The sequence below is a fragment of the Haliotis rufescens genome, unplaced genomic scaffold (assembly GCF_023055435.1).
Source record: "Haliotis rufescens isolate VD_foot unplaced genomic scaffold, xgHalRufe1.0.p SCAF_19, whole genome shotgun sequence".
In the NCBI taxonomy this organism is placed as follows: domain Eukaryota; kingdom Metazoa; phylum Mollusca; class Gastropoda; order Lepetellida; family Haliotidae; genus Haliotis; species Haliotis rufescens.
This window is the reverse complement of record NW_025963879.1, coordinates 343,595-409,054: the sequence shown is the minus strand read 5'-3', so window position 1 is coordinate 409,054 and position 65,460 is coordinate 343,595. Positions and strand designations below refer to the sequence as shown.

Sequence of the window (65,460 nt, the reverse complement as noted above, 5' to 3'; positions counted from 1 at the left end):
AAACAGTGAACCCACAATCATAGGTTTCTGGCATGTCCAAGGGATGCTACTCTGCACATCGAATTGCGGCGCCTTAGACGACTGGGCCACCCGTGCGCCTCCCCCCCCTCTACACACACACACAATTCGATGTAGAGATTCCAGGAGAGAATATAGGTCTCCATCAACCTGTGCTTGTCATAAGTGGTGACAGAGCTTGGTGACTCGGTTTATTGTATGTCAACACATACCCCCATGGATTGATGTTCATGATGTCTATCACTGGATTTTACTGGTCCATATAGCTTGAATATTGCTGTAAAATAACGGACAGTAGCTTTGGTTACATACTGGCAAGATCCGTCTAACCCCATAAAGGGTCCCATCAGGTGAATCCAAAACAAACTGTGACGGCCCAATCGGAATGAAAGAAATCTGGGGTCAAATGTCAGCTTTCTGAAACAAGTTGACTTCATTTCTTGAAAACCAACAATTTACACAAATGTTCACTCCATAGAACACACTTTTGAATGCAAATGCCCTGGTGATCAGAAAATATCCACAGCATATTGCAGCCTTTATTATTCTCCATTCAGAACTGTCCATTTTCATTCGTTTCAAGATACAGAAATCAAAAAGCTGTACTGAATGCTTTACCTCTCAGATTGGCTGACCAGAAAGTTCACCTGACATGGCCTCCAATGAAGGGTTTGTCAGATCTTGAGGTATTGAATCTAGTGAAAGATCAGATTTTAAGACTGGTGGTCACATCAAAATTTTAGACCATTTTGCCCATAGATGATACTTACATCTATGTAGACCATACTTACATCTACATGTACAGACCATACTTTTATCTACGTAGATGATACTATACTAACATCGACGAATATGATGGCATATTCATCTACTAGGTAGACACAATTTTATGGCTAACAACGTCTTTAACACTGTTAAAAGCGACGTTTTGGTATAGATCCTTATACAATTGCATACATGAGTAAGTTATCCTTCTGTTGTCAACACTTACCTATGTTATCCCACTCATGTATGCAATTGTTGTTACTGTTAATTCTCTACTGTTAATCCTCCACCCACTATATATATTCTGTACAATGTCCCTCATTCAGTCTTGCGTGACAACGGTATAAGGATCTATACCAAAACATCGTTTTTACAGTATCAAAGAAGTTGTAATCCATAAAATTGTGTCTACCTTGTCATCCATCAACTTCTAAGTAATGCCTATCAAACAATATATTCATCTCCTATCAAACAATATTACTGTGTATTATAATGATACTCATGATTATGATATATATGAATTAAGTCTATGTTACCATCATCTATGTAGATATTGTTTTAGAATGTGTCACTAATGCATTTCCATTAAAAAAAAATCTCGACACAATATTTTCAAAAGACATTGTCTGGGAACTTAAGATTTTGATTTTTTTATCTGTGTTATTTTGTGTATCCTTGCATTATGAATCTGTCCATCCTTCATTTAAGTGCATGTGACGATGATGCTTCAGTGCTGTGCTTGGTTAATGTATTGCATGTAATCTTACTGAGGATAATGGATAGATACTTGATAATCAAAACAGTTGTGATATTTGTATATAACAAACTGCTGGAGTGACACTGTTATGTATATCTGCTACGTTACTTGTGTATATTTGTGTGAATATATAACCAATTTTGACATGTTGAGAAATAAACTGTTACACTATACACATGGTTATTTGGTTTTGAGACACTGGAGCCCACATGAAAAAATAGCTCTCTTCTTAATGCCAATCAAAGACCTTTCGTAAGATGTACCAATACATCCTGTCCTGATTGTTTGGATATGAAAGATGTACATATCTGTACTTTTGTAGGTGTGTCGAACATTACACCCACTGTTGGCATATGTACGATGTACCCATATATTTGAGGCTCATGGGTCAATACACCCACTGTTGGCATATGTACGATGTACCAATATGTTTGAGGCTCATGGTCCACAACACCCACTGTTGGCATATGTACGATGTACCCATATGTTTGAGGATCATGGGCCACAACACCCACTGTTGGCATATGTACGATGTACCCATATGTTTGAGGATCATGGGCCACAACACCCACTGTTGGCATATGTACGATGTACCTAAATGTTTGAGGTTCATGGTCCACAACACCCCCTGTTGGCATATGTACGATGTACCCGTATGTTAGAGGCTCATGGACCGCTACACCCACTGTTGGCATATGTACGATGTACCCGTATGTTAGAGGCTCATGGACCACTACACCCACTGTTGGCATATGTACGATGTACCCACATGTTTGAGGCTCCTGGGCCATGACACCAACTGTTGGCATATGTACGATGTACCCATATGTTTGAGGCTCCTGGGCCATGACACCAACTGTTGGCATATGTACAATGTACCCTTATGTTTGAGGCTCCTGGGTCAATACACCCACTATTGGCATATGTACGATGTACCCGTATGTTTGAGGATCATGGGCCACAACACCCACTGTTGGCATATGTACGATGTACCCGTATGTTTGAGGCTCCCAGACCACTACACCCACTGTTGGCATATGTACGATGTACCCATATGTTTGAGGCTCATGGACCACGACACCCACTGTTGGCATATGTACGATGTACCCGTATGTTTGAGGATCATGGGCCACTACACCCACTGTTGGCATATGTACGATGTAACCGTATGTTTGAGGCTCCCAGACCACTACACCCACTGTTGGCATATGTACGATGTACCCATATGTTTGAGGCTCCTGGACCACTACACCCACTGTTGGCATATGTACGATGTACCCGTATGTTTGAGGCTCATGGGCCACGACACCCACTGTTGGCATATGTACGATGTACCCGTATGTTTGAGGCTCATTGGCCACGACACCAACTGTTGGCATATGTACGATGTACCCACATGTTTGAGGCTCATGGGCCAGGACACCCACTGTTGGCATATGTACGATGTACCCACATGTTTGAGGCTCATGGGCCACGACACCCACTGTTGGCATATGTACAATGTACCCATATGTTTGAGGCTCGTGGGTCACTACACCCACGGTTGGCATATGTACAATGTACCCACATGTTTGAGGATCATGGGCCACCACACCCACTGTTGGCATATGTACGATGTACCCATATGTTTTAGGCTCATGGACCACTACACCCACTATTGGCATATGTACGATGTACCCACATGTTTGAGGATCATGGGCCAGGACACCCACTGTTGGCATATGTACGATGTACCCACATGTTTGAGGCTCATGGGCCAGGACACCCACGGTTGGCATATGTACGATGTACCCACATGTTTGAGGCTCATGGGCCACTACACCCACTGTTGGCATATGTACGATGTACCCACATGTTTGAGGCTCATGGGCCAGGACACCCACTGTTGGCATATGTACGATGTACCCACATGTTTGAGGCTCATGGGCCACTACACCCACTGTTGGCATATGTACAATGTACCCACATGTTTGAGGCTCATGGACCACTACACCCACTGTTGTCATATGTACGATGTACCCATATGTTTGAGGATCATGGGCCAGGACACCCACTGTTGTCATATGTACGATGTACCCGTATGTTAGAGGCTCATGGACCACTACACCCACTGTTGTCATATGTACGATGTACCCATATGTTTGAGGATCATGGGCCAGGACACCCACTGTTGGCATATGTACGATGTACCCACATGTTTGAGGCTCATGGGCCACTACACCCACAGTTGTCATATGTACGATGTACCCGTATGTTAGAGGCTCATGGACCACTACACCCACTGTTGGCATATGTACGATGTACCCGTATGTTAGAGGCTCATGGGCCATGACCCCTACTGTTGGCATATGTACGATGTACCCACATGTTTGAGGCTCATGGGCCATGACACCAACTGTTGGCATATGTACGATGTACCCATATGTTTGAGGCTCCTGGGCCATGACACCAACTGTTGGCATATGTACAATGTACCCGTATGTTTGAGGCTCATGGACCACGACACCCACTGTTGGCATATGTACAATGTACCCTTATGTTTGAGGCTCCTGGGTCAAAACACCAACTATTGGCATATGTACGATGTACCCGTATGTTTGAGGATCATGGGCCACAACACCCACTGTTGGCATATGTACGATGTACCCGTATGTTTGAGGCTCCCAGACCACTACACCCACTGTTGGCATATGTACGATGTACCCATATGTTTGAGGCTCATGGACCACGACACCCACTGTTGGCATATGTACGATGTACCCGTATGTTTGAGGATCATGGGCCACTACACCCACTGTTGGAATATGTATGATGTAACCGTATTTTTGAGGCTCCCAGACCACTACACCCACTGTTGGCATATGTACGATGTACCCATATGTTTGAGGCTCCTGGACCACTACACCCACTGTTGGCATATGTAAGATGTACCCACATGTTTGAGGCTCCTGGGCCATAACACCAACTGTTGGCATATGTACGATGTACCCACATGTTTGAGGCTCATGGACCACGACACCCACTGTTGGCATATGTACGTTGTACCCGTATGTTTGAGGCTCATGGGCCACGACACCAACTGTTGGCATATGTACGATGTACCCATATGTTTGAGACTCATGGGCTACAACACCCACTGTTGGCATATGTACGATGTACCCACATGTTTGAGGCTCATGGGCCACGACACCCACTGTTGGCATATGTACAATGTACCCATATGTTTGAGGCTCATGGGTCACTACACCCACTGTTGGCATATGTACGATGTACCCGTATGTTTGAGGCTCATGGGCCACGACACCCACTGTTGGCATATGTACAATGTACCCTTATGTTTGAGGCTCCTGGGTCAATACACCCACTATTGGCATATGTACAATGTACCCGTATGTTTGAGGATCATTGGCCACAACACCCACTGTTGGCATATGTACGATGTACCCGTATGTTTGAGGCTCCCAGACCACTACACCCACTGTTGACATATGTATGATGTACCCATATGTTTGAGGCTCATGGACCACTACACCCACTCTTGGCATATGTAAGATGTACCCACATGTTTGAGGCTCCTGGGCCATGACACCAACTGTTGGCATATGTACGATGTACCCACATGTTTGAGGCTCATGGACCATGACACCAACGGTTGGCATATGTACGATGTACCCACATGTTTGAGGCTCATGGGCCACTACACCAACTGTTGGCATATGTACGATGTACCCATATGTTTGAGGCTCATGGGCTACGACACCCACTGTTGGCATATGTACGATGTACCCACATGTTTGAGGCTCATGGGCCACGACACCCACTGTTGGCATATGTACAATGTACCCATATGTTTGAGGCTCATGGGTCACTACACCCACTGTTGGCATATGTACGATGTACCCGTATGTTTGAGGCTCATGGGCCACGACACCCACTGTTGGCATATGTACAATGTACCCTTATGTTTGAGGCTCCTGGGTCAATACACCCACTATTGGCATATGTACGATGTACCCGTATGTTTGAGGCTCATGGGCCACAACACCCACTGTTGGCATATGTACGATGTACCCATATGTTTGAGGCTCCTGGACCACGACACCCACTGTTGGCATATGTACGATGTACACATATGTTTGAGGCTCCTGGACCACGACACCCACTGTTGGCATATGTAAGATGTACCCACATGTTTGAGGCTCCTGGGCCATGACACCAACTGTTGGCATATGTACGATGTACCCACATGTTTGAGGCTCATGGACCATGACACCAACTGTTGGCATATGTACGATGTACCCACATGTTTGAGGCTCATGGGCCACTACACCAACTGTTGGCATATGTACGATGTACCCATATGTTTGAGGCTCATGGGCTACGACACCCACTGTTGGCATATGTACAATGTACCCATATGTTTGAGGCTCATGGGTCACTACACCCACTGTTGGCATATGTACAATGTAACCGTATGTTTGAGGCTCATGGACCACTACACCCACTGTTGGCATATGTACGATGTACCCATATGTTTGAGGCTCATGGGCCATGACACCCACTGTTGGCATATGTACGATGTACCCACATGTTTGAGGCTCATGGGTCACTACACCCACTATTGGCATATGTTAGTGAGTGAGTGGGGTTTAACGCCGCTTTTAACATTATTCCAGTTATATCACGGCATGTCAGCTTAATGTGGGAGGAAAGCCCGAAGTGATGCAGGTCTCAGACGTTTACCACTTCGGTGAAACCACGAGCACGGGTATGGTGCTGACAAACCTTGTAACATAATTGGGGGAACCGGGATTCAAACCCACAATCATAGGTTTCTGGCTTGCCCAAGGGACGCCATGTTGCACAGCGAAGCATGGCGCCTTAGACGACTGGGCCACCCGTGCCCCCCTATTGGCATATGTACGATGTACCCATATGTTTTAGGTTCATTGGCCATTGTTGGCATATGTACGTATGTACCCATATGCTCTAGGTTAGCATAGGTTTTCAGCAACCCATGCTTGCTGTAAAAGGCGACTATGCTTGTCGTAAGAAACAACTAACATGATTGGGTGGTCAGACTCGCTGACTTGGTTGATGCATGTCATAGTATCCCAATTGCGTGGATCGATGCTCATGTTGTAAATCACTGGAGTGTTATTGCTTGAATATTGCTAAAAGCAGCATAAAACCATACTCACTCACTCACGCAAATAGAATTTGCTTACTTTCCCACTTGGGACACAAACAAAAAACCTTGTTTCACGTAAATATTTTCTCGCCTGGCTGAGGATGAATTATGCACATACTTACTGGTGGCAGAGCATTAACATCAGTGTGGAATTGATTTTAATTTGTCTTTAATTGAAAAAAATATTATGTATATCTACAATTTTACCTGAATGAAAATATTTCATAGCTCTTAGAAAAATAATGAATTTCACATTTCTTAAAAAAAGATCCACACTGCATGTCAGCATGAGGACATTTGAAGAAGAGAAGTATAACTCGGACATTTTACTTCTTTAAACCACTTCACAGATTGCATTTCCAATGTAGTACCATAGAAAAACAAGTTGAAACCAGTTTTGCACATGTATTCAATATTTAATATAACAACAGACAATAAAGTAATATGGATGGCCCTATCAGGAACACCAGAGGGGGTCATGACACGTGTATGTACTGGTATTAACTTTGAAGTAGAGTCCAGAGTGAGTGAGTGAGTTTGGTTTGACGCCGCTTTTAACAGTATTCCAGTTATATCACGGCATGTCAGCTTAATGTGGGAGGGAAGCCCAAAGTGATGCAGGTCTCAGACGTTTACCACTTCGGTGAAACCCACGAGTAGGTGTATGGTGCTGACAAACCTAGAAACAATCGGTGTGAATCAGGATTCGAACCCACAATTACAGGTTTCTGGCATGCCCAATAGACCCAACTCTGCACAGCGAATCGTGGCACCTTAGACAACTGGGCCACCCGTGTCCCCAGGAGAGTCCAGAATTGAACTGGGGTTCAACAAATGAATCACTGATAACCATCCTCCAAGTTTTATTGGTATATTACATATGACATGTTTACTACGGTATGTACAAGACAGTCATTATAAATCAATTATATACTGTACATATCTTTCTTTTTCTCCATGATGCGGGACATATTTATAACAAAATGATAAGATCATTTGTAATAATAAGATTTGATTCATGACATCAAAAACATTTTTATGACCAGCCTGGACTTTTGGCTATGAAAATCTGTGAAAACATTAAATTGTTCTGGCTGAGTCATCTTCCTAAGGCAAGGGAGTTAACTGACTGTAAAGTCCAGTTTTCACCCTTGCTGATCCAGGCTGGATCTTCTGGGCTTGATCGTAGCGCCACCAGTGGCTGTTAGGAGTTATGTGCCTTTTATGTCCCTCCTATTTACCAATCAGATTCCACCTCTCATACCAATTGCATTTGCTTCAAACAAAATGGTGGCGCCCAGTGAAGACGATCTACTCAATAATCAAGATCTATATTGTAATAACACGGGTCTTACCCTGCAAAGTGCATCAAATCATGTGAGCACCTTGATTAAAATCATGAAAAGATTTGGAAAATAACTGTTGATGCCAAGTTGACGGTACACATGCTTTGTAAATCCTGCAATCAACAGAAATCTACACTGCAGTTCATGAACTGGATGTCGATTTCATTACACGATTTTGATTGGACTGGACATACTCGCTAGTCCAGCCAAAGTATGACTCCATAATTCCAGCTTAGTTAGGCAAGGGTGGAAACTAGACTTTAATAGTCAGTTAACTCCCTTGCCTCTGGAAGATGGATCAAAGCAAACATTTACAAAATTAGCTCAAACCATAAACATGTCCAAATGATCATATTAATTTCCCTAGCAATGAGAAGCATGTCATAGTTACGGTGAGAAACTAACTTATTTGCACAGAAAACACTGAGATTTCCATCCTGATATTCTTTCTCAATCTCATCATAATCAGATGCCTTACTCCGTAACAATACATTTCTGCATGATGATCTGACAAAAACAACAAACACTACAACAATGTGAAAAAATTCCACAGAACATGGAAATGTCCTCGTTTTGTGTGTAGATGTCATAGTGTATCAAATACTCACAATACATTAATGCCACCTTCATTAGTTTGCATTCAGAACTACCCATTTATGTTCGTTTTTGAGATACAGAAATCAGGTTTGCAGCTTTGAAGGCTCCTCTACTGACTGGCTGATTAGAAAGTGGAGGGTTTGGCATGTTCATGCAAGAGATATGGAATTGGAGCAAGATAACAACGAGACAGTTCCTGTCCGTGCTTATCTCCGTGTCGCCAGACACTGGTTGACCACCTCCAGCAAGTGAGAGTTCTCCAGGGCCGCTGCAACTCTCTCCTTGTCCGCCAGCTGCTTGTTCACTGAAATAAACAAAGTCCTTCAGTCACACTGATCAGAATCTGTCAGTAGTCCCAAGAACCAGCAGAAATAGATTGCTACTGCTCCTGTTGGGTATCTAGTGGTCCTGACCAAAAGATGGTAAGCTTATCTAGAGCTCTGTGTACAATGAAGCGAGACACCCTATCTGTCTGAGATATTATTCCAAAGAATTGCCAAGGAACGTGTTTCCAGTGTTTGAATTAGCTACCTGCTTGTCGAGTGTAGCTAAATGATGGACAGCTGAGTAATAATAAACTATTCAATAAAATGAAATTGTGGATGCCATCCAATTCCTGACTGAACAATACAGGTGGATCCAGGACTTTGAAAGACTGTGCTCTCTAAGTTACAAAGGGGGAAAAACATGATAGGTTTGCATGTTAGGGGTCTGAAGAAAACAGGAAGAGCAACCCCTGCACACAAATTCCTTATCCACCATCCATCCCAGTGTAGGGACCTGGAGGCAAGCTCGGTGAACATACCTGCCTCCTCTGATGCATGTGTTCCCGGTGTAATGCTCACGTCAACCTGCAAATCAATAAAAGGACAAGGTAGGATAAGAGTCAGTGTAGGCATTCTTGATTTGACAACTTTTTTAAGTTGGGGAAAACCGTGAAATATTGGTAAGACATTTATCAAACATGTTCAAATAGATGTCAGTTTGCCTCCTTCTTTCTTTAATACACTTGCAAGTTTTGGACTTCTGACATGGTCAACTGCTAAAGCCCCACATTTTTTCGTTTCATGGGCCCACCATCCCACGGTCTTAGAAAAAAAATAAACATAAAAATATTCCTGCTAGTAATATAGAGCCTCTTATACAAAATAAAATGTTATAATTTTACATAAATTCCATGTCAACTTAAGCAATTCAACAGCCCATTCAGTTTTAACTCCATGGCAGAATAATTGACATTTATTTTTACTTTGACCAACCTTGTGTGAAAAAGCTGGAATAAATCAGTGAAACACAAAAGTAAAAATGTGTGTCCTAAGCAAGGCCCAAAAAAGTGAAGATGGCCAGTTTTTTAATTCTAATTATGTGCGGGTGACAGACCCAAAATGATTTCTGTTTTCATCCACACCTCAGAGAATCAGCTTGGGTCAAAACCTTGCTCACCCACAGATAATAGAAAAATCCTCATGAAAACCTCAAGCCTTGTTGTTACATTTTACCCTTATGTATTCATTTAGTGGTTTTACATAAGTCCCAGGCATGCATTTGTTGAAATCAACAAAATCTAATTCTCATTCATATGAGGACCACCTCCGTGGTCCATTGGAAGAACGTTTGCCCAGAGAGCGGAAGGTTGGATGTTGATCCCCGGCTGTGTCCCACCAAAGGACATTAAATGATGGTACTTGTTGTTACCCTGCCTAGCACTCAGCATTAAGGGGCTAAAACAAAGACCAGAGTCCGTATACTGGGTCTGAGTGGGGTATTCATGTTAAACTGTGGCATGGTATCTCTGTGGGCTAGCATTATAAAATCGGCATTAGTCCGGATGAGTATAAGTAGCCACACATACACATGCATGCACGTCGCTATATAAATGCAATAATCTTGAACGTGACGTTAAACCCCATTTTCACCTCACATGGACCAAAAAGAGTCCCTATCATCGCAATTTAGTGGTCCCTTAAAAGAAAAAAGATACCACAACTAGTAAGTAATGTATTTTGGCAAGTGTACCGTCTTGTATTGATACAGAAAAAAATGTATGGTATATCATACCATCACATGAAAACTCAGATGCACTGGTGTACCAGTGTATCATTTCAATCCTTTATGGTATCACTACCATGTTAAAATCAAATGACTGAAGTCTCTGTGACCCACCTTAAACCTTGCTGGCAGTGACCTGATGAGCTTGACCCGGATGGACAGCCCGATGAGTGTAGCCATGCTGCAGTGGGGGATGGTCGGGGTGAACTCAATCTTGACCGAGTTGTCCCGGTCACTCACCTAAGGGTCAACATGATCATTTCTTAATTGTGTTATATGTGGTAAGTTGCATGTGATGCATGGAGTTGGTATTGGTGTAAGGAGCTAGAGTAGTCACATGACCTAACATGGCGACTTCCATGGATTCGTCGCGAGATATCATTCATTTGTTGTATCTCCGCCTGGCATTATGCTCCAATTGGCACCCCTTCCGATTGATCAATGTACACAAGACTTATTTATTCGTGTATAATATGTGTTATATGCATTCTTTATTTATGGGAAATTAAATTCTGGAAAAATATATGTCGCATATAAACATTTCAAGCTGTCAGCATAAACCACGAAATTTACAATCTTTCAACTCTGTTGTTTTTCACCAAAATATTATTCTAATAAGAGCCCCCTATTTCTAATTTTGAGAGCACCCTGGGCGCTTATTATGTTGAATACGGTAGTAGACATTTGCCATGTTTAAGGGCTTTGCTATATGTTTTCATTATAAGGACTAGCAGACGAAATGGAAGTTTCTACTGCTGATTTGTTGAAAACAGGTGGTTCATTAGAAGGTACCATGTTTAGGGTATATTTCTCGTCCAGACGTTTTATGAGCGAGTCTTTAGACTGTCATAATTCACATTTACATATAATAGTAAACAAATCTTAATAAATGTTGTTTTGACAGTATATAAATGAGAGAAAACACTTCTAATCAGTTTTGGTTGAAAATGTAAAACCCTCAGGGTCTGAATAGCTCTCCCTCTCAGGTTTTATGTTTGTAACCAAAACCTATGAGGCGTGTTTTCTCCAATACATCTGTACTCATGATCGTATTGATGATGAGTTTCACTTGGTTTTGTTCCGATTAATAGAATTTCACTTTTCAAAATTAATGGTCAAATGGTAAATTAACATCTCCCTCCCTCCCAAGTCCATATTTCTATGGACCTTTATTTCAAACATGAAGAAGTCAAAATCATGTGTTCATGGCTATATCATATAACTCAACAATTGCCCACAAGATGTACATAAATTAGCAAAACTTTAGAATTTGTCATAATAGTTATCAGATATCTTATTAAGAATGAGAACTGGACTTAGTTTCAACACTTGTATGTTTGGGACTTTTAGCAATACTACATAAATGTAAGGATAACATATGTCGAAAAGGCTGGTTTTGGAGGTCTATGGAAGTATTTTATTCATATTTGACCAAGTGACCCAAGTGAATTTTCTTAGGAGATGCCATCTAAGACAGTGTATAAAATATGGTTCAAAATTCATCTTAGGTAACGGACATGCTCATTGTTACATTTCTTCTTGAAATTTTTAAATCTGCCTTGTTTGATTGGTTTAGCCATTCTCGTTTTCTTGAACATGTTGAAAAAGCCAGTCAAAGAAGTGTAAGAAAGAAACAAGGCTTATATAATGTCAAATCACTTGAAAATGTCTGATACTTTTTACACATCAACACAAAGTTTTTCGTAAATTTAAGACCAGACATTTCCAGCATGTCAAGATCTATATTTGCAATCCATAATTGTCCAGACCTAAATTATGCCTTGATTACCACATAATGGCTTACTTGAACTCTTGACTCCTCCACGACCTTCAGCTCTTCTAGAGACAGCGGATGTTCAGGGTCATTAATAATGCGAATAAGATGTGGTCCAGTTAAGGAAGAATGGCAGTATCTCAGATTGTTCAGGGGCATTGCATACAATATGAATAAAAAAAACTGTACTAAATTCTTATTCCTATAAGCATTACTACACTAAAATAAGCTGGTGCCAAATTGGTAACCAGTAAGTTGAAAATGATGCTGCTCCTACTGGCCGAGTTATTTGATTAGTTCCAGCCTTGGATCATACAAGAATGAACGAATAAATATAGCTTTACGCTGCATCAGCCATTTTCCAGCTATTCGACATTTGTTTTGTTTGTTGTTTAACGCCGCACTCATGGGATACGATAACATGCAATGATGCATCAACCATGACAGTGAGCCTGACCACCCGATCACGTTAGACCAGCTATTCGAAGATTTACAAGAAGACACTCGTATCGTTGATGAATCGTAATAACAGAACCTACTAATCTTTATATTTATATAATAGTTAGGTGCTGTCATTAATGTAGATCTACGATATGAGTGCCTCATTGATTCGTTGATTACAGATCCTTTCATGTTGATCGAAAACCGAACAATTACTGTATTGGAGTCAATTATCTTCATCAGTACCATACAACAGAAATAGTTTAAAGGATATCAAACACCTCTCTGGTGTCTATTTCATCTACTACATTCTCGTCTTCATTTTCGGGCAGAATATCTCTGTCCTTGGCGCTTTGATAAACGACGGGGTTCGCATTGTCAAGGTCCCCGGCCATTTTGAAATACAAAAATTACAAATTGTAAATGAAATAGGATTGTTTTGCGTTTCGTAGAAAAGATCAATAATCACATAATGATTGCCTTAACAGTAGACGAAGCCTTCATAAAGCGATTTGTGTACACAGGGATAATGGTATGGCCTCTAAAGCAAAGATTTTATTTCGAGTTGGAAAACAAATTCATAGTCAGACTTTTGGAGCTCTTCCGATTAAGATTTTTGTCAGCAAAGGGGTGTAGTCAAAAACGGCCTCAAAACTCAAGGCGGCTACACAATAGACAAAATGACCACAAAGACATAGTCAAAACGGCCACAAAAATGTCATAACAGTCACAATGACCACATGTAAAAAGTCAGATTAGCCCTTGTGGCCCTTTATAGACTGTGGGTTGTAGCTGTTTTGACATTACCTTTTGAAGCCGTTCTGACATGAGGCCGTTTTGACCTGCTCCCCTCCACTGGTCTCATCTAATTTCAAGATCTCCCTAAACAGTGCCGGAAAGGTGACAGCGCCGAGGCGCTTTATTCAAATGTACCTGTGGATTCTCCCTAAAATTGTATGGCAATTAAGTCCCAATTCTTGTGCATAGTTGAGTAGAGAAAATAGTTTCCAAGCTATCTGATATATTTAGATGGATGGTGATTTGTTATTTTCCAGCTGCGGATCCAGGATTTTGAAAAAGGGGACCCGTGAAGATCTGATGAAAATAGATCTTTAGCAACCCATGCTTGCCATAAAATGAGACTATGCTTATTGAAAGAGGCGACATACAGGATCAGGTGGTCTGGCTCGCTGACTTGGTTGATGCATGTCATCGTATCCCGATTGCCTGGATCGATGCTCATGATGTCAATCACTGGTTTGTCAGGTCCAGACTCGATTATTTCCAGACTGCTGTCAAATAGCTGGAATATTTCTGAGTGAGGCATTAAACAATAAACACACAAACGAAAAAAGGGGTTTTCCACATGGGCCATTTTTGTAACTTCAGTGGAGGGGGCTTGGTAATAAGCCTACCAAAATTGATCAGAAACACAATATGTGAACCATTATTAATTTTGCTATAAAAAACAAATCAGCATGTTATCAAGTGCTTACAAAACGTCATCAGATGGAAATCTAATGGAAAAGTCACTTTAAAATAGTCAGGCACTGATTTTCCATCCCATTGCTTCTGGGATTCCTGGTTATAATAACAATCAGTGGATTGAATGGTCCAGATTTGATCATTTAAAGTCCATGTTACACAACAAACAAATTACCCAATGTCTTCAGGAGAATTAATGAAGTGAACATGATAATTATGGGACTTTACAATTATTCATTATCCCTAAAACCAGTTATTTGACACAATTTCACTGGATAGTGGGGCAAGAATGGCCCTGTCGACTAAGGCTCCGCAATTCGTCTTGCAGAGTTGCGTCCCTTTGGCTCTCCCAAAACCCCGGATATGGGATTTGAATCCCGGTTGCTCCAATTATGTTTCTAGGTTTGTCAGCACTGTACCCGTGTTTGTGGATTTTAACAAAGTGGTTAACGTCCAAAACCTGCATCACTTTGTGCTTTCCTCCCACAATAAGCTGACATGCCGTGATCCAACAGGAATAATGTTAAAAGCGTCGTTAAACCCAACTCATTCACCAGATCGTATCATCAGGATTTAAACGTTTTTTATTATATACTAGATATTGATTCACCTATAGCATGTGGAGTATTATTAATCAGAATTTATTTTCCAGAAACTAGACAGTGACAGATGAAAAATATGTCTCAGAAAGTGAAGAAAAAGCACTACTACAGGCAGGGTGATGTTGTTGCCATTGAAGAAGATGCAACACATGAATTTAAAGGTCACCGCAACCTGGCAATTGAAGAGCTACCGCCCTGGACGAAAGAGACCAAAACATCAAGAGCATCAAGAAGGGCTGTGTCAAGGTATTCTCATAGTGCCTACCTCGTTTCATCACTACATGGGAACAGAGGTTTGTCCTTTAGGCATGCTAGTATAAACCAGTGAGTATGGTTATGTATATAGTGGCTGTTTCATTTGAATACTGTAAACTATGGTTATAACATACTCAAAGGGACCACTAATTATAGTTCGTTATAATAGTGGTTCGTTAAAATCATTTTGACTAAAATACACAGCAAATGGTCGGGACCTAAAAAGCAGACCTTTGTATCCAGGCCTTCCAATGAAAACTGACTGACTGCAACAAGAAACTGTTTTAAGTCTACAATACACAAGGAATTGACAACATAAAACAATAAGAACATAACCCAAACCTAAGAAACAGCATCATAGATCTGAGAGCATGGAAACGGCAGCACTAAAACACAAAGACCACAGCCTTCTAAACTAGGCATGCACAGAACAAGAAGGAAGTTAATTGTTATACCATGAGGATCAACAAACAGCAAGTACATTTACATCTTACAGTGTCAATAAAACAATACATATCTAAAATATTCTATATTGGCGCTGTAAGATGTAAATGTACTTTTCACAATACTTGATCACGATATGTTTAAGAGCCTGTTTACATTGGTAAAAGCCTGTTTCATCTGTGTAAGAGCCTGTTTACATCTGTAAGACCCTGTTTCGTCTGTGTAAGAGCCTGTTTCATCTGTGTAAGAGCCTGTTTACATCTGTAAGAGCCTGTTTCATCTGTAAAAGCCTGTTGTCAGTCTGCAGTGTACTAAGATCTATCTGTTTTGTCTTTATGTGTCTTATGTATATGAACATGCCTCATGGAATCTTGAACAGGATTAACTGCAAGGCTTTCTCCACAGGGCTCTGAATGCCTTCCTCAATACAGGCAAAGGTGGGACTGTCTATCTTGGAGTCATTGATGATGGCACCGTCCTGGGTCTGAAGCTCACACTCTATCAGGTTAGCTTTCTGTGTGTGTGAATAATCAAGGGAAAGACATTCACTGGGCAAGTTTTAATTTTTAATGGTGTACACAGGTGGTCCAAGGTGTCAAGATTTACTCTTTTGAGTTGCTTCCCCTTGAAGTGAAAGGATCTGCTGATTGTGAGTTTGAATTAGGGGTGATTCGATACATCAGTGAATCAATGCATCGTAAGTTTTCATGTGACGATGCGATACACAATACTTCTTTTTCTGTATGGAATCAGAGCAATACACTTTATTATTTTATTTATTAATTTATTACTTACTCTTGTTTAGTAACCCCCACCCCCACCCTAGGTGTTGTAATTAGCTATTCAAGTTCATTACTAAAACTAGCTGCTACGAACATGTGTCTGCAGTTAGCTTTTCCTTTGGAACCTGCTCTGAAATATTTATAGTCAAGAAGTTTCCATGTGATTGATGTAAATAATTGATTGCGGCATGTACCGATCATGACCTATGTATCATGTTACGTATCGTATCGTGACCTTGCTGTATCGTTTCACCCCAAGTTTGATGTCAGTTTTGTGCTGTGTATGATCCTATTCAGTGCCAAACTTTAGCCTGATGGATACAACACAGTGGTATGTGTCTTAAACAGTTGGTAATTATATAGAGAAACAGTCAACGTTACAGGGGGTGGTAGGCTAGCCTAGTGGTTAAAGTGTTCGCTCGTCACGCCGAAGGCTCGGGTTCACATCCCCATATGTGTACAATGTGTGAAGGCCATTTCTGGTGTCCTCCGCCATGATATTGTTGGAATATTGCTAACAGCGGCGTAAAACTCGTTCACACACTCAAAGTTACAGTGTTTGCGAGCCTGATTCAGGTCATCCCAACAACACTTCAAATATGTTCATCGCATATTCATGTTTTATGATCACCAGTAGGATGTTTCCTCAATGTTTATCAGTGTACATTGTCCTTTTTTTGTTTGTTAGAAGATATCATTTTATAATAGTTACTGTTATTTTTTGTTCTCAGAAAGACCATGTAGTGTCCAGTGTGCAGGACCTGTTCTCTCGCTACCATCCCCCTGTCCCCACACACAGGTACATGGTGAAGTTCGTCCCGGTGTTGGGGGAGAGCAGCACAGAGGAACAGGTGCTCAGGCTTATCTCTAAGTCAGACAGGTGAGAGCTTATCTCCAAGGCAGACAGGGGAGAGCTTATCTCCAATCAGACAACTGAGAGTTTATCTCCAAGGCAGACAGGTGAGAGCTTATCTCTAAGTCAGACAGGTGAGAGCTTATCTCCAATCAGACAACTGAGAGTTTATCTCCAAGTCAGACAGGTGAGAGCTTATCTCCAAGTCAGACAGGTGAGAGCTTATCTCCAAGTCAGACAGGTCAGAGTTGATATCCAAGTCAGACAGGTGAGAGCTTATCTCCAATCAGACAACTGAGAGTTTATCTCCAAGTCAGACAGGTGAGAGCTTATCTCCAAGGCAGACAGGTGTGAGCTTATCTCCAAGTCAGACAGGTTAGAGTATATCTCCAAGTCAGACAGGTTAGAGTATATCTCCAAGTCAGACAGGTCAGAGTTGATATCCAAGTCAGACAGGTGAGAGCTTATCTCCAATCAGACAACTGAGAGTTTATCTCCAAGTCAGACAGGTGAGAGCTTATCTCCAAGGCAGACAGGTGAGAGCTTATCTCCAAGTCAGACAGGTGAGAGCTTATCTCCAAGTCAGACAGGTGAGAGCTTATCTTCAAGTCAGACAGGTGAGAGCTTATCTCCAAGTCAGACAGGTCAGAGTTGATATCCAAGTCAGACAGGTGAGAGCTTATCTCCAATCAGACAACTGAGAGTTTATCTCCAAGTCAGACAGGTGAGAGCTTATCTCCAAGGCAGACAGGTGAGAGTATATCTCCAAATCAGACAACTGAGAGTTTATCTCCAAGTCAGACAAGTTAATAGTTCATCTTAAAGTAGATCTTCAAGAGTTCATCTTCAAATCAGCCAGCTCCTGTGATCTTAGCACTACAACTATCATACCTCTAGAGCATGGGACTTATGATAGATGAAGCAATAAGATCACCTTGTGGACCGTTGCCTTGGTTAGTGTTTGTGAAGCGAGGATGGAAGCAAAAACTTTGTATGTGCACAACAGCTGCACTAACCATTGTACACACCCTCTTGTTTCAGTGACTATTCCGACACCTCCCAGAGACATCGAGCCCACGTGTTCTGTTCCCATCACTACTGCTGCACTAACCATTGTACACACCCTCTTGTTTCAGTGACTATTCCGACACCTCCCAGAGACATCGAGCCCACGTGTTCCGTTCCCATCACTACTGCTGGTGTGATAAAGATGCAGTGGCACAGATCAACATGGTAGGAAGTAGAATTGAACTGTTGGGAAAAGTGACTGTTTTCATTTTGCCTTTTTTCAAGTAGCACTATCCCATCATGATCTGGACCTGCTCGGGCTGCTTGTTGACACCAAGTCTAGAGCAAATGTCAGTAAAAATTCCCAAATTGGAATTAAACATTTCCTAATTCATGTAATTATAGTTATAACTAAACTTGTTCCTTTGGAGAGGCCAATAATGATGAGAGGCTTTAATGCTTATTTTTACATTATTGCAATGTTACCTCAGAATTTAGGAAAATAACTTTTAATAATTCCAAGTTTGAATAAAAATAATGATACTTTTCCCTAATTTCCCTGCTCAGGGCACTTGGTTTGGCATCCAAGTTTCATAAGGTACACAGTGATGTTAAAATAACCCATTAACAGTTGGTAGCAGAATTTTGCTGACATTCTATTTTCAGAGTATTAGGCCATCTCATTGAAATCAGATCTTTTACTCCCATCCACTAGCTCTGTGACTGAAGATCTGAGGACACTACATCATGTCCATAGGTCACATCTTGTGAACATCTTGTGAACAGCCAATCAGCATCGAGGCTTGTATATCTACACCCAAATGGGTGCACTGTCGAGGGTATATTTTTGTTCAGTGGGGTTTTTCTTTTACTTTGATACAAATTTTTGTAACAAGGAGGTAAAGACATGATTCAGAATTGTAATGAACATGCACTGCCGTATCTGAGAACATAATTGTGTTCATGACTTCACATACTAAATGACACACAAAGAAGTTCGATGCTAACACTTATAATGGTTATTATAACCACTGCACAGGACTGTTGGCATTATGAAATAGATTCACCTCTCCTGAAATAAACTGCACATTTTCTTGTCTAGGATCTAAATTCTACCATGTCTACTAGTCTTGAATCATCTTCCTGAGGCAAGGGAGTTAACTGACTATGAAAGTCCAGTTTCCACCCTTGCTGAACTAGGCTGCAAATTCTGGGTTCGCTTGTAGTGCCACTAGTGACTATTACGAGTTATATCCATCTATGTCCCACCAACTGTCCAATCAGATTCCACTTCTCATATCACTTAATTGCTTCAAGCAAAATGGTGGCACCCAGTGAAGACGATCTGATAAAAAAACAAGATCTATAGGGTGACAAAACAGGTCTTACTTCGCGAAGTGCATCAAATCCAGTGAGCACCTTGTTTAAAAACATGAAAACATTTGGTAAAAAATGTTGACGACAAGTTGACGGTACACATGCTGTGCAAATCCTGCAATCAACCAAAATCTGCACGGCAGTTCATGCACTGATGTTGATTTCGTGATGCTATTTTGTTTGGATCACCATCTGGAACAAATCTAATGTAATTGCTTCCGGTTGAGCTGTCCTGACAACTTGAATAGAAACTACATCTTGATACATTTTGTTTCTTCAAAGAAATGGGGGGATTCCGACAAATTATGAAGTAATGAGACCCTTTAAACGTATGTCTGATCTGAATTTGAATTAAAAAAATTATAGCTAAGCATCCCCTCCTCCAAGTGTATGTCTTCTAAACTGCAAATGCAGAGCTAAGTCTTCCTTGTTTCATGACACCAGGGGGTGCTGTCTCCGGACTATGTGATAGAGCTAAGTCTTCCTTCATTGCTGACACCAGGGGGTGCTGTCTCCGGACTATGTGATAGAGCTAAGTCTTCCTTCATTGCTGACACCAGGGGGTGCTGTCTCCCGACTATGTGATAGAGCTAAGTCTTCCTTCATTGCTGACACCAGGGGGTGCTGTCTCCGGACTATGTGATAGAGATTACAATCAAGCCGTGGGACCCTGCTGACCCACGCAGCACTGACGGGGTGGGGACCGTGGTGAACCTGCATCCCATACATGAAGATGAGGAGGGCAATGTCTACATGAGGAGACAGGCCAGTGTTGTCAAGGTAACAGCATTTGTATAATATCTCATTTCTCCAGACTTTTCTGTTTTATTTTCTCATGTAATTACAAGCAGGAAAATCATTAGGGATAAGCTTGTAGATACGTGACCAGGGGTTGTTTATTTCTTTGTTAGCAGGTCCACCGTGCTTATAATTTTGAATATGTTATCTTTGCTGATTTCCAACATTTCCATCTAAATGGACATGAAATCATAGAAGTGCCCTTATTCTGAACATCTTTTATATGCTCGAACTCAAAGCCTATAGAAACATGGAGAAGTATGCATGTTAAGAAGAGATGTTTCCAATGTGTACCAACTAATGACAAAACTAACAATCAGTCAAGTGTTACCACAGAGTGTCTTTTTTCTTATCACGATATGCACGTGATTTCCAAATTTTACACGCTAATCAATGGTGCACCTGGAGTCATGGATCTATGACGTTACATGTGATGCATTCATGAGAATCAGTTCACAAAACATACCAGTATATTAGTTTGTGCATCTAACCAATTTAATATCTCTTGAATATGAGCATTTCTTCATATATTAACCAACATGCTTGGTGTTCTCGTTTCTTTTGTTAGTTGGTATATAAATATCTGTAAATATGGCATATGAGAAAAATTGTACCACAACATTATTACTTCTGCTCGCCTCAAAGAGTCAAGTGAGCTTTTGTTTGTGGCACATTGTCACCACTCATCCAGTTGTCCTTCTGTCTGTTGTTAACGTCTCTGACACTACAGGTCCCATGTACATGTAACTTTGTGTGAATTATTCCAGCTATGTCACTCATCCAGTTGTCCTTCTGTCTGTTGTTAACGTCTCTGACACTACAGGTCCCATGTACATGTTACTTTGTGTGAATTATTCCAGCTATGTCTCTCATCCAGTTGTCCTTCTGTCTGTTGTTAACGTCTCTGACACTACAGGTCCCATGTACATGTTACTTTGTGTGAATTATTCCAGCTATGTCACTCATCCAGTTGTCCTTCTGTCTGTTGTTAACGTCTCTGACACTACAGGTCCCATGTACATGTTACTTTGTGTGAATTATTCCAGCTATGTCACTCATCCAGTTGTCCTTCTGTCTGTTGTTAACGTCTCTGACACTACAGGTCCCATGTACATGTTACTTTGTGTGAATTATTCCAGCTATGTCTCTCATCCAGTTGTCACTCTGTCTGTTGTTAACGTCTCTGAAACTACAGGTCCCATGTACATGTTACTTTGTGTGAATTATTCCAGCTTTGTCTCTCATCCAGTTGTCCTTCTGTCTGTTGTTAACGTCTCTGACACTACAGGTCCCATGTACATGTAACTTCGTGTGAATTATTCCAGCTATGTCACTCATCCAGTTGTCCTTCTGTCTGTTGTTAACGTCTCTGACACTACAGGTCCCATGTACATGTTACTTTGTGTGAATTATTCCAGCTATGTCACTCATACCCTAACATACCCAAGCCAGGGCTGTTGCAGCCTTATTTAAAAACCCATTAAAAAAACAACTTTTTTGTATTGACATTTTCCATATCTGTAGATTTTTAGAAGTGTGGCCAAAGATATATCTTAAGTTTTTGCCACTTTATGAATCTTGACCTTGACCTTGGGCAATCTAAATATCCAAGGAGGTGCAAAACTGAAAAAGTATTTCTTTGACCCCAATGCACAATTGTCTATCTGCCGACATTTTTCACTGAATTATCTGCATACATATGGCGAAAAGTAGACTTTCACATTTGGTTTCCAAATAGAGATGTTTTCATACATTGCAATATCAATGTACATATGTCAGTAAATCTTTAATGTTGATGTTGTATGGGTACAAATTTATCGGACACCATGACACACAATCAACCAAGTCATCAATTCCAATTATTGTGGTGATAATTAATGTTTTTGCTGATAATAGTGCCAATAATAAGGAAGGTGACTTCATGCTTAGCTATTCATAACTGATGAATTATGTTCGATTGTTTGTTTATTTATTTAACGCAACACTCAGCAATATTACTGCTATATGACGGCGGTCTGTAAATAATCGAGTCTGGACCAGACAATCCAGTGGTTGGCATCATGAGCATCCATCCATGCAATTGGGATATGATGACATGCATCCTGTCTCATGCATCACAGATAAGAGCTCATGCAAATATCATGATACGTCTTGGATTGTGAGCAAGGTATCGTGATACATATCGGATCGGACAGTTGGTGTATTGTCCCAGCCCTAGTAACCATCATGACATTTTGATAATATATTTGAATACTTTATCTAGTTGCAAGTCACTGTCAAGAATTCATATTTAACAGAGTCATCCCCTTTGTTTTTAGTCATAATGAAAGTTGTCCAATTTTGGCACTCTGTACCATGCTCAGATGGTAAAACAGTTTCTTAAATAATGACCATTTTATGTATAACTGAAAACATATTTGGAAATTTTAAACTGTTTATTACACATTCAGTTGAGCTACAGTGCCAGACACTATATCAAATCAAAACAACCTGCCATGATATTGCTGGAATATTGCTAAAAGCAGGGTAAGACAATACTCACTCATTCACTCAATTCAGAACATGAGTGAGTGGTAGTTTTTACTTCCCTTTTAAAAAAACAACAAAAATCCTTAAATATTACAATTCAAATACTATATTCCAGTAATTTACTCATCAAGGAATACATTTATGTAGTGGGGCCCTTTCCCAGGTTGATTGTAAACACCTGTTTATTGTTTACACAACTGTTTATTTGGTGACATACTAGTTTGAACAACTGATGATAAAAAAAGCCTACCCACAATATATTTTCAAAAGCCATTGCCCAAGAACCAATTCTTTTATTTTTTTAATCCTTACCTTGTTTACTGAAGATGTTTTCATTGCTCCCATGTTTCTCTTTTGCATTAATATAGTGTTTCAAGTAAGTTGAATTTCCTTTTCTTCCACACAGTATACGTTGAATGAAATTGCCCAGTTGACACGGCAACAGGTGAAGGAAGAGTGTGAGGCAGAGATCAGAAGGTATGTTGGGTCGGTCATGTTCATCATCAGGGCAGTTGTTCAGTGCCTCACTACTGAGCAACCGGGTTAGAATAGGTCTTCAGCAACCCATGCTTGCCGTAAAAGGCGACTATGCTTGTCGTAAAAGGCGACTAACGGGATTGGGTGGTCTGGCTCGCTGACTTGGTTGATGCATGTCATTGATCCCAATTGCGTGGATCGATGCTCATGATATTAATCACTGGATTGTCTGGTACAGACTCGATTATTTACAGACCGCAGTCATATAGCTGGAATATTGCTGAGTGCGACGTTAAACAACAAACAAACAAACAAACAAACCAACCACTACTGAGCAAGCCTTGGGAAATATTATTAGACGTGTTTCTGAAGATGGTCATGGAAGAATGTAGCTGTAACCATGGTAACTGTTTTATCATCTCAAATTGTGTTTCCAACATATTCTAACTTGCAAAGATCTGGGTTAGAATAGGTCTTCAGTTACCCATGCTTGCTGAAAGAGGTGACTATGCTTGTTGTCAGAGGCAACTGACGGGATCAGGTGGTCAGGCTTGCCGACTTGGTTCATGGGTCCCAGATGCTTGGGTAGATCGATGCTGATGATGACAATCATTGGATTATCTGGTCCAGACTTGATTATTTACAGATTGCTGTCATAAAGCTGGAATATTGCTGAGTAGGACTATATATAAACAACAAATAAACAAGCATTTCCTGAATTTCATTTCGTTTGTCCACTTTTGCTTCCCTCTCAAAAAAAGAAAGATTGTGTCTGCTTTCCCACTATGTTCGCCTCAAAACAAAGCACAATGTCACTTGGCTACAGGACTATCATGTGATCCATATCAACCAATGGTTAAACTTGGCTAAATATAGACTAGAAATTTCCCAGCCTCTTTCAGTAACAAACATGCAAACAAGACATCATTCTGTTTCAAAACAGCATTTATTCATAAATGTACATTGAGATTTGTTCAAGATTTCTAATTTAAGATAATAATGTCATATTTACTGCTGGTCCTAGTAAACAAAAACACTGCAAATGTTATTTAAAATTCCCAAGGAGGAACAAAAGATTTATGTTATGGATTAACAAGTCTTCTCGACTTGTGTTTCTGTGATACAGGACCTTTAAAGAGCAAGGGGTCTTATTAAATGCTTGTTCATACATTGCTGCATTGAAAGCAGTGTTAAAATACCTATGAACTTTAGAATATAGGAACTTTTAAACATCCCACTTTTAAACAAAATAATGTTTTTTTCATATGCCTGCCAAGGGAAATTAATTTGGAATTTTATATAGTCCCCTGCAGATGATTGATAACAAGGTTCAGACAAACTTCAAAACACTTTTGTGATGCTTGACTTTTAATGGTCCTATTATGAGATTACTTGCATTGAAAAGGCCTGTAAATCATAGACATTAGTCTGAAAATGATGACTAGTATTCATATCTGCAACAGTGTCATTCTCCTTCTTGTAGGTTAAAGAAAGAAATATCTAGCTTGTCTTGCCCAACTGATGCTGAAGATCAGAACACCAGCCAACGGCCCTGATGTCTGGACAGCTGTGTTTGATGTGACCAGATGACAAGAACTTGAAACCAACATGCTGTGCAGTCCCACATGATGAATAGTGTGTCACATGATGTGATGATCAGAGTGTCATGTGATCTAATGGTCAGTGTGTCACAGGATCTGATGTCAGTATGTCATGTGATCTAATGGTCAGTGTGTCACATGATGTGATGATCAGTGTGTCATGTGATCTAATGGTCAGTGTGTCACATGATGTGATGATCAGTGTGTCATGTGATCTAATGGTCAGTGTGTCACATGATGTGATGATCAGTGTGTCATGTGATCTAATGGTCAGTGTGTCACATGATGTGATGATCAGTGTGTCATGTGATATAATGGTCAGTGACACATGATGTGATGATCAGTGTGTCATGTGATCTAATGGTCAGTGGCACATGATGTGATGATCAGTGTGTCATGTGATATAATGGTCAGTGGCACATGATGTGATGATCAGTGTGTCATGTGATATAATGGTCAGTGGCACATGATGTGATGATCAGAGTGTTGTGATCTGATGGTCAGTGGCACATGATGTGATGATCAGAGTGTTGTGATCTGATGGTCAGTGGCACATGATGTGATGATCAGAGTGTTGTGATCTGATGGTCAGTGGCACATGATGTGATGATCAGAGTGTTGTGATCTGATGGTCAGTGGCACATGATGTGATGATCAGAGTGTTGTGATCTGATGGTCAGTGGCACATGATGTGATGATCAGAGTGTTGTGATCTGATGGTCAGTGTGTCGTCAGTAATGATGTTATGATGTGATCATCAGTGTGTCACATGATGTGATGGTCAGTGTGCCCCTTGATGTGACAAATAATCTGATACAATGAATAATTGGATATAACCAATTCAGTTATAATCCCTATGTATTTGGGAAACAAGAACTTATATTTTTATCAAAAAGACTGTATCCAGAAATTAGTACTTTTGTTCTTTACTTGTATCAGCAGCTGAGACAATCATACACCAGCCCAAAGATGAAACAAGATGGGAACTAAATCAGGTTCATATGATTTGTTAATAGTGAATCTGGACAAGACAATCCAGTGATTGATATTATGAGTGTATGTTGGCTCGCCATCAGATCTACTAAGTCACCTCTTACGACTAGTATAGTGTTCAAGGGACCAATTGTAACCCGGATCCCAAATGGTTCCCAATTTAGCCGCCTCTTGGGAGTAGTGTTGTGGTGATGCGGACACAAAGCATGTTCAAAGCCAACATGAAATGAAAAAACGACATCAACCCCCACTTGTAGTTATAATAGAACTTCCAAAGGACACTTACCAAAGATATCAAAAGAATATCACTAATGACAAAAAATAGCAATGCATAGGTGGTAACTCTACTTTGTAATTTCATTTCGTAGATGAAACATATTCCATGTTTCACTAGTACATGAAACTGATTTTCTTTTTTTCACTGATACAGTGTCACAAATCAGTTTCATTGTCTTGGATAGTGTAATTATCAATTAGCTTTGACATTTGCATGATTCAATTTCCTGGGAAACTAAAAAGTACTTTTCACATGGAAAAAAAGTCACAAACCCATTTCCATAATCATAAAAAAATCTCTGCTAAACGTACACTGCGACACAGATTGTTGGTTTACATCAAATATCTGTAACAGATTACGAGCTGCGTAATCTGAGCAAGAAGTCTATACGTTGGCGTCATGTTACCTCAACGCTATTGACTTAGATGTTACGTCCTCGCGTTGCACATTTCTGAAAGCACCAGGCGCCTTCTATCAGCATGACCGTATTCGCCCCCACACAATTTGGTACAGACCTCCTAAGAGCTCAGCACATACAATATTGCTGTTGCCGCAGTGGAGCATCTGTGGGATGAGCCAAACAGGCGTTTCCGTCAACGTCAATCAGGGCCACATAATCAGCAACTGATATTCCGAGCTACGACGAGGTCACGCCGTCGGGGTACATTACACGCACACAACCAAGCCACCGGTCCTGACCATGACTGTGAGTGAATCACATGATCCAAAAAGAGAGTGGGTCACGTGATCCAGCATGCAGTGTGTCGCACGATCTGTTGGCCAATGTGTCAAATGATCCGTAACTCACATTATCCGTTTTAAACAACAGTCAGATGTTAAATTGAAATAAACACTAAAACAATCACAACCTTTCTAGTGTATTTTATTTACGAGAAAATACAAAGTCAATGAGTACCGAAAACAAGATGCCCCTATAAAACATATCATTGATACTGATATGAATATATATAAGTCAATACACATAATTAGACAATGTGTATAGTGACTAAATATGTCAGTCAATATGTATATTGAGTGATTCATTCAGTTAATATACATAGTGACTGACATTTTCAGTCAATGTACATACTGCTTAAATAAAATGAGACTGGATTTTAGACAGAATGACTGAAATGAATTAAACTCCTTAATTTAATCTTATTTTAATTTGGATCTATTTTGATCTTACGAAGAGATGGCCACGGGATCCAAAGTCCTTCGACAGGATGGGTTCAACACCTTCACCCTTAGTTGTGATTCGTTTATTCTGTTTCTGACATTTCTGACAAAGTGATTCGTACTGTTCTCCTACCTGACGAGTGACATTAGCATATTTTGTCAATGCCAAACATTTTGTCACACCCACCACAGATTTAACACGTGAATATAAATATATGGCTTTCGCTGTTGTGAGGGTTTGTTTAGGAGTGCAAAATACATTTTCCATTCCATTTTACGTGGCCTTGACATTGATCACGTATGGTGCCTGAATGTACACAGAATGACAGCTCTGTCTCGTACACATTAAGATACACACTGCAAGTCTTGTACACTAGGCATAGGTGCTTCCTCTGTGGAGAAGTAAATTCAACCGTCAGTCATATAACGTTTTAAATATAACAAATTATCGGATGTAATAATCCCCAAGCAACCATAATGTACACTATAATTTATGCTTAAATGTTCAATTTTAATATTCCTTTTAACAATGCCTACTGGTATGAATCTAAATAAGCACAAAATAAGAAATGATTCTGGTGTATACATATATTGCTTTTCGGTCATTTTGAATAGTGAAATATAAAAAAAACGGAACATGTATTACACTTTCCTTCGCCTGCTCCGAAATAACATATTCCACTTCAAACATGTAAAAAAGTGGGTTCTCATTGTGTTATCAGTTGACAAAAAGGCATCGTCATCCATTTGGACTAGGTGTTTGGGACATTATAAAGTCCCTGTGAACAGGAACTAATGCTTACTCTGTTATTTTGTTTTGTGGTTAATTAGAAAAGTCAGTTTTGTCTGGCCTTGTGACAGTGACTGCGTACAATGAAAGTTGAAACATTAAAAGTTTGTGTATCAGACAAAAACAATAATAAAATTTCGAGTTATGTTATATGTCTAAAAAAACAAGACTAGGGACTAGCGAGATGTCATGATCCCTTTAATAATTTATTAAGTAACAGACGACAAGGTTATTTTTTTTGTAGGGTTTAATGCTGTCCAGTGGGTATTCTAGTAGGGATAGCTAAAAAGCAGACCACCCAGAAAGCTTCAAGACTCAATGATTAAGGCCAGAATTAGTTACCGTTTCTACTCCTACTCTCGGAAAACTCGCTCTAAGCACAGCCCATTCGCCAGTAACGAGGATAAACTACAGAGTCAGACTATGAATTTGAAATAATGAGAGCTGAGTTGAGTATTACGACACTAATACCACTCACAAAGGTCTTGCTTCGAAAGAGAGGGTGTATCTACATCCTATAGCTATTCGATTGAAACTAGGAAACATCATAACCATATAAGGCTGAATGTTGTTGAAATGTTATTTTGAAACAACTAATACTTATTCAAAATAAGTTAAGCATCGTTCCAGAGTTTTACAGTGAAGTGTGTGCAAACTGTAACACTGGCACCTCAACAAGTGTATGTTACGATAATGTTATTGGTTGGCAAGAAGCGGAGGTCCTGCAAAGATCAGATCAGTAGAAGAGGTTGAGGTCCTCAAATCTTGAGTCCCACTGAGAAGAGTTACAATATTCCTTCCTGAGCTTGGTGCTCGACACTCCTTCTGTGTAGGGCAGGAACTTGATGGTCATCAGCTTCTCACACAGCTCACGGGCAGGGAAGTTCTGCATGTCGTCACCGCGGACGTAGAGGGCACTCTCGGTTTTGTTGTCGAAGATTGCGCGGATGTAGGGGGTGGGATCCGTGCCAGCAACGCAGAATACCTGAGTTGAAGAGAAAAGGGTTCAACTTTACTGAGAGACTCCTAGAATCTGACGTAAAATGCTCAGAGTATGCCTCTTCCCACCTTGGTCTATACATCGTGCCATGAATAAAACTGAGATAATAAGGAGGTTGTTGTTAGCTGATAGGATGCCACAATAATTTGAGTAAGCAGAAATCAATAGTGATTACAGTTTCAAATTCCAACCGCAATAATTGGCTGTGGCTACTAAAGTACTCATGGAAATGAAAAAAACCCTGTTTTGCTGGATTTAATAATCGACACAAAGCATTACGTAGATGTAAATACGAAATAACAAAACAACTGGAAAAGTACTAGTCTGGATTTGCTAGTTTTATCTCAGTGCTCAATACAAAATGTACTTTACAGGAGGTAATTTGTAGGCACTTTCAACATTCAAAAATAAAACTAAGTCCAAATTGACATGGCAGAAACAGGCTATAGGCATTATGCAAATTAGCCTGGAAAAAAGTTATTAAAACAACAATAAAAATAACAGCTATGTTTATGTACATAATAATAATGACATGTAAGTTGTTGTTTGAGAAGGGAAATTTGTTACTTTTACGTTCTGATATTTTGACGATGATTCACTATCCCACAATGCCACTCACAAATCACTAACCACTGACAAATCATATGCACGTGGGTTTCAAGCACCTGTTTTCACCTGTCGTCAAGGTGTCATAGGTCATGGACATTCACCTTGATCTACTAACACCTGGTTATGCTCAGTTTCACGATAGACTGTTTTGTTCATATTTTTACACACTTTTACGTGTAAAAAGACATAAAAACCTTTGATACGCTGTATTTGTGTCAAGGCCCAATTAGTACTAATTGAGTTGTTTGAATATTTATGTATTTTGTATATTAACTGCATTTATTTAAAATCTGAGATCGAAAAAACAGGTTTTTTCCATTTCCGTGAGTACTTTAGAGGCTGACTTCCTTGTTGAGATTCCGGGTTAGAATAGGTCCCCAGTAACCTGTCAGTATGAGGAAAGCGCGTAGTAAGAGCAAAGCATCCGGATCGGGAGGTCAGACTCAGTGTGTCTTTCCTTCTTTCTTTGCTGCACCGCACTCAGCAATATTCCAGCTATACGGCGGCGGTCTGTAAATAATACGATGACATCAACCAAGTCAGCGAGTCTGACCACCCGATCCCGTTAGTCGTTTCTTACGACAAGCATTGGTTGCTGAAAACACAATTCTGACCCGGATCTTTAAGGGACGTCAGGCTCAGTGACCTGGTTGAGTGTGTGTCATCGTGCCCCGATGCTCCAAATATCACTCACTGGTGTGTCTGATACAGCTCAATACATGCTAAATTATTACGGGCGTTATATGGCTGGATGCTGCTGAGGGCGTGACTCAACAAATGAAACACAAATTACTGGGACCATGTTCTTACCACGTCAGCATATTGTTTGACATTCATCATCCTCGTGTGAGTGCTGTCAATAGGAACCCTCTTCTTCAGCGTACATATACTTCGACTGTCGTGGACCCCGACAACAACCTGTTGACAGACGAGTATATTGTGTCTTCTTCATTGACAAGAACGAGGTGTTAGTTTGATTGTCAAAACCAACTGTTTCCCGCTTTAGTGAAACCCACAATCACAGGTACGGTGCTGAGGAACTAAGAATCATTATCAGAATGAATTTCGAATTCGTATCCACGATCACTATCTTAGGAACTATACACAGTAACCGAAATATGGCCAGTCATGCTCCAGATACCCCAATGAATTGATCTGGTAGCTAGGTGAATTAGCAGGGAAAATACATGACACAGACTTCAAGCTTCTCTACAAATGCAAACCATTCAAACGTTATCTTGAACCATCTGCTATGTGCGATCATGCAGTTACTGGTAACTCTTATATTGGAAACCCGAAACAGATGTTCGGTCACATCCTGAAATATTTCCTTGCTGCATATGAAGCTTACATAACTGCACCGTTGCTCCAAACTTGTATCCTTTCCTTACAACATGTTCAAGCATTTATTAAACACATACGTTGTTGTTGGTTTTCAGACACGCAAGTCATTGGTGCCATATATATTACATGCATTCAAATTACATGTACGAGTAACAATGCTACAAATGCAATAGGTAATGAATAGACTTTTTGCAAAGTGTTTGCTACAAGGCAAAACATATAAATACTAATTATTTCACTGCATCTTTCGATATTCACCGGGGTATTATCATTGTAACAGTCATCGACAAACACTAAAGCATTAATTGTTCACAAACACCTTTGAAAGCTAAAGAATAAAATACATGAGTGACTTTTCTTAAATATATCTATCACAGCATAGTCCTGATATTTGGCATTCAGTAATTATTTCTTTTATAAATACCAAATATTAAAAAGTGACATTTTCATTACAGCGTCAGCCAACAAATAAAACTTACTTTTTTATGCGAATTGTGACTGGCGGGTGCTACCAATGCTTATCACAAAATACCTGGTGTCATCACTGATTTTCCGTGATCTATTTATATAACTGTCACTACGATTGTGCCTTTCAGCGGATTATTTCTTGTGATTATCAGTGGCAGCAAATGCTTGAAGCGCGAGTAAAATGCCGTGTGCTGTCGTTGGCCAGATGTTATCAGCAGCGAGGCCTTTTATGACTTGACTTGCGACTTATGTGCTTGAAATAGATTCCATTGGGACAAAAACAGTTATAAAAATATATATTAATCGAAAAGCGTCAGCGTGTACTGATCTAACGTAGTACCCGCCATAAAGAAACCCTTGCCATGATTTTGTTATTTTCCCATTAAAGTGTTCACTAATCACAATCCGCTGTCTTTTCTGCTTAAGATGAGGGGCGGAATGGTAGCATTGTGGTTAAATCGTTCGCTCGTCCGGGTTCGATTCCTCACATAGATACAGTGTTTGAAGGACATCTCTGTTGTTCTCCTCCGTGATATTGCTGGAATATTTGCTAAAAGCGGCGTAAAACCAGACTCACTCAGATTGATAAGGTTGAGTTTAATCTTGAGGTCAGGGACAAAGGTAATTCATTGTAAATGTTTTTTCTCGTGGCAGTTGATTGGATCAATAAACAAATGCAGTTGTGCTAATTAAATGCGGGTAGCAAGTATTTTTTGTTCTTTGAAGAGCGTGTGATAGGTAAAACTTCTCTTTGAAATTGTTAAGTTTAACGAAAATGTTTACTGCGTTCAAACTTGAAAGGGAAGAGTTGCAGTATTTGTCAGTGGCAGGAAATGATTGAAGCGCTGGTAAAATGTCGAGTGCTGTCATGGCCAGATTTTTTGCTAATTAAATGCGGGTAGCAAGTATTTTTTGTTCTTTGAAGAGAGTGTGATAGGTAAAACTTCTCTTTGAAATTGTTAAGTTTAACGAAAATGTTTACTGCGTTCAAACTTGAAGGGGAAGAGTTGCAGTATTTGTCAGTGGCAGGAAATGATTGAAGCGCTGGTAAAATGTCGAGTGCTGTCATGGCCAGATTTTAACAGCAGACATCGGCAGCGAGTTTGATTCGAGTACATGGCACGCTTGGCCGTTCGGGGAGTTTCGGGGTGAGACAGCTTCTAGAAGGATGTCTATAACCATCTAAGAGAGACACGAGGGCGATTCGAAGCCTATTTCAACCTGACTTCCGTCTCATTGTTCTTGCCAAGTGCGGGTGGGCTACCTATCTAGACTTCCTGCCGGCTTCCAACAGTATTCTGGATTCAGGAACAGAGCGATGCCTGTTTCAACACATTCGACATTGAAATATGCTCGATATATGTGAGTACACTGACATATATTGTAGGACCTGTTGCTGCCACTTATTTAACCCATTGTATTGCCTTTTGTAATTAGAAATCTAAAACTGTGTGTATCAATATCATTTGGTAATTATTCACATATCTTATGTGTGTGAGTGAGTGAGTGAATATGGTTTTACGCCGCTTTTAGCAATATTCCAGCAATATCACGGCGGGGGACACCAGAAATGGGCTTCACACATTGTACCCGTGTCGGGAATCGAACCCGGGTCTTCGGCGTGACGAGCCAACGCTTTAACCACTAGGCTACCCGACCGCCCCCCATTTCTTATGTATTATTACTGATTTGACAATTTGGTTCTGTATGAACCGATTTCTTGGTTAACCTTAGCGGTTCACTGGCGCTGTTATAATATCGTAATCAACTGACGTGCAATAGTGGACATCCCTACCAAACAACGTCCCTCACCTGTTTCCCAAGTTTCCTCATCCTTTGCATCAGTTTCACATGGCCGTGATGGAAGAGGTCGAAGCAGCCGACAGTGTACACCCTCTCTACCCTTGCGTCCAGGTGAGTTAGGGGCAGGGAGTCCTGCAAGATCGTCCTCTTCTCGTACAGCTCACTGCAAGGAAAATAATGCAGTTCTTAGATCTGTTCCTCCTTGCTTCAGGTACGTAAAACACTTTTACCGAGGCATTATTTTTCATAAAAGGTTCATATAGAGCCATGTAAGAAGAAATGTCCTGGTATAAACATTTGTAATAAATACAGAATAGGTACAAGTGACAATGAATATTGTTTTACAAAAAGTCAGCTTTGTTGCAGCTGTATCATGACAGCCCGTTCTGCCCAGATTGAGGGAGTGAGTTTGAGTTTAAGGTCACTTTGAACAGTCTTTCAGTTATGATATGACGTATACACGAAGCGATGCAGGTCGCTGACGTTTTATCACTTTAGTGACAACAACAAGCACGGATTTGGCAATGCTGAACATTAGCAGGGCAAGTGTGGGATTCGGCTTTGACCTTTGACTGAATGCATGGGAGTCGACCAACGACGCTCGGACATACCATCAGCCAAATCACTGAGTCTGAACACCAAATATTCTTAAGTCGCCTCTTTCGACAAGCATGGAATAGTCGGACCTGTCTTCCTAGGAATCTGTGGGGGCACGGGTGGCCCAGTCGTCTAAGGCGCCGCGATGCGCTGTGAAGAGTTGCGTCCCTTGGGCATGCCAGAAACCTATGATTGTGGGTTCGAATCCCGGTTCGCCCCGATTATGTTTCTAGGTTTGTCAGCACCATACCCGTGCTCGTGGGTTTCACCGAAGTGGTAAATGTCTGAGACCTGCATCACTTCGGGCTTTCCTCCCACATTAAGCTGACACGCCTTGATATAACTGGAATACTGTTAAAAGCGGCGTTAAACCCAACTCACTCACTCACACTCACTCACTCCTAGGAATCTGTACGGGGAAGAGTGCACAGTTACGTTGGTCTACATGATAAATCAAGGTTATTGTTTCGATCAAGGTTATTGTTTCGATAGGAAGAAGAACTGTTATTAAAATTCTGTCAAAGTTTGGTGGTTTATTGTTCGTTCATCACCTGCAAAGCATTTGAAACATTTGAGATAGGATAAACACAGTTGGTTGACAGCCTCTATTTGACAACAAAAACCAAACAACATGGATTCATCGCAACATAAACATGACAATGTTAACAAAAGCTATATAAATTTGTCCGTCAATACCATTTTCTTTGACTTCCTTTGATATGATTCACGCGACTCAAGTCTGAAATTGAAAATGCAGTTAAAAATACATACATAATATAAACGATGCTTACGAATAAATGTTTATAATGTTTGACAGATCTGGTGCGTGATTGACAGTGCTCAGTACAAACAAGGGGAACAGAAGGCCTACGGGATACATGGCAAAACACTGGACAAGAAAGGCATGGGCAAGTTTGGAAATATATGCGTACATGAATATAGTTTAGTTTCATTTCATCTCTCAAGCCACTGATGACGCTAACGACTCATTGTGCATCTCCATGGATGAGGTTACAGCAGAGGGATATCATTTTGTGCATATTGGCCTACATTTGGACAACAAATTCCGTTACTTCAAAAGAACATAAAAATATACCATGCTTATTCGTTTTGAAACATTGTAAACAGAAATACGCTTTTACTATGTGCACCCAACTATGTTCGGACAATATAGTAACCTAACAAATTAAAACAATATGTCAAACATGTAAGAAAAATCCACGAATGTGCTGTTTAAAGGCACCATGATGTTACAGGTATGGTAAATTTGAGAAACCTTCACGGCAACTGTGCTCCCCAGACAATGGATTTCAAATAAAGTGTCCACAACTGTTTCAGAAGAAAGCAAATTGATCGTAATCTGGATAATACGAACCATACAGCTTTGAAATAAAAGGGACAAAACCATTTCCATGTTAACGTTGTTACTAATCATAAGACATTTCTGGTAAAAGCATAGTCCTTTCTACAATTTTGACTGAATCATAATCACGTGTTTATGAATCAGTATGAATTAGTGATGATGCCAGGTGAGACACTTATCACTATCACAGCTGGGTATACAACAAATCAAATGTAAAGATAGTCCTGGCTCCCTGAGATCGTGTTTACGTGTTCAGAGAGTAAAAAGTGTTAACCTCCATTTATACCTATATAGCTCTGTACATCAGTAGGGGGCACGGGGGGCCCAGTCGTTTAAGACGCCGCAATTCTCTGTGCAGAGTTGCGTCCCTTGGACACGCCAGAAACCTATGATTGTGGGTTCGAATCCCGGTTCGCCTCGATTATGTTTCTAGATTTGTCAGCACAATACCCGTGCTCGTGGGTTTCATCGAAGTGGAAAACGTCTAAGACCTCCACCACTTCGGGCTTTCCTCCCACATTAAGCTGAGACGCCGTGATATAACTGGAATACTGTTAAAAGCGGCGTTAAACCCAACTCACTCACTCACTGTACATAAGTAAGGGGAATACCCAGACATTTATAAAGAAACAACCATACTCCCAGGCGCTGTACTAATTTGGAACTTTAAATTTGAAAACTTCGTTGAAGTTTTAATCTTTTAAGAAAACATGATGAGACAAGGTGTCCGTTAGAATCAACGCTAAAAACATAAAAACGTTTTTTTTGTTGGAAATGGTTTGTACCAAATATCTTCTGAATCATCTGAGATGATCCAAAATATTTTTCTTAATTTTTGACGAGAATGTCCGTGATGTTTTAAGAGCATGTCCATTTGTGACATATCTAGCAGTTTTATACACTCAAGCGGCAGTGGGGAACACACAAGGTAGAAGCTTAGGTTCATGGACACTTTCTGGCATGATGTCTTACAAATAGGATCGTACGTGATACTTATTTGCAAATATGTGTTATTTCAAATAGTTTATTCACTGATGAGGAACTTCGCAACTTACTTATTTACAATATTGCTGTTATCCAACTTTTCATCCTCGTCATCCATTGGTTGAACTTGAGTTCCAGTTGACCTTCGACCCTGAATAACATTTCGAAAGAATCAGTTTGTGATGACTCAATTGAAAAATCATGTCGTATTGCTCCTTATATGTCAGAGAATGAGTTGTGTTTTACGCCGTTCTGAACAGTTATATCACGTGTGCCATCTTAATTTCAGAGGAATGTGACGTCACAGGTCGTGGACGTTACCGCTTTGGTAAAACCCACGAGAACGGGTAAAGTGTAATCTGAGAATCACAGACACGAGTCGCAACAGTGAACATCATAGGTCGGCGGTATATGCACGTATTACAAGCTTGAATTATGATTACATTTTCTGGCACTGGTTTACATATTTTCAATCCCATATCGTATTTTACGAAAACATAAAAGCGACAAAACCATTTCAATATTTATCAGAAATCTCTGCTAAAAGCAGAGTCGATTGTACAATTGCGACTATATCATGAACACGTGTTTATGAATCTCTATCAAATAATGATGACACCAGGTGTTTGGTAGAAGGCGAGCGTCTCCTGTCCTACCGGTGGCAACCAGACGCACTTAAGAAGGTATGCCAATTGTTCCCCTGTAGAACATGGGAACACATAGTAAAAGTCAAAATAGAGAAATCCATTGGTCATTATTTTGGTCACTGATGCGTCAAATTTGAAAATGTCATCCACCTGTTTACCATGAAACCTTTTGAAAGCTTTACTGAGGCCTTGAATGTTGTAACCTTGATCAAACAACTTTGGAGCAAGAGTCTGACGCTCTTGAAATCTTGGAAGAAAGAGCATGCTCGAGTGTACCTCAAAAGTAGACACCGGCTTGATCTGCAGAAACATTGCTCGAAATAACGGGAAAAGTGACTATGAGAAGGATGAAGTTATCCCACAGAAACTGAATTAACTTTTATTCAGTCACATAAAATGCCAGCACATTTTCGTGATGAATATTCTGTCGAATATCACGATATCTGCCAAGTATAATGAACGACCACCTGTCAGACACCATGAAGGCCTGTCCAGCAAACATAATGAACGACCACCTGTCAGGCACCTTTATAGTCTGTCCCGCAAACATATTGAACGACCACCTGTCAGACACCATGAAGACCTGTTCAGCGAACATAATGAACGACCACCTGTCAGACACCATGAAGACCTGTCCAGCAAACATATTGAACGACCAACTGTCAGACACCATGAAGACCTGTTCAGCAAAAATAATGAACGACCACCTGTCAGACACCTTCATAGTCTGTCCAGCAAACATAATGAACGACCACCTGTCAGACAACTTTATGGTCTGTCCAGCAAACATAATGAACGACCACCTGTCAGACATCACGAAGACCTATCCAGCAAACATAATGAACGACCACCTTTCAGACACCATGAAGACCTGTCCAGCAAACATAATGAACGACCACCTGTCAGACACTGTTAAGGCCTGTCCAGCAAACATAATGAACGACCACCTGTCAGGCACCTTTATAGTCTGTCCTGCAAACATATTGAACGGCCACCTGTCAGACACCATGAAGACCTGTCCAGCAAACATATTGAACGACCACCTGTCAGACACCATGAAGACCTGTTCAGCAAAAATAATGAACGACCACCTGTCAGACACCTTCATAGTCTGTCCAGCAAACATAATGAACGACCACCTGTCAGACAACTTTATGGTCTGTCCAGCAAACATAATGAACGACCACCTGTCAGACACCACGAAGACCTATCCAGCAAACATAATGAACGACCACCTTTCAGACACCATGAAGACCTGTCCTGCAAACATAATGAACGACCACCTTTCAGACACCATGAAGACCTGTCCAGCAAACATAATGAACGACCACCTGTCAGACACCACGAAGACCTGTCCAGCAAACATATTGAACGACCACCTCTCAGACACCATTATGGTTTGTCCAGCAAACATATTGAACGACCACCTGTCAGACACCTTCATAGTCTGTCCAGCAAGCATAATGAACGACCACCTGTCAGACACCATTATGGTTTGTCCAGCAAACATAATGAACGACCACCTGTCAGACACCACGAAGACCTAACCAGCAAACATAATGAACGACCACCTTTAAGACACCATGAAGACCTGTCTAGCAAACACAATGAACGACCACCTGTCAGACACTGTTAAGGCCTGTCCAGCAAACATAATGAAGGCCCATCCGTGAATGCCATGAAGGAGTTTACATCACGAAGGACCATATTTTAACATCATAAGGGCCAATATTGAAATATCAGGAGGACCATAGTTTAACATCATGAAGGACCATTTTTGAACATCACGAGGGACCATATTTTAATGTCATGAAAGACCATATTTTAACATCATGAAGGACCACATTTTAACATCATGAAGGATCATATTTTAACATCAAGAACCAGCTGTAAAATATCATTGATCAAATATCATCAACGGCTGTCAAAATCTCAATTTGTCAGACATTATGAAGGGCAATGTGTCAGACATTATGAAGGGCAATGTGTCAGACATTATGAAGTGCAATGTTTCAGACATTATGAAGGGCAATGTGTCAGACATTATGAAGGGCAATGTGTCAGACATTATGAAGGGCAATGTGTCAGACATTATGAAGGGCAATGTGTCAGACTTTATGAAGGGCCATGTGTCAGAAGGGCAATGTGTCAGACATTATGAAGTGCAAGTTGTCAAACAATATGAAGGGCAATGTGTCAGACATTATGAAGTGCAATGTGTCAGACATTATGAAGTGCAATGTGTCAGACATTATGACTGTGTCAAAATCATGACCGACTATCCAACGAACACCATAAAGGAACATCTGTGAAAGAATAAATACCATCATTCAAATATCCCGGATATTCTTTTACGCCGCTTTTAGCACTCTTCTACCAATATCACGGCGGGGGACATCACAAATGGACCTCACAAGGTTTACCCATGTCGGGGGTACGCTTTAACTATTTAGAGTGCACGCGGGTCATAAGGTTTTGTTCTGCTCTGGGCCCTGTTCCACAAAGCGATCGTAAGTCTACGTTAAAGTATCTTAGTTACAATCACCATAGCGCTACGATCGCTTTGTAGAATAGAATTTCGGTCACACACTCGAACTACGTACTCCTTTGGACCAGAGAAATAGTTCGACAAATCGGGGTACTCGACCTTATTAAGGTCTGGCCTAACCATCAGAAAGAAAACGTTCTACATCTTTCACATTTTGAAACTAATAATGAATATTTTGAAAACATGATGAGAAGAAATAAAAACAGAAAATTCTTTATTCTGCATCAATATGAGAGAGCCTGGGATGTGTATACTTCTCGGGGTACTGATAAGGTAAATGCATGTACATTGAAATCGATCCTTTCACCTTGGTATTAATGAGTATGTCACACGGGCGTAAATCTGTCCAGTCGCAAATCAATATCATTATCGATAATAATCGATAATGTTCAGATGCACCTGCATAAAGCGTATGTCAATGTCACCTGGCAACACCTGGCAAACGAGTTCGGAATCTGCCATACGCATCTGTGACACAAGCTTTGCGCTTATACATGTGTCAGGCTGCAATACATGAAAGGGCTATCGATATTATAACAGTTAACAAAACAGCATATACTATCGTCTATTGTGAGAAGATTTTTACATGTGGCATGAGCTGATATTATTTTACCATTTGTGTCTGATATTCATATTCAGCCATATAGATGTTTACTAAACCGTATCCATAACATTGTCATAACATTATTCCATTATTTTCTTTAATAAAATATAGAAACGCATTTTTTAAATATAATTTATTGCAGTGTACAGTTTCCATATGAGAGGGGGCGGTCGGGTAGCCTAGTGGTTAAAGCGTTCGCTCGTCACGCCGAAGACCCGGGTTCGATTCCCGACATGGGTACAATGTGTGAAGCCCATTTCTGGTATCCCCCGCCGTGATATTGCTGGAATATTGCTAAAAGCGGCGTAAAACCATACTCACTCACTCACTCACTCATTCCATATGAGCGACGTATGTGCATATACCTGTTGACATGATGCTGTGTAAAAGGGCGTTAAATCACTGTTCCAGTTTGAAATGTAGCTTAAAGAAAAGGGATCATTTATGGCGAAGTATTATTTCTGGCAACTAAAAACATCACGAGAACAAACTATTATCTGACGGATGTAATACTTTAACAGTAGCCAAAAATAAATTAGACAACCTTCGTTTAAGACTTCAGTGCCAAATAAAATTTAAATATTTAAATATACAACCATGAATTTATTTCAACCTACTGCCAGTCGAATATCATAAATACTTAAAAAGTGCTGCCATTCCTCAGTCCTGTAAAATGCGAACGAAAATTAGACATTGTCATAATATGGAGGTAGATTTGGGAAATTATGTCAACTTCACACCCTGTTGACGTTACAGTGACGTCATATTACTTTAACCTCCTCTGTGGCGGAGTAGTGGATGGCGCGTCTATCCGGAGAAATAAAGTGATTTGATTAACTGGTCTGGGCATACCAAAAGACCTTAAAAGATGGTACATGTTGTTACCGTGCCTGGCGCTCGGACTAAAGGGACTAAAGCAAGGACTGGTCGGCACGGAGTCAGTATGAGGTGTCTGAGTGAGCTAGCACTATGAAACCGGCACACGTCCGGACTGGTACAAGCAGTCATATACACGTGCATGCACGTCGCTATTTGAGTGAAATAATCAATCTGCGTTTCACCGTCGGTTATCCAGGTTGTCTGCATCCTCTTATGCTACATATCCTGGCACCATTCGTTACCAAACTCCATCGCTCCTATATCTAACAAAGTTTCCGGTTAATTCGACTGGATTTTTTTCAGCTTCCTTTCGCACGAATCAGACTCAAAACGAACTTATAGTTACGATTTCTTTTCTTTGTTTGCTTGTTTGTTTGTTGTTTAACGCCATACACAGCAATATTCCAATTATATGACAGCGGTCTGTAAGTAGTCTAGGCTGGACCAGACAATCTAGTGATTGACATCATCAGCATCGATCTACGCAATTTGGATACGATGCATATGACGTTCGTCAACCAAACTTAATCAGATTCCATTCATAAGAATGCGCATATTTGGATTCTCAAACAACCATGCTGAATTAATTTTTCCTTGAGTTATTGTAAACTGTATTAAATAGACAAACTAGATCACTTTATATTCAGAAGACTGCATTCACTGAGGGCCATATTTTAACATCAAGAAGGACCATATTTTAACATCATGAAGGACCATATTTTAATATCATGAATGATCATATTTTACATCAGGAAGAACCATATTTCAACATCAGGAAGTACCATGTTTTAACGTTCTGGTCGTGTGATACAGATTCGAACCTGCTTTCATTTCTAAATAGCCACACTCCCAGGCGATGCGCTCGGTAATATTCAACCGCTATAAGGCAGCCTGTACATAATCGAGTCTGGACCAGACAATCACGTGATTGTTATCATGAAAATGACGATGACACGCAATCAACCAAGTCACCGAGCATGACCCTTGATTCATTCAGCCTCCGTCTCCACGGGGATGCATCGTGTGAAGTGAGTAGGTCAAACGCCCTTCTGTCCGTGAACGAGTTCAATGTCACATCGTCAAGTGAATCGGTGCAAGATGTTATCGTTTTAGAGAATGTGGGCTACAAATACATATCTGTCTGGGTGATATGATACATGTTATCTTCTATCATAGTTAGGTGATATAAATGTTATCTCCTAGTTTGATGTGGCATGGTTATATCGGGACGATAACAAAGGGACACACATTTGATACATTACGAATGAAGACAGAAGATGTGGTGCACATGAAATATGCTGAGTAGAGCGCGTATTCTTCAATTTTCGCAATATTTTGTAGGCAGGAAAAGTCGCATTAATCCAACTCTCATGCTGTGTCGTAAATGTGGATTGAGCGGTTAAAATGTCTGCTGAGTTTTGTTATTATTTAGCGTGAAACGTTGGCGTACAACGTTGGTAAGTAATGAATGGGTGACTGGATAATCTTTTACGCTGACTCAATATTCACCTTTATCACGGCGGCACTTAAATTGTCAAATATGGGCGAGGGAAACCGATGGTTGATAGCATGAGCAGTGATCAACAACATTGGGGAACGATTACACGCCATCAATCCGGTCGCACCTTAACAGGAATACCTTAATAGCATGCAACAGGAATGCTGCCCTCCCTTGGTACAATCGTTAGGTGACTCTTGTGTAAAATAGGTGTAGGAAAAGTAAGTGAGTTTGGCTACAGGTATTTAGTCAACCAGGACTTTGCTTGCTTTGGAAACGTGAATGCATCATTTCTGAAGAAATTTCAACACAGAGACCCCTAATTTTAAAATCTTCATGTTTCAACAAAGTGGAGTCCATTTTTATAGTATACATTAAAATATTTTATTCATGATATCGACATGTAATTTATATTCTCTTTTTAATTGCCATGAGGGGAGCATGTTAGAATAATACAAATCAGATTCCTTCAAATCATTGTTTTAAAAATAGTTTCAGAATTTGTTTCTTCTTCTCGACGAAATATGCACCCAAGACTCACGCATTTACTGTCCAAGGAAAGATTACCCATATCCCGTCGTTGTCACTAGTTAAAGCTTCAAAACTCTTCGCCGAGATTATGATTTGGTCACCGTCTTGGGGGGGGGGGGGGCAGTATTTGCACTAAGTAGCAATTCGGAAACTGTTATCCTATGATTTGTAGAGTTTCGCGGCTTTTGAAAATAAATTCCTTGTGTGTAGTGACCCGAACGCTCTTAAACTTGAAAATCCGTGACTATTTCAAACTGCTGCTGCTCCGTGACCTGCCAATCTTTACTTACAGGGGCGGTCGGGTAGCCTAGTGGTTAAAGCGTTCGTTCGTCACGCCGAAGACCCGGGTTCGATTCCCGACATGGGTACAATGTGTGAAGCCCATTTCTGGTGTCCCCCGCCGTAATATTGCTGGAATATTGCTAAAAGCGGCGTAAAACCATACACACTCACTCACTTACTCTATACTTTCACTCTTAACGAGAATGATCCGACGTATGCTGAACAGCAGGAAACACTATGCTGATTAGATTGTGAAAATATCCGACTGCCATTTGTCTTGTCTTGTAAGAGAGATAGCCATTATCATGTAAGACAATCGTCACACATCCACCCTCACATGCGTGTATATCCCAAGGTCAGAGTGACAGAGTGACACACGGAGTCGTGTGACCACGCGACCTTCACATCACCTGCCTGCCATGAGGTACTTTCAGCTATCAGTGCCATTGAGATAAAAGGTTCACTCGGTTCATACTATTCTCATCTTTGACATGGGATCTTATTGAAAATTATAAGTTGTCCATGAACATTCTTGAAAAAAAAGAATTATGTTTCAGACCTTGGAAATAAAAGAAATTTGCCGGCCACAAGAACGACATTGTTTCAAGGTGGTTTTCTTAAAAACAAATCAGGCTCATAGTTTAAAAAGAAAATATCTAATCTCAATACAATAGCGGATTCTACCATTCGTGATGTTAAATAATCCAAGCTATGAAGTTGGATTTAAGTCATAGTGTCTTTTCTCACTTTTAAAATATCCACAATTGTAGTGTGTTTTTTAAAAGAATTTGCAGTTTCAAGTGTATGTTCATTACCTCTATTAGAAATATTACGCATGTTTTTTCGAATATATCCGAGGCATGAACACACATGAACGATTGATCAAATCGAATGCATGACAAACACCTCAGGTATGATCGAATTCTCACACGTTATGGTTGTATACACCTCAGGCATGATCTTATTCTCACACGTTATGGTTGTATACACCTCAGGTAGATCGAATTCTCATACCTTATGGTTGTATACACCTCAGGCATGATCTAATTCTCATACGTTAGGGTTGTACGTAGTTTAATCCAGCAAAAGCATTTACTTGGAGCCAATGGTTGCCAATGTAGGCCATTCTGGACAAAACATTCCGCCTTATGTCATAGCACGAATCGCGTACTGATATCTTATTATACTCGGGAAAATCACATATAATATATTCCCTATAGATGGAGAAAACAAAACAAGATTCAGAGCACTACTAGGACAGTGTATTTGATGGAAGACATAATAAGCAAATATATTTAGCAGGTTCCTGACATTACAAAATATATGGAATGGCAAAGCGATGATTTTGCAATGCGATGATAAGACAATGATAGTGCAAGGATTAAGGGAGGTCTAGAGCTTTACGTTTTCCTTATCTTGTCCCTTCTCTTTCTCAAGCTCGTCTTCTTCTTCCTTCATCGGCGCATCTGATCGTGGTGAGTCTGGCTGTCGCGCCTTCAACTTGGACGCTAGACTGGCATGTGCTAGTCGGATGGAAAGGGTCAGACACACTAAGCCCGTGATCCCAGCTGGAAGTATAAGTTTGTATATAGTAAACTACGGTTATAACGAACTCAAAGTGACCACTTATTTTAGTTCTTTATAACCGTAGTTCGTTATAAGTATATATACAGCATATGTAGAAAAAACAAATGGCCGGGACTAAAAAATAAGTTCGTTATATCGGTCAGTTCGTTATAAGTGTGTTCGTTATAACCGTAGTTTACTGTACGAGGATATATATATATATTTTTTTTTAATTTGTAGTTTACACGATACAGTATACGGCGTTTCCATTGGACGAGAGGTCGATCACCCGACCGCGAAATTGACGTTCATAAGTGTATGAACGACACAATTTGACGTCATACGTTTTATCAAGAGACCGTGTTCTTGAAATGACGTAAACACTGACGGAATACTTCCACATTCCTCGGGAAAGCCCTGAGAATTCTCTTCGCAAGCAAATATGTTTCTAAAACAACTCGAGGCCCAATCTGTTCATAAAACCCCATTGGATGCTAGTGTGAAGGGTACTGATCGTTTTAATGACATGCCCACGGTGCATACGACTAGGTACCTATTCTGTCTGAAGATGCACACAGTGTGCTCATGTGATAGTTGCACTAGTACATACATATGGTGCAGACCCCCGAGGCAGCAGACTGGGCCAGACACAGAAAGGCGATACCCATTGACTCCAACTTCTCTTTCAGCTTCCCTTCCATAATTGCGGCTGTGGTGGAACTTGGGATTTCATCGCTCTTCTTGAACTCCCTGTTGGAGGATGTACAGGAAAAGAAGTTTTAGTTGACGAGAGATCATCATTCGGACTGAATGTTTAAGAAGTTTGCATCCTTGACGTTTGTCAATCGTTCAACGCCCCTTTCAGCAGTACTTTGATTGTGTTGTTTTGTGTTGGTAGATATCGAATCACAACGCCAGAGGATAACCAGTCTCGATTATCCTTTGAAGCAGATTCTATTCGGCGTAAAATGCAAATAGGATGAAATTTATATGATATTGGACCACTGAAAACCAGTGATGACGCTAGGTGGTCGTGAAAAAGGTAGGCATAACTCACTCTCTCTCTCTCTCTCTCTCTCTCTCTCTCTATCTCTCTCTCTCTCTCTCTCTCTCTCTCTCTCTCTCTCTCTCTCTCCTCTCTCTCTCTCTCTCTCTCTCAGGACTCTGTATGTGTGTAGGGTGGTGGTGGGTGGGTGTGGATGTGGGGTGGGGGTGGGATGAAAGGCGGAGGGGGAGCGGGGTATAATTCTCATATTACACCCAACGTTTAGCATTAGGTGCAAGCGCTTTAGCCGGAAAGAACCTATTAATGACGGCGTGGGACGGTCATCATGCTACCAATCCCTGACGCGAATGTTTACAAGCCGCTGTGGCATACCTGGATTATTGCCGTATGCGGCGTAAAACAACAACAGGAGGTTACCTGAGATAGTATGCCCGGAAGTAGTCTTGCACGCGCACCACGCCCAGGGTGAACTCATACGCCATGATGATCACACACGGCGCGAGATACAGCATCACCTGCACCCACGTCATTCCAGTGAAGTCTGTTACCATAGTGATAGACCACAGTGCCAGGACATTTACAATCTGCGGGTGGAACATGTAAATTAGTACCTTAATCTTTAAGTATATTAAAAATGAGTGAGCGAGTGAGCGAAAAATGAGTTTACGTCACCGTCAACATACTTTCAGCTCAATGACGGTGGTCTGCTGGGGGATCACCTTGAGAAGGTGTGACCTCACTTTGAACTGTGTATTTTGGTAGCAGCTATAATGTGTTCTTGGGTGACAGAACGGGATATGGGTACAGCCTCTCTTTGATTTTCACGCATTGTTTCATTTGTAAGTTATAACTTTGCCACCAGACACAATATAACGGATTTCGAAATTCAATTCTGGGCTTCCTACAAACAATGCAAATGAGTTAGTAAGTGAGTTGGGTTTTACGCCGATTTTAACAGTATTCCAGTTATATCACGGCGTGTCAGCTTAATGTGGGAGGAAAGCCCGAAGTGATGCAGGTCTCAGACGTTTACCACTTCGGTGAAACCCACGAGCACGGGTATGGTGCTGACAAACCTAGAAACATAATCGGGGCGAACCGGGATTCGAACCCACAATCATAGGTTTCTGGCGTGCCCAAGGGACGCAACTCTGCACAGCGAATCGCGGCGCCTTAGACGCCTGGGCCCCCCGTGCCCCCCAATGCAAAACAATTGTAAAAGAGATTACCCTGTATGTAATATATGATATTATCTTTGACAAAAAAATAATATGCATTGTGAAAACTAAAACGTATTCTATTTGTCAGCCGTGATATACGTAAATAAAGTACTCACGTGTACTTGACACTTCAAACGGCCTCTTTTGTTACAAGAGGCTTTAACCGATAAAGTTTATCAGATCTCGAGAGGGGTATCAGTTTTTCATTTCTAACAACAACAATGCACTTGTATTTGACATGATAATGCTCATTGCATGTATTTCGTACATAGATGAAGAGATATTGACATTGTGACAAGGTAGACACAAGGCGACGTTTCGATAAAGATCCTTATACCGTTTTCAAGCAGACTGAACGAGGGACATAGTACAGAATATATATAGTCATCCGTCAACTTCCAAGTAATGCCTATCAAACAATTAATTGACATTTTGATATCGGGTGAGGTGAGGTGAAATTAGGTTTAACGTCGCGTCAAAGATTATTGCACATATATAGCGACATGCATGTACGTGTGTGTGTTTGTGTGGCTGCTTGTACTAGTCCGGACTGGTGCCGATTTATCGTGCTAGCACACTGAGATACCATGCCGCAGTTTAACATGAATACCCCACTCAGACACAGTATACTGTCTCCGAGCCGACCAGTCCTTGTTTTAGCACCTTAATGCCGGCAGGGTAACAACAAGTACCATCTTTTAACGTCTTTTGGTATGACGCGGCCGGGGATCGAACCCCGGACCTTCCGCTCTCCGGGCGGACGCTCTACCACTAGACCATGGAGGCGGTCTGTGATATCGGGAAGATCATTTGTTGTAAGTAAATGGGAGAACGGTAATTCAGTTATACCGGAGCGTGTCTTTTGTCTATATAAAAAATCATACTTTAAATATGATGATTTGTTACTTTATTTGAAAGTCCATAATTATATCCATATCATATCCATGTTTCCCCCAATTCCAAACGCATGGAGACATTTCATTGATAACGTCATACAATGCTATCATGTCAGGCAACGAAATTGAAATGTCGTGACGTCAGCACATTATTTCGGCTTTGTGACGATCTTTGACATGTTGTAAACTTAATTCCCAGTTTGATAGATACAGAACGCTGTATCTGTGACGGTTTGGCTTTAAATCTTTGAGTCTCTTCGTATCGACAAAATATTTGATATAGAATAAAGCACAAGCGATTTACGACAATAAGAGTTGCGCAGTGAACGCAAAACCATAGCGCAGACATATCCTTAATGTGGAACCGCCTCCGTGGTCTAGTGGTAGAGCGTCCGCCCGGAGAGCAGAAGGTCCGGGGTTCGATCCCCGGCCGCGTCGTACCGTTAAAAGATGGTACTTGTTGTTACCCTGTCTGGCGCTCGGCTAAAACAAGGACTGGTCGACTCTGAGTCAGTATACTGTGTCTGAGTGGGGTATACATGTTAAACTGCGGCATGCTATCTCAGTGAGCTAGCACTAAAATCGGCATCAGTCCGGACTAGTACAAGCAGCCACACACACACATGCATGCACGTCGCAATATAAGTGCAATAATCTTTGACGCGACGTTAAACACAATTTCACCTCACCTCACCTCCTTAATGTGGAGGAATGTCCGATGAGACACGTTTACCTCTCTTGTGAAACCCACGAACACGGGTATAGTGCTGTCAGATCGCGGATCATAATCGGAGGAAACTGGTGCTTTAACCACGAACAGCCTAATAATTACCAGACGCAACTCTGTACAGCGAATTGTGATACTTTAGCCCCGTAAGCCACCCGTGCCACAATCGTCAATGATGTGCTCAGATGCACTGATACCGCGGTGTTCCCGACTTGGTTATCTGAATCAGTCTCAGTTAGCTCACCTTATCACAGAAGGCGTCCATGAAGCCCCCCAGGAGAGGGTCATCCACCTGTCCCAGTGTCCGTCTCTGGACTTTGGCCACAATGCCGTCCAAATGGTCCAGAAAGTCGTGCAGCAGGACCAGCAGAAACGCCGTCCAACAGTAGTCATACCTGAACGTTAAACATACTTTAGACATGTATCACTCTCAATGATCCAGTGATTTAAACATATGTCCACACTGTGATGACCATCTGGTTTGTTGTGTTGCCTTAACTTCGTTTGAAAAGTGGCTTCACCCTCCCCACGTCTCTCATCACAAAGATCCGCAATAATGTCTTTCGCAATTTGTGTAATCTGGTAAGGAGGGTGTTTTCAGTGTTATGTCATTCGAATCGGACAAAGTTTGTTTGCCTGTTTGTTGAACGCCGCAACATCCCAGCTGTATGGCGGGGGTCTGTAAATAATCGAGTCTTGCATAGACAATCCAGTGATTGGCAGCATGAGCATTGATCCACGGAACTGGGACACGATAACATGCAGCAACCAAGTCAGTGAGCCTGACCACCCGATCTTTTATGACAAGATTGGGTTGCTGAAGACCAGTTTTAACCCTGATCGTCATGGGGAGAAACAAGCATGGGTTGCTGAAGACCAATTCTAACCCGGATTTTCCCGGGTCACATACCAACGTGACCCTTCAATAATGACGCTTAGTATAATAAAAAGTGTATTTCAAATATGGCTTTAGAGAAGATTACATGCCTGCCAATAACCCTGATACTCACTTGAGACAGGCGGCGATAGGGATGACCAGAACTGTTCTTGCCCACGACACGATGTTGGCGGAGAAGACAGTGTAATCCTGACCTTTGACCTGTACAGACCTTGGCACACGTTCCACTGCTGGTGACAGCGCCGTCTGGAGGGGAGTGTACACATATGTGTCGTACCTGTCCACCTACATGGTAGCAATACTTATTTCACTGAACGTGTTACTTTTCATTTTTATTATGAGTATGTGAATCGTTGACGCTGCAGTCTTCCAGCCAGCAAAGTCACGGTGGTCTGTGTATCATAATATAGTAGTAGTAGTAGTAGTAGTAGTTGTACTACTACTACTACTAATAATAATAATAATAAGTAGTAGTTGTTTTGTTTGTTTGTTGTTTAACGCGGCACTCAGCAATATTTCAGCCGATCCCGTAAGTCGCCTCTTACGACAAGCATGGTCGCCTTTTACGACAAGCATGGTCGCCTTTTACGGCAAGCATGGGTTGCTGAAGACCTATTCTACCCCGGATCTGCACGGGTCACTTAAATACTGTTCAAAGCAGGGTTAAACCAAGCACCCTAACTCACGTGAGCGTACATGTAGATTCTACACCCAGGAGCGTATTAAAGGACGGCTCGTATTTGATGGAATGTAATTATAGTTCCCAATGACGATCAACGCCATCAGGTGGTAATCAAACGCGATCAGCTACATTGCACATGACAGAACCTTGCCTGGGGCTCGTCCAAGCATGTACTGTGCTCGATATTTATGAATTATTTTATCAAATCAACTGAAATGCAATCGAAAATATATTGGTTTTTTTACTTTCTGTACAATTGTGTGTGAAGACCATTTGGAAATTACACGGCAGTAGATTTTCGATCATGATACATGATACATGATAAACAGCGCGTCCAGCCATTAATTGGCTAATGAGACACTAACACTAGTACACATATGGGATGCAAATAGTACCTTATAACAACTTGAATATGAAATACGTTATGTCATTGTTTGCACATCTAAATAGTGTTGAAGCTAAACGATTTTCAAGTTTCATATCATTATAACCGCAAAGGAAACGTCACCCCAAGTAATATTGCATGAAAAGATGTCATTAAAATATCTGGGTAATTTTTGTCAAAGTTTCTAAAATTTAACATTACCTTGTCCGGAAAAACGAAATTTGATGATACAAAAAACAAAGCGGGTGACAATAAACCGACCGCCCAAACGCATCACAGCAACGGCCATGTTAACCCGATGCACGTGAGTTCCGTGCAAATTTAAATGCACATGCGTTCCCCCATTTCTTGCCCTATAAAGATCGATCCAGATCGGATAACTTTCATTCGTTATTGAATTGATACCACATGCCACGATTGACAAGAAATCAGAGACACCAAGCCCTTGGACGATTTCAAGCTGGACAAACCGCCCGGCAAGTAGCCATTTCATGTCCACGTAAGGACCATATGCAGACTTCAGCAACGGTACCAGACCACCAACACTACAGATGACCGATCACGTAGTGGAAGACCAAGAGTCACCACCCGACGTCAGAATCGTCAGACTGTGCGACAGCATCTTCAAGATCGCTTTGTTACTGCTGCGGAAACTGCTCGACAGACCATGGGGACACAGCACCCACACATCAGTGCGGACACCGTGCGTCGACGATTGACGAGCAGACACCACCATTCTGCCACCACGTCATCGCCGGGGCCGTCTTCAGTGGGCAACACAGCACCAGCATTGGCGCCACCAGCAGTGGAGAAGAGTCCACTCCTCAGACGAGAGTCGTTACTGTATCTCAACAGCAGATGGCAGAGAGAGAGAGAGAGACTGGCGACGCCATGGGGAACATTATTCGGATGCTTGTGTTGTTGAGAGATACTCGTGGGGTGGTCCGAGCATCATGGTGCGGGGTGGAATTGGTCTTGCATAGAGGGTCGGCCCTGTGGTCTTCCAGAACATCGGTCCAGGGAGAGGCAATGGTGCCACAGCAGCTCGGTACATTGATCAAGTCTTGAGACCACACGCCATATCTCATTTGGCACGCTGCCGCAACCACGAGTTTCAGCATGAAAACGTCCGTGCCCACACTGCGAGAGAAACAAGAGACTTCCTCCAGCAGAATGGCATCAGAACCATGCAGTGGCCTGCCCTGAGTCCCGATTTAAATCCCATTGAGCACCTGTGGGACGAGATTCAAAGACGGCTGAATGACGTCCGACTGCGTCAGGCGTTCCTCAGAGTGTGGGCTCAAGTGCCTATGGCCTTCATCAACCGCCTCATCCATTCCATGTATCGACGTTGCACTGCAGTCATCAATGCACATGGCGAAAACAAGAGATACTGACTTGTGATACCATTTTCTCAGAGACTAGTGCTGTGTTTCACTTTAAGTACATTTGACACTTTAATTTCAACCTTCATGATCAGTTTTGCCAAGTTTCATCTTTTTAAGTATGTTTACAGTGTTTGGACAAATAAGGTTACTCATATATATCTATCCATGGTGACGTTTCTTTTGCGGTTTAGTATATAAACTTATCTTCATCATTGAAATGATCAAATTACGGATACTGTACAGATGCGGCTTTAACAAGATTAAAACACAGTGTATGTCTGTTCATATCACGGTGTTTCATTAAATGTGTCAGATGAAGGGTAACGGGTAGAGAAACAGTAGCAGCTGTACAGTCATACCTACCAAGACAAAGAGAAAACTCTCAATGAAGCGTGTGACGACGTCCAGCGGTGACAGTATTGCTCTGGATATCCCCATTATTGCTGCAACCTGAAATAAAGTATTTATTATTAAGTGGCACTTCAAGTTCCATCATTAGTGTCACTGCAACAGTAGTTAAAATAAATTGTATCCCAGCTTGCATTGCTGATTGGAGTTATAAAAGCTGTCGATGCTACCCATACTGCTGCAGCAACTACCTCTTTTTCATCAGCTACAAACGGAGCTGCCATATATTATTGCCACTGCCACAACAGATATCCACTAAAACCTATTGTTTTCTTGTAGAGTGAGTGAGTTGGGTTTAACGCCGCTTTTAACATCATTCCAGTTATATCGCGGCGTGTCAGCTAAAAGTGCGAGAAAAGCCCGAAGTGATGCAGGTCTCAGACGATTATCACTTCGGTGAAACCCACGAGCACGGTGCTGACAAACCTAGAAACATAATCGGGGCGAACCGAGTTTCGAACCCACAATCATAGGTTTCTGGTGCACCCAAGGGACGCAACTCTGTACAGCGAATTGTCGCGCCTCAGACGACTTGGCCACAGAGTAGGTCCAAGGACAAATACTCATTTCGAAGGATGGCACAGCCATCTGGACTCCAAAACGAACTCTGTTCATACAACTGTAATAAATGAACTACACCTCGCGTAAATGAAAATGTTCAAAACATTCAACACTTCCATGTTTATCAAAATACTATGAGCAAACTTACTAACAAACCTGGTCGCTCCGTGCATGTCCCATGCTGTGCGGATAGTGTTGTCCGTAGCCTATATCACGTGTAATGCATCAACAATGTGCTATGACTGCCGGTCTACAACAATACCTTCACGGACAATGAACAACAACATATGCTGTTGTGTGTACGCCACTATGAACCAAAACATGTGCCAGTCTGCCTTATCTATATTCGGTCTGCACAGATACAACACAGACAGGACTCGCTTCAGTGTATGGAAACAACTGTCCCTACACTATCAGGAAGACATTCCTTATCATGTTGACACTCATATTTCGGAAAGGATATGGTTTCATTAACTTGAAGGGATTTTGCTTTCGAATATACATTGAGATATCCGTATTTCGCACCCGCACCCGCATACGCACCCGCACTCGCACCCAAACAAAAACCAAAACCAAAACCCGGACTCGCACCCACACCCACACCCACACCCACACCCACACCCACACCCACACCAGCACCCAGACCCACACCCGCACCCGCACTCGCACCCACACCCAAACCATAACCCGCACCCGCACCCGCTGCCGCACCCGCACCCACACCCAAACCATAACCCAAACCATAACCCAAACCCAAACCCAAACCCAAACCCAAACCCGGACTCGCACCCACACCCACACCCACACCCACACCCACACCCACACCCACACCCGCACCCGCACTCGCACCCACACCCAAACCATAACCCAAACCCAAACCCAAACCCAAACCCACACGCACACCAACACCCGCACCCGCACCCGCACCCGCACCCGCACCCGCACCCGCACCCGCACTCGCACCCACACCTAAACCATAGCCCAAACACAAACCCAAACCCAAACCCGGACTCGCACCCACACCCGTACTCACACCCACACCCACACCCACACCCACACCCACACCCAAACCCGCACCCGCACCCACACCCGCACCCGCACCCGCACCCGCACCCGCACCCGCACCCAGAATACATAATGGTCCGTCCATGAGTTACATCGTCTTAAGCCGAAATCACACCCGTCCGTTTTCGCTCCCATATCCATATCCGCATCCATATTTCCGTTTACACTTGTCCGTACTTAATTCCACACGTAGCCCAGGGCGGTCAGGTAGTCTAGTGGTTAAAGCGTTCGCTCGTCACGCCAAAGACCCAGGTTCGATTCCTGACATGGGTACAATGTGTGCAGCCCATTTCTGGTTTCCCCCACCGTGATATTGCTGGAACATTGCTAAAAGCGGCGTAAAACCATACTCACTCACTCCATACGTGGCCTATTTTGCCTACATGCACTGTCAAGTCGACTTACAGTAATCGTGAAACAGTAAAACAAGAAACATCCAAATCTAACATGAAGTCCTTTTAAGAACATGTAAGTCTAAACATAGGTCTACATGTGAGTGTATATAATGTGACGCCTCAACGGTAGCAATACCATCCGCAGTATCCGCAACAATCAGCCTGGGATAGAAAAAAAACGGGTGCGGGACACGTATCCGAAATGCAAGGATACTGGTACAGATAAGTGTAGATGCCACGATGAAGTATCTATAACAGCGATTTTTACGGATATGGATGCGGGGAGGAAAATACGGATATATAAACATGGCTCATTAAACGGTATGTTGAGTTGACGGAGTTCGAGGCAACCTATGATCGATGTGACCTCAGTTAGCAAATAGATGTTGTTGTACGCCGCATTCAGCAGTGTTAAAGTTACACCACAGTGGTGGCGAGTCTAAACATGACACTAGTGGGATTACCAACCCAATCCCTTTGTGAGTGAGTTTTTAGCAATATTCCAGCAATATCACGGCGGGGGACACCAGAAATGGGCTTTGTACCCATGTCGGGAATCGAACCCGGGTCTTCGGCGTGACGAGCGAACGCTTTAACCACTAGGCTACCCGACCGCCCCCAATCCCTTTGTAATCGAATGTCACGACACATACCGGGTAATGGGGCCACGCGGTACCCGGGATTCATTCTGTGTCCTTATCGCTCCAAATTGGTGTCGCAAAGGATGTCATAATACTGATAGTTATCAATAATAAATATGTCAAAGTAGTTTAGACTTTTGCATCCACAACAACAAAGTACTTGTATCTGACACTGACAATATGACGTGCACTCAATGTATCGTAAATGGATAACACAAGTGCAAACATAAGTGCAAACATAAGTGCAAACACTACTGCAAAGGCGCCATCCAATCTCATTAAAATCAGATCTAAGTTCCCGCTGCCGCTAAACAGCGGGTCACGTCAGAACGACCTTTCGGGAACTTTAACCGACGACCGAAACGAATTTTAGCAAACAGTCAGCCAATTAGAAAGCAGCTTTCTCGAGGTTTACGGCACTCGTTTCAACCTGGGATAGAATAGGTCTTCAGCAACCCATGCTTGCCGTAAAAGGCGACTATACTTGTCGTAAGAGGCGACTAACGGGATCGGGTGGTCAGACTTGGTTGATGCATGTCATCGTATCTGAATTGCGTGGATCGATGTTCATGATGTCAATCACTGGATTGTCTGGTCCAGACTCGATTATTTACGGACCGCAGTCATATAGCTGGAATATTGCTGAGTGCGGCGTTAAACAACAAACAAACAAGTTGCTGTTTTACGGAACCTGATCTATCAATTGCATTAACTAGTTATATGCATGTGTTCTACTACTTAACAAAAATAAAATGAAGTTGCATACAGTGGCCCCATAAGATACTTGGATCTACATAATCACTTTGAGGTTATGACTAGGAATCTGTCGAGGTAAAAGTTATTGGGTTAAAAAAATGGACATCTAAACAGATCCAAAAAATATCAATCAGCTTACAAATTCTTTTCAGATCCTTCCGTTTTTCAATTGTTTACAATTTGAGATCCTGCATACATGTCGCCAGATGTCGCCAATCATATTCCAATAATGTTATTAAGTACAACTAGAGCGTTCCCGATGTCAATTTATTGTTTGTTGACAGAAATATTTAGTCAAGGTCATTTAGTTTAGCACTAGGGTAGGTTTGCGGTAAAAGTGTTCGCTCCTCACGCCGAAAACCCGGGTTCGATTCCCCACATTGGTACAATGTGTGAAGCGCATTTCTGGTGCCCTCCGCCGTCAAATTTCTGGAATGTTGCTTAAAGTGGTGTACAACCTTACTCACCGACTTTACTACGAGTTGTAAGGTTAACATCGATGAGGTGGTAGCGATTATCCTTTTACATTGGATGCCAATAAGATATTTATCAACTTTGAGTAGTTTACACACTTGTGTTATTGGAATGGTTCATGCCCAGATATTGTGGTGTGATAGGCTAATTGCAAGGAAACTGCACTACAAACGGACAATATTATAGGCGAACAGCATTGATGGAATGTTTCATGCCATGATATTGTGGTGTGATATGCTGTCTGCAAGGAAACTGCACTACACACGGACAATATTATAGGCGAACAGCATTGATGGAATGGTTCATGCCCAGGTATTGTGGTGTGATATGCTTAAAGACCGAAGTCAAATATAGTGTGGCATTACACAACAAACAAACCAACAATAGAGGTCCACGGTGTCATCTCAATATAGCCATGTCATGCAGGGCTGCAAGTTATGTACACGTGGTCGCTGTTGATATCATCGTGTAATTACCCTTTGTTGCACGACTGCATGTGTTGGGTGTCGATGTCATCGTGTGATAGCCCCATGTGAGGCAAGATCGAAAGTACAGAGCTCTGAGAGTGTTTGCTGTTGATATTATCGCGTAGCGGTCACGCGAGGCAACATTCCAAGTAATTCATACAACAATGTTGTTCGCTGTTGATATATATAATGATGATGATTATGATGATGATGTTAAATGGCGCCAGAAGATTTACAGTCACATTACCATCACATCCAAGGTAGTTTTCTTTCACTGATGTGTCAACAGAGGCATATTTCGAACAAAGTCGCCTGTCTGAGTAGACACCACATGTAACATGTGTTTCAGAGCCGAACACAGACACCCACCCAACTACTCTCCGCCACAAATGTTGTTTTGTGCAATGTGCCATGTACCGCGTGCCACCAACCATCTATGCTTCTGCTTTAATTAAACCACCCAATACTATGCACAACACCTTAAAGTGTTTCTACCATATCCCTACATTGGTTTAAAACCATTCTATTACAGCCTTAAAATCTTTTCAATAGCATATCGAGGATTCGTCAACTATTATTAAAACTTTTATACTGCTTACCTGTCAGAGGAAATGAAGCCGAGGAGAAGGGATGGGTAAAGCCTGCTGCTGCTGGGAAGACAAATTAAATGAGTGAGTCTACATTTATAGTGGATACTTGGCCTCCTATAGTCACGTGTGATGCAGGGCGTCAACATGCGCGCGCCGTACTATGGCAATACATTGTATTCGGGAATAGTTTAACTTAATGCTTGACATCGTGAAGTGTTGTGACAGTGTGGAAATCTGACTGATAATATACAGATAATAGATAGCATGGTCTTAAGTGATACATGGTACAAATTCAGTCAACGCTAAGGTCTGTACTATATATCTGTAAATACGACCTTTGGTTTTCAAAAGTTAAAGAGATTATACTTCATGTAATATGCAATTTGATATTGTGTCTGTACTTTAGACAGCGTTGTATTAGGACGAGGTAATAACACAATGTTTTATTTTTATGTTGGTTTGTACGGAAGCCTATTAGGGCCAATTGTATTTTTCTTGAAATTTCAAGATACTATGTTGAAATTTCAAGATGTAAAGCTGAAATCTAAAGATGAATACTTGAAATTTCAAGTTAAGATCTTAAAATTTCAACTTTTCTTGAAATTTCAACATAGTATATATCTTGACATTTCAACTTAGTATCTTGAGGGGCGGTCGGGTAGCCTAGTGGTTTAAGCGTTCGATCGCTCCGCCGAAATCCCGGGTTCGATTCCCAACATGGGTACAATGTGTGAAGCCCATTTCTGGGGTGATTTTGCTGGAATATTGCTAGAGGCGTAAAATAAAACTCACTCACTCACTAGTATCTTGAAATTTCAAGAAAAACACAAGAAGTGGGCCTAAAAGGCTTCCGTACTTAAAGACATACTCTAAGATAATACATTGCACACATACATTTAATTATATTTAACCACTGTATATATATATATATATATATATATATATATATATATATATATATATATATATAGATATATATATAGATATATCTCGACAGACCCATACATCAGTTTCATATAGATTTCCACTCTGATGATAGCAGAGATTCCTTATGATTATAGAAAGAGGTTTTGTACGGAAGACATTTAGTGCCACTTCTTTTTTTCATGAACTTTCAAGATAGTAAGTTGAAATTTCAAGATTCTAAGTTGAACTTTCAAGATATCCACGCTGAAATTTCAAGTTAAAATCTTGAAATTTCAACTTTGTATATATCTTTATATTCCAACTTAGTATAAATTTCAAAGATAATAAGTTAAAATTGCACGTTATAATCTTAGAATTTCAACATTGCATTTGAAAATTTCAGCATAGTAAATTTTAAGAAAAAAACAAAACAACAAAAACAAATGACCTTAAAAGGCTTCCGTAGTTTTGTTGGTATTCACACGGCAAGATGCAGAGCGTGTGATAACTGGTTGCTTGTGCGTTAATTGAATTAAAGGCATTTAGAGTATAACCCGATTCTCTGGGCGAGTGAGTAAGTGGGTGAATCTTTTTTGACACAGCACTGAGAAAAAAGTCTTGCGAAAATCTACTTACTTAATTAGTCACAGCGGCTAAAAGGTTAGTAAACAGTGAATTTACTTTGCTGCCTGATAGATTGCACGAAGATTCTGAAGATTAGTAAATATCACTTACGAAATAAGTATAATTCATGGTGACGAGGACAATTGAGACTTTTGACGTCAGCGGTCTACGCAGAACAGGTGGTAGCGTGCCGAACTACAAAATGAAGAAGGTGCAGGTTCGAATCCCATCGAGATGTAAATTCTTTGTGTTCATAAATATGTTGTTGCTGTGTGCTAAATAGTATTTCTCTCATACAGGAAGCTGACAATGAAGTATATCTGATTACTACTTAACCTCTTTAGTGTTGGGACGATAGGCCACCTGATTAAAAAATACTAACTGACTGGTATAAAGAGTACAAGTCTTCGAACATGTTAGCGTCTGAGTGGACAGTGAAATTCACCAATTAATTTGGCCAACTTTACAAACTATTTCTGAGAGTGAACAGTCAGCACTATTTCAGCTACAAGAAGGAAGCCTGCAAATAATCTAATCTCGATAACGCAAACTAGTGACGCAATCAACCGGTCACAGAGCCTGACCAACCTATCCCAATTGTCGTCGCCTCATACCGCAAGAAATGGGCGGCAGGGGCCCGTTTTACAAAGAGAGCTTAACGCTCAGACGATCGTAAGTCTATGTTAAAGTATGGGAGTTACGGTAGTCTTGTGAAACGGGCGTCTGAGGACCAGTTCTACCCCGGTGTAGCAGCCTCAAATCAATTCCGTGAAAATTCACTCTTGGGTGGTTTGAGCCAAGATTCAAATCACTCTTGACTGCTTTCAGCCGTGGCCTAGGTCACTCCCCTCTACTAGGCCAAAAGACACTCACTCAAGGCTCGGATCACTCTCCGTTGGGCTCAAATGAATCCCCTACATTTTTACAGTATTCTACATCCCTGTTCACTTCACAAGCATACGGTTTTAAAAGTTTCAGATGTTCACGTGTAGCTGCGCGTGCAGACAGAAGCCAAAGTGTGTGCGTCTGTCGGGTAACTTAAGCACCAATGCAATTTAGCTGCCTCCGAGGTAGTATTTCAATAAACAGGCGAATTGTGGGCACGACAGCGGGGGACGCCAATATCCCAAGTTGGCAGAATGTTTGACAAATCAGAAACTGTAATTTCTCGACTGTGAGACATGTACAAGTACCGTCAGACGGGTGAGACCTTGGCGTGACTGGCCTAAAAACGACACCTAGACAAGATCATTTCATTATATTATTTGCACTTCGCAAAAATATTCAAATCTGCTCCTGTTATCAATAGAGGATTCCGTAAAATAACAGGAAGGCGAATTTCAACATCTACCGTAAAAAACTGGCTCTAAGTATCCGCCTGAAACCAAGGCGTCCTGTGAACGGCGTGACCGTAACAGCTTACCACAGGCAGCAAAGATTGGGTTGGGCAAGGTAACACCAGAGACTGGCTGTGCGCCAATGACGCTACACCATGTTTACAGGCGATTCGAGGTTTTGCCTCTGATTCACATATGGCAGATAATGCTTTTGGCGACGTAGCGGCGAGCGGTATGTCAGGGCAACAATTCTTGTCCATGATCGGTAATATCATTGTGTTGGGCGGTATCACACATGACAGATGAACTGATTTTGTCATTGTGAATGGACATTTGACTGGCCAGAAATATGTTGACGAAGTTTGCGTCCTAGTTGTTGTTGTTCCATTCGCTTTGATTATCGGCAGACATTTTGACGTGCAAGATGACAACGTCAGACCACATAGTGCCCAGGCCGTCATAGATTTTCTCCGAAGAGAAGGGATACAGACATTGGACTGGCTCGCTAGGTCCCCTGACATGTCCCTAATAGAGAATCTGTGTGATGTTCTAGGTCGGAAAGTGTACGCCAGAGACCCAACACCCGCCAACGTGGCCAAGCCTGGGGTAGCTCCTCAGGAGGAATGGCGGGCAATACTGTGGAATGTTCTAGGGCGGAAAGTGTACGCCAGGGACCCAACACCCGCCAACGTGGCCCACCCTGGGGTAGCTCCTCAGGAGGAATGGCGGGCAATACTGTGGAATGTTCTAGTGCGGAAAGTGTACGCCAGGGACTCAACACCCGCCAACGTGGCCCAGCCTGGGGTAGCTCCTCGGGAGGAATGGTGGGCAATACTGTGGAATGTTCTAGGGCGGAAAGTGTACGCCAGGGACCCAACACCCGCCAACGTGGCCCAGCCTGGGGTAGCTCCTAAGGAGGAAAGGCGGGCAATACTAGGGCAATCATAAGCAAGTTAATCAACAGGATGCCCTCAATGTGTCGTGCATGTTTCGCCTAACATGGTAGATACACCATATATTGACTACATCCCCGAAATCGATGTTTTGACATGTCTCGTCATTATACCATCGCTACCATTTCAACAGTTGTTTTTTTGCCGGTAGTATATATTCATAAATGTTTTGAAATATGTTTATAATATTCTGCTCCTGTATTATTCTAACAACTGATGATTTAAAAACTAATAAAACTATTCTTTCTGTTTTCTAAACACATGTCACGCAACGGTTCTGTTTATATGTGCCCTAATTTAAGATAGGTCACATTATTCATACAGTACAGTGTATGCAGCTTGAGCATTACCGGATTTTTGTTTCTACAGGAGCGACTATTCAGTGTCTGATACGGTATTTCCTCGCGAGACTATATTATTGGTTAGATGTTGATATTACACATAAAGTAAAGTGCCGTATTCAAATACAATTGCAATGTAAACAATAATAATTTGAGTGACAATTTATTCACATTTATGCGTAAATCGGATTCTTCTGTTAGTTACGCATGTGTGACACTTTGGCCTAGGGCGTGGTGCAGTTTCCTGTGGTTAAATCGTGGGGATAAATCCCAGTTTCGCCCTGATTGTGTTTCTAGTATTGTCAGCATTATCCCCGTGCCCGTGGGTTTCACCTCAGCGGCAATCGTCCAAACCGTCATCACTTTGTGTTTTCTCCCAAATCAAACTGTCACGCCTTTACATGACTGAAATACTGTTTGTTTGTTTGTTTGTTGTTTAACACCGCACCCAACAATATTCCAGCTATATGACGGCGGTCTACGTAAATAATCGAGTCTGGACCAGACAATCCAGTGATTGATATCATGAGCATCGATCCAAGCAATTGGGATCGATGACATGCATCAACCAAGTCAGCGAGTCTGACCACCCGATCTCGTTGGTCGCCTGAAGACGAGCATAATCGCCTTTTACAGCAAGCATTGGTTGCTGAAGACCTATTCTACCCTGGGTCTTCACGGGTCACTTAAATACTGTTCAAAGCGGAGTTAAACCAAGCACCCTCACTCACTCACGTGCGCGTACATGTAGATTCTACACCCAGGAGCATATTAAAGGACGGCTCGTATTTGATGGAATGTAATTATTGTTCCCAATAACGATCGACGCCATCAGGTGATGATGACACGCGATCAGCTACATTGCACATGACAGAACCTTGCCTGGGGCTCGTCCAAGCATGTACTGTGCTCGATATTTATGAATTATTTAAAAAATCACAACTGAAATGCAATCAAAAATATATTGTTTGTTTTTTTACATTATGTATGGTTGTGCTTGGAAACCATGTGGAAATTACACGGCAGTAGGTTTTCGATCAAATTAAAAATTGTTTATATCTTAAACCTACTCATCTGCATAAACACTGCCTTCTATCCTGTATATATACTTGTATATAGACATTTGTCTTACGGTGTCAGAACCTACACCGAAACGTAGCTCCTAATTGTTATAAAGTTAATTTTGTTCATCCATATATCTTATCCTTACTTACAAATTAAAAAAGACAAAATTGACCCCACCAGTTACCATTAGTCGAATTGTACACATTGTATTGAAACATATACACCAGATATAAGGACGACTTTAGGGCGGCGGTGATCGGAGCGACGTCATTACCGACGCTGTAAAATTAAAAATGGCCGCTAATGACGTTATATTAAAAACCACCACTGTGGACATTTACCAGCCATTTCTGCAGACAAGGAATATGATTTTGTATGTAGACAGGGGGTAGGGGGGTTTTACTTGGATGTTTTACATTTTTACACATTTTATGTTTCAACCTTCATTTAACATTTCCGCTTTGACGGCATATGACGTGTTAAGAGTTTCATTATAGGTCAATTACAATAGTTCTGAAAGCTGAGTCCTATTTGCTAAAAATGTTTGTATTAAGTATGAGTGTCTATGAAAAAACGCAATGTCCATGTGCCACCAACAGGCAGCTCTCGCTTTTTAGCAACATAGATGCTACGTACACAGTTTCAAATTTGGCATTCTTTTGTTGGTTAAAGTGTCAGAAACGGATCCAAGGTTTTGAAAGAGGTTTGTGTGCACATAAATGACAAAATATCAAAAAGGTACTTCATCGAGAGAGCAGTTAACATGTAAAGTGTCTGAAAAAGTGGAAAAAAACATCGGTCCCTGTCAACCTTTGCTGGTCGTAAGATCTAGAGGCAGCCACATGGATTTGACATAAAATCTGTACATGACCCTTGTGTTAAATAATCAGGATTTTACTACCACTTCATTTGTGGCAGCTGTGTAAAATAGCCTTTTTAAGTTGAACTAAACATTAATTGAAGACAACAGGGAATTTCTGTCATCTTCTATCATAGACCTTTTTTGTAGTGAGTGGTTTAACACCTCAGGTGTAAGACAGTTTCGTGTGAAATGAAAGCCCAATACGGCGCAGCCCGTCGACATTTACTGAGATAGTGAAACGTGCGACTTCGTTTGTAGTACTCGCTGGGGAATAATCAAAAATTATTTGGTATTTAAACCTAAGGTGAGGACGAAATACGGACGATACGCGAGTTCAGATGGCTAAATTAGTATCAGACCTCTGGGACACTGTTATTTCATGGTGCAATCAACAATACACCACCTATATATCACTGGTCATCCAGGGTGAACCAACTCACAACTCACGCGTTTGAGACAAGTAGGTGGTGTCAACACACGGGGCTTTTGGGCGGGTTTGTTTCAGGTCGAGGGTGTTCGCATGTTGTGATCGTGCTGATCATGGCGATGAAATTGACTACGCGCCCGTGGACACGTGTTGCTTATAAGACCATTAAGAGGTCGGTGAAGTGACGTCGCGTCCATATTATTGCACTTATATAGCGACGTGCATGCACGAGTGTGTGTTTGTGGCTGCGTGTACTAGACCGGACTGATACTGATTTATAGTGCTAGTTCATTGAGATACCATGCCGCAGTTTAACATGAATACCCCACTCAGACACAGTATACTGACTCCGAGCCGACAGTCCTTGTTTTAGCCACTTAATGCCGAGCGCCAGTCAGGGTAACAACAAGTACCATCTTTTAACGTCTTTCGGTATGACGCGGCCGGGGATCGAACCCAGGACCTTCCACTCTCCGGGCGGACGCTCTACCACTAGACCACGGAGGCGGTTTTAAGAGGTCGGTGTGACAAGTCGATACCAGAATTCTCGTTTGATAGATTCACACATTAAGCATGTCCAAGCTAGGAAAGCATGTCCAAATCATACATTCTCTTGCTCAAGAATTGTTCTATAATGTCATAAATGACACGAAGAAAGAAAGTAGAAATCTCAAGCATCGTCAAACGCTGGCTTTGTAACTGGTCTGTGTGTATCTGCAATAATACGTTTACAGAATGCTGAAACCCCATAAACAATCACATGGGATTAATTAACGCGTATATCATTAAGTCAAATGACACTGTGTTAAGGTCTCAACCTTCACAAACAAATATGATACATGATATGACACTATTGCTCTCTTGGGTAATTTTTTTTATTTCATTTATACAACAAATTTATTCCCTTAATTGTCACGACATGTCTTAATTGTTGTTATCTATGCAAACTTGCTGTCACCGTTATCACAGTCATCAGCTACCTCACACCAGCACGTACTTTTATGTGCTATTGAACTCGCCACGAGAACACGTTAAAAGCCATCGTACTACTTGTCGCGGACCACCTGGTATACCTTTCTTCACAATGGTATGCGCCAGTGGGCGGACCTCATACACAGCCATACGGGGTTAGCTGTCAGGTCACAACTCAATTCATCCTTGCTTACCAGTTGGTTGGTTGGTTGTTTTACGCCGCACTCAGCAATATTCAAGCTATATGACGGCGGTCTGTAAATAATCGACCTCGATCAGACAATCCAGTGATTGATATCATGA

The 65,460-nt window shown here is 41.4% G+C and overlaps 3 protein-coding genes across 8 annotated transcripts; 1 reads left to right on the top strand and 2 right to left on the bottom strand.

The window, feature by feature from the left end:
* Positions 1-8,655: 8,655 nt before the first annotated feature.
* On the bottom strand, positions 8,656-13,365 carry LOC124142587 (cytosolic iron-sulfur assembly component 2B-like). Its single transcript, XM_046511161.2, has 5 exons — positions 13,213-13,365; positions 12,528-12,607; positions 10,838-10,963; positions 9,480-9,525; positions 8,656-8,978 (listed from the first exon to the last, which is right to left on the bottom strand). Exons 1-5 carry the CDS (start codon positions 13,331-13,333, stop codon positions 8,881-8,883), a joined length of 471 nt encoding a protein of 156 aa, XP_046367117.1. The 5' UTR covers positions 13,334-13,365; the 3' UTR covers positions 8,656-8,880.
* Positions 13,366-13,540: 175 nt separating this feature from the next.
* Positions 13,541-28,316, top strand: LOC124142586. 4 transcript variants are annotated; one of them, XM_048398758.1, is made up of 8 exons: positions 13,541-13,680; positions 15,076-15,271; positions 16,130-16,229; positions 17,238-17,386; positions 18,496-18,592; positions 20,363-20,524; positions 23,478-23,548; positions 25,032-28,316. In XM_048398758.1, exons 2-8 carry the CDS (start codon positions 15,093-15,095, stop codon positions 25,102-25,104), a joined length of 831 nt encoding a protein of 276 aa, XP_048254715.1. In that variant the 5' UTR covers positions 13,541-13,680; positions 15,076-15,092; the 3' UTR covers positions 25,105-28,316. The 4 variants fall into 4 exon arrangements, with proteins under 4 accessions (XP_048254715.1, XP_048254713.1, XP_048254714.1 ...); XM_048398756.1 differs by having other exon boundaries at positions 13,541-13,838; XM_048398757.1 differs by having other exon boundaries at positions 13,541-13,892.
* LOC124142585 lies at positions 27,287-57,830 on the bottom strand. 3 transcript variants are annotated; one of them, XM_046511154.2, is made up of 11 exons: positions 57,680-57,830; positions 52,677-52,763; positions 49,971-50,143; positions 49,205-49,355; positions 46,535-46,701; positions 45,722-45,861; positions 44,950-45,113; positions 36,628-36,707; positions 33,622-33,775; positions 30,808-30,915; positions 27,287-29,373 (listed from the first exon to the last, which is right to left on the bottom strand). In XM_046511154.2, exons 2-11 carry the CDS (start codon positions 52,749-52,751, stop codon positions 29,125-29,127), a joined length of 1,461 nt encoding a protein of 486 aa, XP_046367110.2. In that variant the 5' UTR covers positions 52,752-52,763; positions 57,680-57,830; the 3' UTR covers positions 27,287-29,124. The 3 variants fall into 3 exon arrangements, with proteins under 3 accessions (XP_046367110.2, XP_046367109.2, XP_046367111.2); XM_046511153.2 differs by lacking the exon at positions 57,680-57,830 and adding an exon at positions 53,431-53,580; XM_046511155.2 differs by lacking the exon at positions 57,680-57,830 and adding an exon at positions 53,439-53,580.
* Positions 57,831-65,460: the final 7,630 nt, after the last annotated feature.

Bases quoted from the DNA above. Each gene is read 5' to 3' on its own strand.
- LOC124142586 (XM_048398758.1), top strand. From the start codon at position 15,093: ATGAAAAATATGTCTCAGAAAGTGAAGAAAAAGCACTACTACAGGCAG. The intron at 16,230-17,237 runs GTTAGCTTTCTG...TTTTGTTCTCAG, and splicing joins TGAAGCTCACACTCTATCAG to AAAGACCATGTAGTGTCCAG. The intron at 18,593-20,362 runs GTAGGAAGTAGA...TGCTGACACCAG, and splicing joins CAGTGGCACAGATCAACATG to GGGGTGCTGTCTCCGGACTA.
- LOC124142587 (XM_046511161.2), bottom strand. From the start codon at position 13,333: ATGGCCGGGGACCTTGACAATGCGAACCCCGTCGTTTATCAAAGCGCC. The intron at 12,608-13,212 runs ATATCCTTTAAA...TAACTGGACCAC, and splicing joins AGACACCAGAGAGGTGTTTG to ATCTTATTCGCATTATTAAT. The intron at 10,964-12,527 runs GTAAGCCATTAT...GTTGACCCTTAG, and splicing joins TGGAGGAGTCAAGAGTTCAA to GTGAGTGACCGGGACAACTC.
- LOC124142585 (XM_046511155.2), bottom strand. From the start codon at position 53,462: ATGGGACATGCACGGAGCGACCAG. The intron at 46,702-49,204 runs GTGAGCTAACTG...TTCCACCCGCAG, and splicing joins TGGACGCCTTCTGTGATAAG to ATTGTAAATGTCCTGGCACT. The intron at 45,862-46,534 runs GTAACCTCCTGT...ATCCTCCAACAG, and splicing joins TTCCGGGCATACTATCTCAG to GGAGTTCAAGAAGAGCGATG.